Below are 72,089 nucleotides of genomic sequence, written 5' to 3' on the forward strand. Positions count from 1 at the left end.
GAACTTGATTTTACTACTTCCTAGTAGTAAATGGGCTCATCAATCACCATTGTAAACATCTCATTACAAGTTCAGTTCCCTCTGATTTTTGCTGCTAGAAGCAGCATGAGGCACACTTAAAAATTCAGTGTCAATGGGTGAAGCTACAAAAAAAGACTACCTACATGCCAAGTAGTTTAAACAGCAAGTAATAGACAGAGTTAAGCGATTACACAACCATTGAATCAAACCAAACCAATTGTGAATGGTGGTGGACAATTAAAAATCTCAATGGAGGAAGAGTTTCCACAAATATCTCCATTGTCAAGTGTTGGGGTGCCCAGGACATCAGTGCAAAAGTTATGGTTGAAACGCTCGCAGCAATCTTCAGCCAAAAGTTCCAAGTGGATGAGCCATTTTGGACTTGTCCAGAGCTCCCCTGTATTACAGATGCCAGTCTCCAGGAAATTCACTTCATTCTGCATGATATCCAGATACACTAGATGCTGTAAAGCCTGTAGGCCCTGACAACATTCCAGTAATAGTATGGAAGACTGCAGCTCCAGAACCTGCCACAATCCTAGCCAAGATAACGAGGTGTAGAGCTGGATGAACACAGTAGGTCAAGCAGCATCAGAGGAGCAGGAAAGCTGACATTTTGGGCCTAGACCCTTCTTCAGAAATGGGAGGGAGAGAAGGTGATTCTGAAATAAATAGGGAGAAGGGGGAGGCAGATAGACAATGGATAAAGGAGAGAGCCACTGAGGTCTTTGCAGAGGGAGGAGGGTAAAGGTAGGCATCCTTAGAAGAGGCTTCACAGTGGGGTTAAAATTGTTTCAGAGATAGTAGGAACTGCAAATGCTGGGGGATCTGAGATAACAAGGTGTAGAGCTGGATGAACACAGCAGGCCAAGCTTGGCCTGCTGTGTTCACACAATCATAACCCAGCTGTTCCAGTACACCTATAGCACTGGCATCTACCCAACAATGTGGTAAAAGCCCAGGATTTTCCTTTTTGCAAAAAACAGGATAAATCCAAATCAGCCAATTACTGCCCAAACAGTCAACTCTCCATCATTGGTAAAATGATCGAAGGTGTCATCAACAGTGCAATTACATGGCACCTGCTCAGCAATAATTAGCACTGCAGCCTCAGAGCGCCAGGGACCCGGGTTCGATTCCCGCCTCGGGCGACTGTCTGCACGGAGTTTGCACATTCTCGCCGCATCCATGTGGGTTTTCTCTGGGTGCTCCGGCTTCCTCCCACAGTCCAAAGATGTGCAGGTTAGGTGGATTGGCCATGCAAAATTGCCCGTAGTGTTCAGGGGTGTGTGGGTTATAGGGGGATGGGTCTGGGTGGGATGCTTCATGGGGCAGTGTGGACTTGTTGGGCCGAAGGGCCTGTTTCCACACTGTAGGTAATCTAATCTAATTTGATCCAATTTGGGTTCCACCAAGGTCAGTTAGCTCCTGACCTTAATTCAAACATGGACAAAAGAACGGAGTTCCAGAGGCGAGGTGAGAGTGGCAGCTCTTGACATCAAGGCTGTATTTGACAGAATGTGGCATCAAAGTGCCCTAGCAAAACTGGAGTCAGTGGGATTCTGAGGGAAAACTCTTCATTGGTTGGAACAAAGGAAGATGATTACTTTTGTTGGAGGCCATTCACCTCAGCTCCAGGACATCTCTGCAGGAGTTCCCAGGGTAATCAGTCACTGGGTGACAAATTTCCTCCAGGATATCTGACTGGTTTTCATATCAATACGGGTACAGTTAGCAATAACAGCTTTTAACGATTTCTGTTAATTTACTGACACAACAACCCAGCAAAAACATCTGCTACAAAACGTCTGGATATTGCATCTCAGGGACATAAGAAAGCATTTTATCTGAGCAAAATCTCCAATTCCCAATTGACATTTGAAGAAAGCATAACTTTTGCATGCAATTGATTAACCCATGAGAAAAAGTTTTAATTCAATTTGAGAAAGGCCAAAAAGACAGAAAAACAATACATTTAGTCAAACACTGTAATACTACTTTAAAGAGTTGACAAGAGACAGTCTTAGGGCTCTCCACTTCTCCCTGGAAAAAGACCTGAACTATTCCCATCCTTCATGGAATGCCCTGCCTGCAACAGTAGTAGACTCACCAAGTTTAAGAGTATTGAAATGATTATTGGATAAACATATGGATACTATTGGAATAGTGTAGGTTAGATGGTCTTCAGTTTGGTTTCACAGGTTGGCGCAACATCGAGGGCTGAAGGGCCTGTACTGCACTGTAGTGTTCTATGTTCATCACCCTCCTTTGCCTGGCCAATCTTGTCCTCACTTTGAACTTTCTCCTTCAACTTCACTCACTTCCTTCAAATCAAAAGTGTCGCCACTGGTACACAAATGACCCACAGTCATGCGTGTCTCTTTGTGGGGTGTGTAAAACACTCCCTGTTCCAGTCCTGCTCAAGCATCTCCCTACAACTTTGCTGGTACATGGGTGACATTATTGGTACTGTTTCCTCTCTCATCCAAAACTGAAAACATTTATCAATTTTGCTTCCAATTTCTGCCCCACTCTCACCTTCACCTGGTCCATCTCTGACTCCTCCCTTCCTGTTTCCATTTCAGATGTTAGGTTGGCCAACAATATCCATTACAAACCAACTAACTCCCACAGTTATAAGAGATAATGGGAACTGTAGATGCTGGAGAATTCCAAGATAATAAAATGTGAGGCTGGATGAACACAGCAGGCCAAGCAGCATCTCAGGAGCACAAAAGCTGACGTTTCGGGCCTAGACCCTTCATCAGAGAGGGGGATGGGGAGAGGGAACTGGAATAAATAGGGAGAGAGGGGGAGGCGGACCGAAGATGGAGAGTAAAGAAGATAGGTGGAGAGGAGAGTATAGGTGGGGAGGTAGGGAGGGGATAGGTCAGTCCAGGGAAGACGGACAGGTCAAGGAGGTGGGATGAGGTTAGTAGGTAGCTGGGGGTGCGGCTTGGGTGGGAGGAAGGGATGGGTGAGAGGAAGAACCGGTTAGGGAGGCAGAGACAGGTTGGACTGGTTTTGGGATGCAGTGGGTGGGGGGGAAGAGCTGGGCTGGTTGTGTGGTGCAGTGGGGGGAGGGGACGAACTGGGCTGGTTTAGGGATGCAGTAGGGGAAGGGGAGATTTTGAAACTGGTGAAGTCCACATTGATACCATATGGCTGCAGGGTTCCCAGGCGGAATATGAGTTGCTGTTCCTGCAACCTTCGGGTGGCATCATTGTGGCAGTGCAGGAGGCCCATGATGGACATGTCATCTAGAGAATGGGAGGGGGAGTGGAAATGGTTTGCGACTGGGAGGTGCAGTTGTTTGTTGCGAACTGAGCGGAGGTGTTCTGCAAAGCGGTCCCCAAGCCTCTGCTTGGTTTCCCCAATGTAGAGGAAGCCGCACCGGGTACAGTGGATGCAGTATACCACATTGGCAGATGTGCAGGTGAACCTCTGCTTAATGTGGAATGTCATGTTGGGGCCTGGGATAGGGGTGAGGGAGGAGGTGTGGGGACAAGTGTAGCATTTCCTGCGGTTGCAGGGGAAGGTGCCGGGTGTGGTGGGGTTGGAGGGCAGTGTGGAGCGAACAAGGGAGTCACGGAGAGAGTGGTCTCTCCGGAAAGCAGACAGGGGAGGGGATGGAAAAATGTCTTGGGTGGTGGGGTCGGATTGTAAATGGCGTAAGTGTCGGAGGATGATGCGTTGTATCCGGAGGTTGGTAGGGTGGTGTGTGAGAACGAGGGGGATCCTCTTAGGGCGGTTGTGGCGGGGGCGGGGTGTGAGGGATGTGTTGCGGGAAATATGGGAGACGCGGTCAAGGGCGTTCTCGATCACTGTGGGGGGAAAGTTGCGGTCCTTAAAGAACTTGGACATCTGGGATGTGCGGGAGTGGAATGTCTTATCGTGGGAGCAGATGCGGCGGAGGGTGGAGGAATTGGGAATAGGGGATGAAATTTTTGCATCTCAACAAAGATAGGGACCACTGGTTCTCACTTTCCGATTCACCGGTATCCGCATCCATAAGATCATAAGCTGCCATTTCTGCCACGTCTAGTTGAATGTCACCACTCAATACATATTCCCTCCCCTCTTTTGTCAGCTTTCTGCAGGGACCGTCCCAGCTGGGACATCCTGGCCCACTCCTCCTCCACTCCCACCATGTCCTCACATGCCCACGGCACCTTCCGCTAAAACTGCCAAAGGTGTAACACCTGCCCATTTACCTCCTCACTATCCAAGAGTCCACACACAGATGAAGCAGTATTTTACCTGTATTTCGACAATCTAGTCTACTGCATTCTCTGCTCACAATGTGATCACCCACACACTGGGGAGACAAAACACAGACTGAGCAACTGTTTTGCTCAACACCTACTTTCTTTCAATAAAAATGGCCTCAAGCTTCCAGTTGGCCGCCACTTTGACATACCACTGTGTTCCCTGGCCAATATCTTTGTCTCAGGCTTGCTGCATTGCTTCAGCAAGGCTCACCGCAAGCTGGAAAAACAGCATTTCATTGGCTGCTCAAGCAGCGCCCCCCCCCCCGGAGCCTTGAGGACTCGATATCGAATAAAGCCTGAACATCTTCTTCAATATCCTTTATCCACCCCTACAACCCAGGTCTGTCATGATAAGGGCTGCTTTCAGCACTGCCAACTCAATTTTACTCACTTATGGACCCCTTCATCAGCTTTTGATCGAGTTGTACAGTACAGAAACAGGCCCTTCAGTCCGACTTGGCCAACCGACCAGACATCCCTGTCTGACCTTGTCCCATTTGCCAGCATTTGGCCCATATCACTCGAAGCCCTTTCTATGCATGTACCCACCCGGTAAATATTTTAAATGTTGTATTTGTACACACCTCCACTACTTTCTTTGGCAGCTCATTCCATACATGCACCACCCTTTGTGTGAAAAAGTTACCCTCCAGGTTGTTTTTTAAATCCGCCCCTCTCACCTTAAACCTTTTCCCTCTAGTTTTGACTCCCCTACCCAGGGAGAAAAACCTTGATTATTCATCCTATTCATGCCCCTCATGATTTTACAAGTCTGTATAAGGTCACCTCTCAGCCTCTGATGCTCCAGAGAAAACAGCCCCAGCCTATTCAACCCGTCCCTATAGCTCAAACCCTCCAACTCAGCAACATCTTTGTAAATCTTTTCTCAAGTTTAGCAACATCCTTCCTAAAGAAGGGCAACCAGAATATACATTTTCTCCTTGCCTGGCTTACTATCATCAATCGCTTTTTCTCCTTAACTATCTGTCTCTCTCTCTCTCTCTCTCTCTCGAGTCTACCTCCATCAATGATTTTGAAGAAAACATGAACTGCAGATGCTATCTTCTTACTCCTTTAGCTTCCTCTCCCCGCCCATCTCTTCAGGTTATAAACAACTTTTCCCAACATCCATTGTTTCTATTCTGTTTTTGTCTCCACTGATGCTGTCAGACCTGCTGGGTTTCTCCATCAATTTCTGTTTTTACTTTAGACAACGTAAACATTAAGCTTGTTGGCAAAGGGGGAAGGCCTTGCAAGCAAGGGGCACGGCTTGCAACGGGGGACTGTCAAGGGGCGGAGTCTGTGCCTTGATTGGCGTAGTCTGTTACTAAGGAGGCATGGTCTTTATTCAAATAGGCCGAGCCTGAAGTGTATGGACAGGGAATGTCCTTCAAGGACCGCACCTTCCCCCCCCACAGTGGTCAAGAGTGCCCTTGACTGTGCTTCCCGCATTTCCCGGACCTCATCCCTCGCAATAACCTCCATAAGAGAATCCCCCAGTCCTCACGTACCAGCCCACCAACCTCCAGACACAATGCATCATCCTCCGACACTTCCGCCATCTACAATCCGACCCCACCACCTAAGACATTTTTCCTACCCCACCCTTGTCTGCCTTCCGCGACTCCCTTGTCCGCTCCACGCTCCCCTCCAATCCCACCACACCCGGCACTTTCCCCTGCAACCGCAGGAAGTGCTACACCTGCCCCCACATCTTCTCCCTCACCTCCATCCCAGGCCCCAACATGACTTTCCACATTAAGCAGATGTTCACCTGCACATCCGCCAATGTGGTATACTGTAACCACTGTAGCCGGTGTGGCTTCCTCTACATTGGGGAAAACAAGCGGAGGCTTGGGGACCGCTTTGCAGAACACCTCCGCTCGGTTCGCCATAAACAACTTCACCTCCCAGTCGAGAACCATTTCCACTCCCCCTCCCATTCTTTAGATGACATGTCCATCATGGGCCTCCTGCAGTGCCACAATGATGCCACCCGAAGGTTGCAGGAACAGCGACTCATATTCCGCTTGGGAACCCTGCAGCCCAATGGTATCAATGTGGACTTCACCAGTTTCAAAATCTCCCCTTCCCCTACTGCATCACAAAACCAGCCTAGTTCTTCCCCTCCACCCACTGCATCCCAAAACCAGCCCAGTTCTTCCCCTCCACCCACTGCATCCCAAAACCAGCCCAGCCTGTCTCTGCCTCCCTAACCTGTTCTTCTTCTCACCCATCCCTTCCTCCCACCTCAAGACGCACCTCCATTTCCTACCAACGAACCTCATCCCGCCTCCCTGACCTCTCCCCTCCCCACCTAAACTCTCCTCTCCACCTATCTTCTCCTGTGTCCATCTTCGGTCCGCCTCCCCCTCTCTCCCTATTTATTTCAGAATCCTCTCCCCATCCCCCTCTCTGATGAAGGATCTAGGCCCGAAACGTCAGCTTTTGTGCTCCTAAGACGCTGCTTGGCCTGCTGTGTTCATCCAGCCTCACACTTTGTTATCTCGGATTCTCCAACATCTGCAGTTCCCAACATCTGTGGGATAGGGAATGTAGTGCAGTCAGTGGGCGGGACGTGGCCGGGAACGGTGGGGATCGTAGTCAGGGGCGGGCTCCGTCGTCAAGGGGCGGATCCCTACTCGGGGCGGGGTGACCGTTGTTAGAGGCGGGGTCCGTTGTCAAGGGGCTGGGTCTGTTGTTACGGGGGCTGGGTCAGTTGTCGCGGGGGCGGGGTCTGTTGTCAAGGGGGCCGGGCCAGTTGTCAAAGGGCCGGCTGAGTGACATCACCCCTATTTCCGGTGGTGTTTGCGCGGGAAGCTGTCTCAGGCTTCAGGCGGGTGATTTAAACCCGGGAGCGAGCGGTTAAATGCGGCAATGGACCCTTCAGAAGTGGAGTTTCTCGCAGAGAAGCAGATTGTGACTATTATTCCCAACTTCAGCTTGGATAAAATCTATTTAATAACTGTGAGTGTGTTTTGTCAAGTTGCCCCCTCTTGTGGCTCATGGGCTATGATTTATATTTTAAAGCATTTTACACATGGAGCAAGTTTAAACTAAAAGGCCAGAGATTTATAATCAATGATAATAAATTATGTGTAACAAGTGCTGTAGAGTTGGAGGAAATATTTTCCTACAGCCTGTTGTTATTGGGATCAACAAAAATGTAAAATGTTTAGAGCAAGAGATCTCTGATTGTCTTCAGATTAATTTGGATCATTCCAAATCACACTGACTGACTGACTGACTGACTTTTTTCAAAAAAGGTTTGTGACTTGAAATGTAAACAAGGAAGCTCCACGTCTTGAAACATTTTAATCCTTATACTTGCTCCTAATAATAGACAATAATTAGGCAAGTGCAAATTGACAAGTTTGAAATCCAAAATTAAACAAAGGGCTGCTGATGCTGAAGATCTGAAACAAAAAACAGAAATTGCTGGAGAAGCAGAGCAGGCTCCAAACATAGCCTGGTATGCCATAGTGCTTCGCTTGGAGAAGAATTTGTTAAGTGTGCAGAAGAAAATTTACCTCTTCAGAATATGGATGTACTTACTAGAGAAATAGCAAAAATTAGTCCTTCTCTTGGGAAATAAGGCAGGTGACAGTGGGAGCTACTTTGGGGCCAGTGATCATAATTCTATTAGTCTATAAGGTTTTGGAGTAGATTTGTAGTTCGGGTTGTGGATGTTGTGGCTGGCTCGCTGAGCTGGTTCTTTGTTTTTCTGCAGATGTTTCATTACCCCGCTGGGTAACTTCATCAGTGTCTCTGATGAAGTACCGTTGTGTTTTCCCACCTGGTTTTTAAACTGGAGTCCGTTGAGCTGGATTACCTCATTTCTGGTTTTCCTTTGCAATGGCGTGTATATGGGGTCAAGTTCTCTGTGTTTGTTGATGGCTTTCTTCTTGGAGTATCAGGCTTCTAGGAATTGGAAAAGGATAGAACTGATCTAAAAGTTGAAGGTCTAAATTGGAGTAAGGCCACTTTTGATGGTATAAGGCAAGAACTTTCAAAAGTTAATTTGGATGTGGATATTTGCAGATAAAGGGATGGCTGGAAAGTGGAAAGCCTTCAAAAATGAGATAACGATAGTCTAGCAAAAGTATGTTCCACTCAGGGTGAAGGTTGGTGGGTGTAGGGAATGCTGGATGACTAGAGAAATTTAAGTTCTGGTCAAGGAAAAGAACGAAGCATATGTCAAGCGTAGACCGCAGGGATCAAATGAATCCCTGGATAAATACAAGAGCAGTAGGAGTAAACTTAAGAGGGAAATCAGGGCAAAAAGGAGAAATAAGATAGCTTTGGCAAGTAGGGCTTAGGATTACCTAAAGGGGTTCTACAAATACATGAAGGACAAAAGAGTAACTAGGGAGAGAATGGGGCCCCTTAAAGTTCAGCAAGGCCACCTATGTTTGGAACTGCAGGAGATGGGTGAGATACTAAATGAGTACTTTGCATCAGTGTTTGGTGTGGAGGAGGATATGGAAGCTAGACAACTTGGGGAGATAAATAGCAATATCTTGAAGTGTCCATATTACAGAGGAGGAGGTGCTAGATGTCTTAAAATGCATAAAGGTGGATAAATCCCTAGAACCTGATCAGGTGTGCCCAAAACTTTGTGGGAAGCTTGGGAAGCCATTTGCTGAGATATTTGTATCTCGGATAGCCACGGGTGAGGTCCCTGAAGACTGGAGGTTGCTACCATGCTGCCGTTATTTAAGAAAGGTGGTGAGGAAAAGCCAGGGAATTATAGACCACTGAGCCTGACATCAGTGGTGGGCAAGTTTTTGGAGGGAATTCTGAGGGAGAGGGATTTACATGTATTTGGAAAGGCAAATACTAATTAGGGATAGTCAACATAGCTTTGTGCATGGGAAATCATGCCTCACTAACTTGATTGAGTTTTTTGAAGACGTGATGAAGAGGTTTGACAAAGGCAGTGTGATGCGTAGTGTCTGAATGGACTTTTTAAGCCATTCGACAAGGCTCTGACTGGTAGACTGGTTAACAAGGTTGGAACACATAAATACAGGAAGAAGTAAACATTTGAATACAAAATTGGCTTGAAGGTAGGAGACAAAAGGGTGTTGGTGGAAAATGCTTTTCAGACTGCGGGCCTGTGACCAGCAGTGTACTGCAAGGATTGGTGCTGTGTCCACTGCTTTCTGTCATTTATAAAAATTACTTGGATGTGAACATAGGAGGTATGGTTAGTGATTTTGCAGATGACATCAAAATTGGTTGTGTAATGAACAGCAAAGTGGGTTATCTGAGAGTAACGGAACCTTGATCCGATAGGCCAATGAGCCAAGGAGTGGTAGATAGAGTTTAATTTAGATAAATATGAGATGCTACATTTTGGTAGAGCAAATCAAGGCAGGACTTGTACAGTAAATGGCAAGGCCCTGGGGACTGTTGCCAACAAAGAGACCTTGGGATGCAGCTTCATAATTCCTTGAAAGTGGAGTCACAGGTAGACAGGGTAGTGAAGAAAGTGTTTGGTACACTTACCTTCATTGGTCAGAGCATTGAGTATTGGAGTTGGGAGGTCATATTCTGCCTCCACAGTACATTGGTTAGGCCACTTTTGAAATACTGTGTTCCATCCTGGTCTCCCTGCTATAGTCAAGATACTGTGAAACTTGAAAGGGTTCCAAAAAGATTTAAAAGAATGTTGCCAGGATTGGGGAGTTTGAACTGCTGGGAGGGGCTGTTTTCCCTGGAGCATCAGACGCTGAGGGGTGACTTCATAGAGGTTTATAAAATCATGAGGAGTTTGGTAAGGTGACTAGTCAAGGTCTTTTCCCCAGAGTAGGGGAATCCAAAACTAGAGGGCATAGGGTCAAGGTGAGAAGTGAAATATTTGAAAGGGCCCGAAGGGGAAACTTTTTAATGCAGATGGTGGTGCATGCATGGAATGAACTGTCAAAGGATGTGGTGGAGGCTGGTACAATTGCAGCATTTAAAAGGCACCTGGATGGCTACAAGACTAGGAAGAGTTTATAGAACGTAGAACATTACAGCACAGTACAGGCCCTTCGGCCCTCGATGTTGTGCTGACCTGTCATACCAATCTGAAGCCCATCTAACCTACACTATTCCATATTCCATGTACGTCCATATGCTTGTCCAATGACGACTTAATGGTGCCAAATGCTAGCAAATGGGACTAGATTAATTTAGAATATCTGATTGGCATGAATCAGTTGGACCAAAGGGTCTGTTTCTGTCATGTACATCTTTACAACTGAGGTCTGTTGAAAGTGTGTGGAGGGGGGGTAGAGAGAGAGAGAGAGAGAGAAAATCAGACTTAATGTTTCAAGTCTGGTGAACCTTCAAAACTGCTAGCAGCTAGCAAAAGATGGCATATAAGCTGAAAATAGTTTGTGGTGAGAGGCTAGAGGAGGTGAGGACTAGTGGAGACAGTGCCCAGAGAGAGGGAAAGGTGGTCAGGAATGGTAAGCCAGGGTTGAAAGAAAAGCTGATATTGGGGCCCACAAGTAGATGAAAATGGGTAGACTGGGCTGAAAGCAACCCATGTCATAACAGAGCCTGGAGTGAGGAGGTGGGTGAAGCAGGTGTTCAGGTTCTGAAATTGTTGATCTCCATGTTGAGTCCTCAAGGCTTGCAGGTTCCCCAAGCAGAAAATGGGATGCTGTTACTCCAGCCACTTAATACACCATACTGTTTTCTGGGCAACATTTCTGTCTGGGCCTGCTGCAGAGCTCCAGGGAGACTTGTGCAAGTTGGAAGACCAGCATCTTATTTTCCACTTGGCAACCCTGCAGCCTTTAGCACTCAGTATCAAGTTCAATAATTTTGGAACCTGAATACCACCTTCCATATCTTTTACCCACCCCCACGTTCCAGGCTGTGAGATGTTATAGATTCATAGAACATGGGAAAAAGACTCTTCAGTCCAACTCATTTGCGCTGACCAGACATCAGCCTGATGCAGCTCCATTTGCCAGCATTTGGTCCATATCCTCCTAAACCCTTCCGAGTCAGATATCCATCCAGAGGCCTTTCTAAATGTTGTAATTATACCTGCCTCCACCGCTTCATTTGGGTGTTTCTCTTTGTTGACATTACTTGTTCATGCTTTTACTTTATAAAGGCAGTATATTAATTTGTGTCTTGAAATGCTCCGAAGTGTTTTATGGATATCTCATTATTTTGACAAGTCTTTTTTTTTTGTACGAACAAATCTGCCAATTATATTGCAAGGCTCCAAAAGTAGTGTAAAGATAAATAATGTTTAATCCACTTCAGGTTGTGCTAAAGTTTTGACATTAATTTGATTTCCATAAACTCTCTAGCCAATCCAACTTGAGCTGGATGGGCTGAATGGCTGCCTTCTGTGCCCTAATGATTCTGTTTTGCTTTTGGTGGCCTTTGTATATAGGGAGATTTGGGACCATTCAATCCAGGGCTTCCAGTTGAAGTACCTGTGTGGCTCGCTATTAATCTGAAACAGCGACAGAAGTGCAGGATTGTAGTTCCAGATTGGATGGATGTAGGTGAGTTATTTTGTCTGTTTGAGATTTAAACAAGAAAGTATTTGTGTAATTTACAATGCTGCTTGTTGTTATCTGTGCATTTGGTTTTGGTGGGGTGTTGCTGATGGAGACTCTTCCCCAGGTGTCTCAGTTTGTGAGTGAGAGGGTGGTGACTTGTTTCCAAATTTGTGTCAATCCCCAGCTGGTTCTGGCACCTGTTACCAGAATAATTCCCAGAGGGAGTTCTGCTGAAAGTGTACCCTCCGTTTGTGCATCACTTTCCATTTATCTATCTTCAAGGCCTCTTGGAGGATTACGATTTTTGTGGTGAAAAGATGGGTGTGGGAGGCTTTGCCCATTGGTAATGGTTGGCCCTGCTATTGACAATAACAATGTAAAGTGCCTTGAGGTTGCTTCTTGTAAGTGCTGGTTGTGTTTGTCATGTTGCTGAGTCAATATGCCATTCAGTCCAGGATCACACTTTTTCAGATGCTGCAGCCTTGAGAAGGAAAGCAGTTGTTTGTATAGCAGCAGCTTTCATGTCTTCAGAACATCCACATTGCTCTGCTGCCAATGCTTTACCTTCTTGAAAAGTGGTTACTATTTTACGTAAGGCACAAAGGAAGATGTGGCTTGCTGCCTCCAAGGATGCTGCCTGGCCCACTGTGATTTCCAACATTTTTTGATTTCAGTACAATAATAAATTGGGGAACCCAACAAACTTATTTTTACAGTCCTGGAAAGAAGACTCTGGATCAACAATCTCACAGGTGAGAAGAGATGAATTGGCTCCCCTTCAGTATTCACTCAGCACATGAGTTGGTCATAGGAAGACTAATTTCAAAAAGAGCTGTTCCTGTTCTCCTAGACCAAATGAGCTTGTTTTTAAAAGACTAGGCTCCTTAGTTCAATCAAAGAGAATTTATTAGATACTAAAGGTGAGAAGCAATGACAGCACAAATTTTGATACAAGGTGAATCCAAAAAATAGTTTCTTAACAAGGATATCCAAATCATTCGAAATAATTCATGAAGAGTGGGTAATAGAACGTAGTGGCTGTTGTGATTGGATGTTACTGGTAGCTTTGACATTGGTAATGGAATAGTTCATTTTGAGATTCTAAGCTTTGCAGGTTGTTTGCAAATCTTCTGCTTGATTCCGATCAATAGTGGCTGGCAGCTCTCCTAAATGAGAGACAGTGTGTTCTCTTTCTTTACCTGCAAAAGTAGGAGTCTCGAATGGCTGTTCTCAACATTGTGACCCTTGTGGCACACTTAGTCAGGCAACAAACAAACAGACCAGTGTTGAAGCTTGCTCTTAACCCTTTTTTTTTAATAAAACATATCTGAGGGAGGTGACCTCTTGCTGCATGGGGTTTGGTCATCAACCTCTCATTGTCTCTTCCCTTTTTAGTTTTAGAAGCTACTTTTTCTTTCTGTTTTTGATGTTTCCCTCACTCTGTATAATTGTGATATTCCTTGGCTCCGCAAAGGCCTCTACCAGATAGTCATTGAATTTATTGGTACAGTGGGGGCAAAAAAAGGCTGCAACAGCCCTTTTTATTTTTAGAAAAGCCTTGCTTGTATTGGAATGAAAGTTCAATATTTCCACAGAAAAGCTGTGACTACAACACATTTTTATAGTCTTCCTTGAGGGGTGGATTTTTCCCCACAAATGCTGGAGAATTCTTGTGTGTGCTTTTGAAATTCTATGATGTGATCCATTATGGTCACCTGAAAGTATTCTGTTTAGTGCCTCCTACAGCAAAACCACTCACGATATTGCACAGAAGTGTCAGTCAGGACTTTGTGCTAAAAGCCTCTGAATTGAAAACCAAATCTACAACATTCTCTGTCTCAAATGAGAGTGCTACTGCTGACTATTATCGTCCTTGTACAGTCCTCAAACATAGCTGATGTGACTGCAAGACAGGGCTAATGGTATTTGCCATTATATCCAGTTATGACCTCAGCAAAGTCATCAGAGATACCAAAAAGCATTTCTGGACCAAGTTAGAGGCCAAAACCAATCTTGAGGATTCCTGCCGCCTGTGGCAAGGCCTAAACAACAAAATGGGATACAAAACGAAGCAAAGCAAGATAGCAGGTAAAGACACATCCCTCCCTGATGCACTCATGCTTTCTATGCTCAGTTTGAGAAGAATGCCAGTAATATGATGCCACCTGCCCTGACTTCCCCAGATGCACCTATTCCCTCCATCACAGCGTATCAACATAATGGGTCCACAGCAGACACCATTTCCCTAACCCTGTACTCACCCCTGGAACATCTGAACAACAGGGACAACTACGTCACATTCCTGCTTATCAACTACAGCTCCGCCTTCAACACTATTATCCCCTCCAGACTGATCTCAAAACTGACATCTAGGTCTCGGCCTCACCATCTAACTGGATCCTCACCTTCCTAACCCATAGACCGCAATCAGTGAAGACAGACACAGCACCTCCTCCATGATAACCCTCAACACTGGAGCCTTCAGTGATGCATTCTCAGCTCCTGACTGTACTCCCTCTACACCCATGACTGTAACCAAATTCTGAACAAACACATCTACAAGTTTGCTGACGACACCACTGTGGAAGGACCGATTATCAAACAACGTTGTGTCAGAAAGGAACTAGAGGGCTTGATGATGTTGTGCAATGATAACAACCTCTCTCTCAATGTCGTTAAAACTAAAGAACTGAGCATTGATTTCAGAAAGAAAGGGGGAAAACACGAGCATCCCCCAATCTGCATCAACGGAGCGGAGGTTGAGCAGGTTGAAAGCACCAGGTTCCTAGGGGTGACAATAACAGACAACCTGCCCTGGACATCCCACGTAGATGCAACTGTCAAGAAGGCACAACAATGCCTCAGGCAACTCAGGAAATTTGGCACGTCCATAAGGTCCCCCACCAATTTTTACAGATGCACCATAGAAGCTTTACTATCCAGATGCCTAATAGCCTAGTTTGGCAACTATTTTGCCCAGGACTGTCAAAACTACAGAAGGTGGTGTGCACAGCCCAGACCATCTCAGAAGCCAACCTCCCAGCCACGGACTCCATTTACATGTCTCGCTGCCGTGGAAAGTCCGCCAACATCACCAAAGACCTATCCCACCCCAGTAATGCTCTCCTGCAACCTCTTCCGTCAGGCAGAAGATACAGAAGCTTGAACACATACATCATTTCTTTTCAACCGTTATTAGACTGATGAGTGAACTCTCTAACTCCAAATAATGCTGACCTTGTTAATTTTGATTTTGTCTAGCGCAAGTTCTGTGAGTTGTAACCTGCATGCCTTACTCTGTCCAAGGTTCTTTTTCACTCCTATGATCTGTACGTCCTTGCTGACTATGATGTGCCTGTACTGCTCGCAAACAAAGCTTTTCACTGTACTTAGGCACATATGCCTATCAACCAAATCAGATCAAATGTATAACTATTTTGCTATTTTTCAGATAAACTTGAACAAATCAAGGAACAGGAGCGTAAAGAAGAAACCTTCACTCCAATGCCCAACCCACATTACATGGAACTGACTAAGTTGCTGTTGAATCAGTAAGTTTTTCCTATACCTAGATAACACATAATGGTACTTATGTTGAATCCTTCTTCTGAACATCTTAGCTCAATGTTCGAATTTTGTTTAGTGGTTGGTGCTTCTTCCGATTTACCCTTATGACCTTTACCCAGAGTGTCAGCCTTTGCAGTGAGAATTGCAAGCACGCTGATAGAATTGTAACTGAAACCATTTATAATTCTCTCCGAGCCCATTGTGGTACCACACTGCTCAATGAGGACAGTACTGAATGAGGATGAACCTTGAATGTTGCCATTGTTAGTGATGTGAGCTGGTTCCTGTTTTGATTCATAGATTAAAATTATGAACAGCAGCTGGAACAGTAAAAGTCTTTGTTTTTGATATCCATCAAAATTTGAGGGCCCTTTTCTTGTTTGTTGACCAACTCGGCTTTTACTTTGCATCAAATCTATAGGACACGAGTTGACACTTGGATTTGCCCATGTCCCTTGGTGGTGTCAGCAGGGACTCCGGTTTTAGATCAGATAGCCATTACCACCTCATTTGCCTAGAACCCTATCCAAACTAAGAGGCAAAACAAGGAGACATTGCGCATGTCTTGCAATGGTCAACTTGAAGCTGCATTGACAAAGGAACAGGACCATTTCAACTGCAGTTCGGCAGATTGGAGAGGATGGAAACTGAACCTTTTGCTTTATTACTGTGCAGCTTTGAAGTCTGTCTTCATTTTTATTCAAGCATATTCTTGCTTAGGAGATCAAAGTTTTTTTTCATTCTTGTGTGAACGTGGGTGCTGCTGGCGAGGCCAGTTTTGTTGCCTGTCGCTAATTGCCATTGAATTGTATGGATTGGCGAGTCATACATAGACCAGACCAGACCAGGTAAGGAAGGCAGATTTCCTGTCCTGAAGGACATTAGTGAACCAGGTGGGTTTTCATGGCAATCAACAATGGTTACATGGTCATCATTAGACTAGTTTATAGTCCCTGATTTTTATTGAATTCTAATTTTACCACTTACATTGAAATGATTTAAACCCATTTGCCCCCAGGTCATTAGCCTGGAGCTCTGGTTACTAATCCAGTGATGTTACCATTATGCCACACTCTTTTCCCCATGATTAATGTTCCAAGCATACTTTATTTTACAAATCACTTTTAGGAAGGTAGCCATTCTTTGTACATCTGTGACAACTCAATGATTTCAATTGCAAATGACTTAGAATCTCCCATGTATGCTTTTCAGGCACTGATGTCTATTTAGAATACAGCTCCCATGTGCCATGTAGCAGCTTTAAAATGAACTGAGCATTTTATGAAGTAGTTATAACAAAACAAATGGCCATCGTTATGCGATAGTCTTTAATCAATCCACTGTGGACTTCAGGAGGAATTTCTTTATCAAAGGCTGGTTAGAATGTAGAACTCACTCGCATTTTTGGAAGTGGATTTGAGACAAATGCCCTAGATGCACTTAAAGAAAAGTGTGATTTATACACAAGAGGGAGATGGAAATAGAAGGCTATGCTGACATGATGAAGGGATGTAGAGTTGGAGAAGGAAGCTCCTCTGGAGCACAAAAAGTGAACCAGTTGGTTGGAGCCTTGTTACTGTCTGTAAATTTTAAGTTTAAAGTGGAAGGAAGGAAGGCAAGTTTGTCATTAAGTCCTGTATGAACTGTTTGTGCAGTGTGGTTTATTGCGGTGTAGGTAGAAAGGACAGTGATCTAAAAGATGTACTGGTGACCGTATGCTAAATTGTGTATTAAACATTAAGAGTCAAAGGGCAGCACAAGAACACGATTGAAAAGCACAACATTAACCCAAAATATCTTTTATTTTCAGAGAAGCTAAAATGCCACTTGATGTATTTCCTAATCTAGTAGTGCAGTAGTTCTAAGTGCTTTTGCTATTTCCCCAGTGCCTCTGACAATATTCCCAAAGCTGACGAAATCCGGACCTTGGTGAAAGATACTTGGGATACTCGCATTGCAAAGCTGCGGTTATCTGCAGATAATTTTGTGAATCAACAAGAGGTCCATGCAAAGGTAAGGTTATTTTGATTTTTTTGTCCCCAAATTTGATGCCCATGTAATTCCAACTTGAAAATCTGATCCTTCACCTACAATTTGATACATAATTATAATATAATAAATATCCATCAAAATTTGAGGGCCCTTTTCTTGTTTGTTGACCAACTCAGCTTTTACTTTGCATCAAATCTATAGGACACGAGTTGACACTTGGATTTGCCCATGTCCCTTGGTGATGTCAGCAGGGACTCCGGTTTTAGATCAGATAGCCATTACCACCTCATTTGCCTTGTATGTATATACATTCCTTTTTAGCTTAGAAGATCATCTGCTGAGATGTCACAAAGGCTCAGCCAGGAAAAATAAAGGCTGCTAAGATCAAGAGATTCAGAAGTGTGATCAATTAAGCTTCAACAAAAGGGTGTAGAAAAGAAGTGGACGGTCTAAGGAAGGATTTGCAAAGATGATGGGATGTACAAGAGGCTAGAATTTGGAGAATTTGTGGAACAAGTGAGGAGGAAGACTGTGAAAGGATTTAGGTATAAGAAATTCAAATTGGTGCCCTTGGTTCCCATTTTGCATATTCTTGGTCAGGATGAGGCATGGCTTGAAGATCGCAGCGACAGATGAGCTACGCCAGAAAAGGTGTTGTAGACTGACCTTTGTGGGCTTGGAAGCTTGACTTGTATATGATTAAAAATTACAGACAGACTGGTTCAGCAGGAGACAGTAGCTGGGAAGAGTTCCAGGATCAACAGCAAAGCTCTGGAGGTTTGTGGCACTCTGAGTGTGGGTGGTGAAGTTGGCAGGGCTGCTGAAGTAGTGGCCTCGATCTTTGTGCCAAAGTTATGCATGAACTCCTTGCTCGTCAAGGCGAGTGTGGAACACTTGGGAACAGGGTGTGAAATGTGAACAGGTGGTGAAAGCAACAAGAAGCCATCTCCATTCTTGGTTGGTGGACAAGTTGTAGCAGACAAGAGGAAGACTCGGCTACATTTGCTGTAATCCAGAAGAGCTGCTGATTTAACAGATAAAATGAAGCCCTTCCTAAAACATTTTTTTGTGTAATGTGGCAATGACAGCATTTGTTGCCCATCCCTAATGAGCTACTCTGTTTAAGAGCAAATCACCTACTTCAGAGGTGGTTAAGAGTTAACCATAATACTGTGGGTCTGGAGTTGCATGTAGGGCAGACTGGATAAGGATGGCAGGTGTCATTTAAAGGGAATTAGTGAAGCAAGTAGTTTATTGTATTCCAAATTTATGTATTGAATTTAAATTCCACCAGTTGTCATGCTGGACCTTGAACCCAATTCTCTGGAACATTAGTAACCTTCTATATTGTACTCTTAAACCCCAGACCAATTTAAAAGAACCTGGGCAGCAGATAAATAAGAATACAACCCACAAGTTCCCAACAAAGTGACTCCCCATTCTGACTTGGAAATATACCACTGTTTCTTTAGTGTTGCTGGGTTTAAAGTCCTTTTAACCTCCTCCTTAATGGCTTTGTGACCTAACTACACGCATGTAGTGCAGCGGTTCAAGAAGGCAGCATACCAGTAATTTCTCAAGGGCAACTAGGAACAGGCAACAAATGGTAGCCTAGCCAGTGATGCCCACATGAAGAATAAAAAAAATGAGCTTGTGCCTCTGGATTAGCAATTGAGTGATATTAGAACTATGCCACCATCTCCCCAACTAGCTGCATGGCTGGACTTGAGGAAGTGGAAATGGATTCAAATCTGGGGGTGGGAGCTCACAGAACCGCCACAGTAATTGGAAGGCCAAACGCTAGGGAGTTGTAAATGAGGGAGGACAGTTTTGTCCTAGTATGGATCTGGAAGGGATATGAAGAAGCAGTCAGAGCTCTTAAGTTTGGGGTTGCCTTACCTCTGAGGGAAAGGAGGACAGTGCTGAGGCTTGACCTTGTGACTTGTTTCGAGACTCTTCCCTCTCCATGACATGTATTCCTCCTCCCACTTGCCAATCTATTCGGATTTACTCTTTGCCATTCCACCCACCCTTCCTGGTTTTAAAACCTGTTTTTATTTTCAAGCATTGAATGGCTTTTATGTATTTCCTGCAAACCAGTGTCTTCAATTATGACCTGTTTCTTTTATTGGGCAAAGTTTGAGGAACCTTTGTGATGTGATCTTTACCCTCAACCACAATAATAAGTTGCACTTGAAGCAAGGTAAAATATTGCATGGGTGTTTACAGAGCCGTAAGTACTTGGTGGGTTCCAGCAACAACTTCCTCCTGCCTTGAGGTCCTTTTTAAAAGTTTTTATGTAACTGAAAATATCACTTCTGAGTATCCCTCAATTAACTTGTCAAGTAGTTGGATGTTTGTGTATTTTCTCTGCCACTAGAGGTTGCTGTTCTTCTGTGTTACCGCTTGTGAAAGCCAGACTTCAAGGAATGCTCAGAAACTGATTTGATTTGAGTTCATTGATTACTCATGAAACTTTCAGTGATTTGGCAACAAGCTCCTGATGCTGTAATTTGAAACAAAAGTGCCTAATATCTGAGACTTCAGTTGTAAAGTCCTGCTGCAACTGTACAAAATGCTAGTGCAGCCTCATTTGGAATATTGCATGCAGTTCTGGTCGCCCCATTACAGGAAGGATGTGGAAGCATTGGAGAAGGTGCAGACGAGATTTACCAGGATGTTGCCTGGTCTGGAGTGCAGGCACTATAAAGAAAGGCTGAGGGACTTGGGTCTGTTCTCATTGGAGAGAAGGAGGCTAAGAGGGGATTTAGTAGAGACATACAAGATGATGAGGATTAGATAGGGTGGACAGTGAGAGTCTTTTTCTGAGGATGATGACTACCTCAGCTTGTACAAGGACGCATAGCTACAAATTGAGGGGTGGTAGATTTAAGACAGATGTCAGAGGCGGGTTCTTTACTCAGAGAGTGGTAAGGGCGTGGAACGCTCTGCCTGCCAGTGTAGTTAACTCAGCCACATTAGGGGTATTTAAACAGTCCTTGGATAAGCATATGGATAATGATGGGATAGTGTGGGGGGAGCGGCTTAGATTAGTTCACAGGTTGGCACAACATCGAGGGCCGAAGGGCCTGTTCTGCACAATATTTTTCTATGTTCTATATCTCATGGAAACTGTCTGCTCAGTTTAAATAGTCCATGCTGACCAGTTGTATGATAGATTGGCAGAGCTGTGGTTATTCTCCCTGGAGAATGGGAGGTTGAGGTGAGAGTTTAAGTTCAAAATCATGAGGGATGTGGACAGAGTGGAGCAGGAGAAACTGTTCTCATTTCTTTGAAATAGAGGTTGAGTAGGGAACCTGACTGAAGTGTATAAATTTTGAGGGTCATGGACAGGGTGAATAGAAAACGGCTGTTTCCCTTCTTGAAGTGTCATAACATTCAAGGCTGTGGGCTAACGTGAGAAAGTGGGACTGGTGTAGGTAGGAAAGTACTTTTGGCAGTACAAACTTGATGGGCTAAATGGCCTCTTCTATCCTGCATGATTGAGATTTTGAAGGGCAGAATTTGTGTAAAGAGCAAGAGATTAATTGGGGAAAGAGTAGAGTCCATTTGGGACCATGGAGGTAATCCGTGTGTAGCTCTGGATGACATTGGCACAGTCCTCAGTGGGGGGAAAAAGAATTGGCAGAGGCATCGAGGACCAAAGGGCATATACTTTGAGGAGATCTGCAAAACCACCAGAATGGCGATCTATGAATGCATAGCCTGTGCATGTGAGTGTGGCTTCCAAAAGAAATTTGGATAATTGTGTGAAGAGGCAGAATTTGCAAGACTTGAGTAGGACTAGAGTTGCTCTTGTGGAGAGCCAGCATAGATACGATGGACCAAATGGCTGCCTCCTGAACTGTATCCATTGTGTGGCTGTATGTTGACCCCTGTCTCTACTCTTGTGCTCTCTGATCCTAACCCATCCCTTGCTGAGTTTCAGTAGCACCGAAGTGTACAGTGTGTGCGTGTGTATATGTACAGGTCTCGACATTCTGAGCACCATTGCAATGCTGGCATTGAAGCTGTTTGAATAAAATGGGTTAAGAATAAATGATGGGAGAGGGCGGATTTAAGGTTTGTATTGTGTGAGGTCTTGCACTGATTCTGCGTGTTAATGTCCTGCATACCTGTACATTATAGCCAGGATTACTGGCTGTCTGATTTTTTTTTTACACACTGTTTAAAAATAGAGATTCCCTTTTAAGGTGGCAAGGAGAATTTTTTTTTTGTTCAGGATCTTGAGACTGTAGAATGCTTGTTTAGTTTCTCCAGACTGCAGTGATGGTGGGTCATGTGAATATCTTTAAGGCAGAGGTAGATGGATCCTTGAGACACATTGATAGTACAAGGGGAGGCAGGTCCACTAGCTACTTAAACTGGGGAAAAGACCCATCAGCCTCATCATGTGGAAATGATCAAAAACCTGGCTACTTTTCCTCTAAATGTAAACATTGTTGAGTAAATTATTATACATCATTATCATGAAAGAGGTAGCGTTGGGCAAGCTAATGGAGCTAAAGGTAGACAAATCTCCTGGCCCGAATGGAATGCATCCCAGGGCACTAAAAGAGCTGGCAGGAGTATTAGCAAATGTGCTTGTGGTAATTTCCCAAATTTCACTGGACTCTGGAGCAGTTCCAGCAGATGGGAAAACAGCCACTGATCAAAAAAAGTAGACAAAAGATGGCGAATTATAGACCAGTTAGCTTAACTTTTGTAGTGGGGCACATGCTTGAATCTATCATCGAGGAAGAAATAGCAAGACATCTGGATAGAAATTGCCCCATTGCACGGATGCAGCATGGGTTCATGAAAGACAGGTCATGCTTGACTAATCTGCTGGAATTCTATGAAGACATTACGAGCATGGTAGACAATGGGGACCCAGTAGATGTGATGTATCTGGATTTCCAAAAGGTATTCGACAAGGCGCCGCACAAAAAGCTGCTGTGTAAGATACTAGTGCATGGCATTATGGGCAATGTATTAGCATGGATAGAGGATTGCTTCATGTTAATTAACCAGAGTGGGGATAAACAAGTGGTTTTTTTTTCTGGTTGGCAAACAGTGACTAGTGCTGTGCATTAGGGATCAATACTGGAACTGCAATTGTTTATAACTTAGAGGATTTGGAATTGGGGACAACGTGTAGTGTGTCAGTTTGCAATGGCATTAAGATGAGTTGCAGAGCAAAGTGTGCAGAGGACTCTGAAAGTTTGCAGATCGATGTAGATAGATTAAGTGAGTGAGCGAAGGTCTGGCAGATGGAGCGCCATGTTAATAAATGTGAAGTCCTCCATTTTGGTAGGAATAACCATAAAAGGGACTGCTATTTGAACGGTAAAATATTGCAGCATGCTGCTGTGCAGAGGGACTTGTGTGTTCACGTGCATGATTGTAGAAGGTCGATTTGCAGGTACAACAGGTAATTAAGGAGACAAATGAAATTTTGTCCTTCATTGCCAGAGGGATTGAATTTAAAAGCAGGAAGGTTATGTTGTATTTGTATAGAGTGCTGGTGAGGCCACACCTGGAGTACTGTGTGTAGTTTTGGTCACCTGACTTGAGAAAGGGGGTACTGGCATTGGAGGGGGTGCAAGGGAGATTCACTAGGTTGATTTCAGAGTTAAGAGGGTCAGTTTGAGGAGACAGTAACTTATTGGAATTATATTCATTCGAATTTAGTAGAATGGAGGGATCTTCTAGAAACATGCAAAGCTCTGAAAGGAATAGGTAAGATAGAAGCAGGCAAGTTGTTTCCACTGGGGGATGAAACTAGAGCAAGAGGGCACAACTTCAAAATTAGGGGGAGCTAATTTAGGACTAATCTGAGGAGGAATTTCTTCACCCAAAGGGTTGTGAATCTGTGGAATTTCCTGCCCAGTGAAGTAGTTGAGGCTTCCTCATCCAATGTTTAAGGCTAAGATTGATTTTTTTTTTCTAAATAAAGGTAAAGGAATTAAGGGTTACAGTGAGAGGGTGTGTATGTGGCATTGAGCCCACAAAAGTATCTTATTGAATAGCAAAGCAGGCTCGAAGGACCAGATGGCCTTCTCTTGCTCTTGGTTCTTGTGGAAGTAAATTATTAATTCATGCCAGAAACAAAATACAAAAAGTTTTCCATTCTAATCTTTAATGGAACAAAAGAAATGTTGCATGTGATATATTACATTAATCTTTAAATTTTATATGTTTATCAAACAACATCAGTGACATCACCTTTTTAAAAGTACATTGTTGATGCTCATGCTTGAGTATGTGAGCTGCAAAGAGAAACTGATCTTGTTGTGTATTGCCATGTTGACTAATAGAGAGACTCTTCTGCTTGTTCTGTCATGGCCTCTGCTATGGCATTGCATTTTGGATCAGTTCAAAGGCCACCTGGAGGCCCCTAGTGCCTAAGAGGCCACACTTAGAATCGGGATGGATGACATACTTTGAATCACTGACCTAAGCCCCAAGTTCAGGCTCCCATCTGTTGTTGTTCTACATCTGTTCAGTTTGCAGCCTGGAGGGGGAGATCGTGAGTTGGCTTTCACTCCGTCCTGTGCACAAAGGCAATGTGTATTCTGATCATTTTAAAACTTGCATCCCTGGCCACTACCTCTGTGCTGTGTTGTTGTGCTACATGGTCGAGTACTGAAGCCACACAGGCCTCCGTTTGTGAGGGGATGTCATTGCTTAAACTCAGTGTCTATTTCCAGCTCTGTGACATTGCCGAACTTTCTCCCTGCCTCAGCTTATCTGCTATAAAAACTATCATCCATCATCCAACTTTCATTGCGTCTTGAGTGAATGAATGACTTTCCACGTCCCATCCTTCACCTTGAGAAATTTCAAAAGTCCGCCACCTGCATCTTGTAGTAAATTCAGACACCCCACCACCCCTGTGCTCAGTGGTCTATAATGACTCACTTCTTTGGGTTAAGCAAGGCCTCATCTTTAATATTTTTATCCTTGCTGTCAAATACTGCCCCTGGCCTGCTTAATCTCCACATCTATAACCCTCACCCCTCCAAGATGCCTCTTGAGCACTCTGTTTTAATCATACCACCAGTGTTCATGCCCTGGGATTCCCTCTCAAAAGCACACCACTTGCTCTCTCTCCTTTTTGTTTAAAAACACTCCATTAAAACCTATGGGTTCGCCCAGGATTTCAGCCGCCTGCCCACAAATCTGCTAACAAGGCTTGGGTCTATTGTGTTTTCTATTTGGCATAGGTAGGGAAAGGTGATGCAAACGGAAACATGCCCAAGGATTACAATAATTGGTACAAATGGCTAGTTTCCTGTAGGAAAGCAGGAGACTGCTTCAGTTGGAAACTATAAAATTTGCTGTGCATGCGCGTGTGTGTGTGTGTGTGTGTGTGTGTGTGTGTGTGTGTGTGTGTGTGTGTGGATTTTTAAAGGCTTAGTGGGAACATTGTTAGTAATTGTTCAATTTTGCTCTCTCTCCTGTCTCCCTCCTCTCCTGCAGCTGGACAACCTCACATTAATGGAAATTAATACAATCGGGACTTTCCTCACCGAATCACTGAATCAGTTGCACAGTCTCCGTGCAAACCTTCAGCCTGCGGAGAAAGCTCAGTCACAGGACTATTAAACTGCTTTCTTCAAGGAGGTGATCCTCTTCTTTAAAATGAGGGAAGTTTGGAGAAGAGCAGAACCAAGTTCAGCAGGGAAGATACAGAAGGAGGGTGGGATTAGTATGCTGGCAACCTAAGATCCTGGAAACATCTCTGCAAGGTGAAAAACTAGTGTTTTGACAATGTTTTCACTCCTGTGTCAAAGGTTTCTCTTCTTGGGTGCTGACTAAGCAGTGAGGGACTTCCGAAGCTTTTTGTTTCCAATCTTTTGCTGTAGGTTTAATTTTTCCTAAATAATGAATGAAATTAGATATGGTTTAAAATATAAATATGGGTAGCAGTTGGGGATGCTGTTTTTAAACAAAAACTCAAGGATAGTGGATTTGGTATATAAATCAGTGCTTTTATTGTATTTGCTCGCTTTCTGATTGCATGGTTGACTTGCTGCCATCTTTATTTAAATAATGGTTTTGTTTGTTCACTTCTACCTGTTTAGTCACATTTTTTGACAAATTGGAAGTTTTTTTTGGGGGTGGTTGGGAAGGTGGCAAGAAATCCAGACAGTTGTCTGCTCACTAAATCTGAAGTGAACGTAGTTTCTCTGAGCATTGCACATTACACAGCTTCACTATTTAGATTTCCACTCTATTCTGAGCCAGTGATCGGAACGAGAAGCGAAAAGGTGTTAGGTTTAACCAGCGTCGACGATGTACAGGAAAAACTAGCAAGAACTGCGTTCCCTGGACTACTGTGCACCTTCATTATTTGACCATAATCACTAAGTGGAAAGTGGATCAGACTTGCTTGCATTTGACTTCCTTTTAAGTTCGCAGTGATTAGTAATTTGAGTGTGGGGCAATTTGTTTTTAAGTTAATTTGTGCGACATGGGCATTGATGTCTGGGCCAGCATTTATTGCCCATCCCTAGTTGTCTTTGAGAAAGTGAGCTGTCTTGATCTGCTGCAGTGCACCTGCTGTGAGAATCAGAGTCCCTACAGTGTAGAAACAGGATATTTTGGCCCAACAAGTCCACACCACCCCCTGCCATAGATCATCCTACCCAGAACCCCACACCCCCACCCTTTCCCTGTAACCCTGCATTTCCCATGGCTAGCCCACCTAACATATGCATCCATGGACATTATGGGCAAATTAGCTTGGCCAGTCGACACAACCTGCACATCATTGGACTGTGGGAGGAAACCAGAGCACCTGGAGGAAACCCATACAGACACCAAGAGATGGTGCAAACTCCACAATCGCCTGAGGGTAAAATGGAGCCTGGGTCCCTGGAGCTGAGGTAGCAGTGCTAACCACTGAGCCTGTGCTGTGGTTTGATCCACAATGGCATCAGAGAGAAGTCCATGATTTTGACCCGTGACAGAGTGTAATTTTAGCCAAGTCAGGCTGTTGAGTGGCTTAGAGGGTAACTTTAGCTGGTGGTGTTCCTATGAATCTGCTGCCCTTGTTTTTTTCAATGGAAGTGGTTGTGGGTTTGGAAAGTGCTGCCTAAATGTTTGGGGAATTTCTGTAGTGCATCTTGAATTTGCCACACGTTGCTGCTACTTAGCATTGGTGGTGAAGGGAGTGGATGCAGTACCAGTGAAGTGGGTTGCTTTGTCCTGAATGGTGTCAAGCTTGTTGTGTTGTTGGAGTATCATTCATCCAGGCAAGTAGGGAATGTTCCATCTCAGTCCTGTCTTGTAGAAGGTGGACAGGCTTTGAGGAGTCAGGATTTATGAGTAGAATGCCTCACATCATCCATCTACCAACTTGACTCAAAAATCAAAAACCACTCAAACTTTGCAGAAGAGCAGAAAATCTAACTCTTTTCAGTTGCAAAGAAAGTAAGTTAGAGGAGCCTAATACTTGATGTGCCTTGAAAGTTTTAAACTGCAGGCCTGCAGTTTCCATTTTAACTTGTATGTGTATTTGGAGCAACTTTTGTAATTCAAAGATTACAATTTCCTGCCTGTGGCAATTTCATGATTTGAGTGTAACATTTTTACAATAAATCTGCTTCCTGAAGGACTGATGTTGCTTCTAGTATCATTGTAGGTAATTCATAAAAGGCCTGGGCCAAAAGTAAGCTTCAATTTTGTAGGCAGTCTAAGAAGGAAAATTTATTCTGCTTTTTTTTTTGCTGCTGACTCACATTTTATTATACAGCTGTGTGGATAATGAGCTGCTACATTAGTGATGAATTCAACCTGAAACTTCTGCTTCTCAACTACAGTACAATTGTGTATTTGGCAAACTGCTTCTAACCAAGGCTTTAAATTTATGTCCCTTTGCTTAGTAATAAGATTCAACAGGTTATAAATAGAGTTCTGACTTGGGAAGGGTCAATATATAAAGAAGGTTCTGCTCCTTATGGACTGAGGGTTGGAGGGAAAATGCAATTGAAAAATCTGTTCTTGCAGCAAAATGTGTTGGATGAATTTGGCTTGTGGTTGTCCACATTCTCAAAAACTGGACAACAGTCCCTGTACTTAATTGGCTGTGAAGTTTTTCATACATTGAGATTGTGAAGGTTACTATCTAAATTGAAATGTTTCTTACACCTTGCTGCAATATAAAAAGCCAGTTAAAATGTTTCAAACATCTTCAAATGTTTCTCATCTATTTTCTGCTCAAATGCCTTTTGTTGATGGTCCTACTGGAGGATGAAGCTCAAGCTTTGATTCGATCCTCTGACCTCCATCAACTGGAACCTAGATTTAGCACTGAGCTCTATTGTGTCGAAGCAAATGTTTTGGAGGAGGACTCCAGTCCGATGTAAAGAAATTTTGCTGTGTTACATGAAAATGAAAAAATCCTGATGACTAGAACATTTTAGTTTTGAATGTCAGCAAATAGCTTACAAACTACACTAAAAGCTAGATACCACTTAAAAATAGGACTTTTAAAAAAGTTCACTGCAAGTACTCAGTGAAGAGGAAACCTAAGCATTTTTATGAAGAAGCATCCAGACCCAAAACATTAGCTTTCCTGCTCCTCTGATGCTGCCTGGCCTGCAGGGTTCATCCAGCTCTACACCTTGTATATTCATTGTGATAATAAATTTTTGAAAGAGACTTCCTAATTGTGATTTTTTTTTGGTTCTTTTGCCAAATCATCATCTATTTCTGTCCTAGCCATTGGAAGCAGTTTCTGTTGGAAGTTTTAGTTATTAGTGACTCCAATCTCACAGCAATGTTACTCTTAACTGCCCTCTGAAACAGCTAGCAGTAATTCATTCAAGGACAGTTGGGGGATGTGTAGTAAATGCTGGCCTTGCTAGCAATGCCCATGGAAACTTTTTTCTTAAAAAAAGTTAGGATCCTTAAAATTGCCCCCACCATTGAGCAGGTAGGGATGAAATTTGGCTTCTAGACACAAGCATACATAGGGATATATGCAATAGGAGTAGAAGTAGATCATTTGCCCTTCTGCTATTCAGCAAGATCATGACGGACCTGTACATGTTTTGAATTCCACATTCCCATTCACATCTGGTATTCCTTGATTCCCCTTCCTTTAAAGGGGACCTCTTTATCATAACACGATTCAATGCCTTCTGCTCCATTGACTTCCGAAGTAGAGAGTTCCAAATTGCATTATCTTCTAGGAGAGAAAAAAGGAAAGGATGAATTTTTTTAATATAAAAATAAGTGCTCCCTGGTTCTGGACTGACCCACAAGAGGGAGTGTTATTTCAATTTCCTCCTTAAGACCCTTAAGCATCTTATGCATTTCAATCAAGTCACCCCTCGCTCTCAATTCCAGTGGTAACAAGCTCAACATGTCCAGCCAAGTCTTGTAAAACACCCTACAGCATAGGAAGAATTGATAGAGAAGAAAGCAGTGGAACACAAATGATGGTGTAGGGTAAGGGATTTGCGGGGGAGGTTGGGTGGTGGTGGGTGAGTGGCAGTGATGTCACTAGTTAACACTGCTGCCTCACAGCACCAGGAACCATTTTGATTCCAGCCTCTGCTGACTGGCTGTGTGGATTTTGCACTTTCTCCCTGCATGGGTTTCCTCTGAGTCCCCCGTTCTGGAGATTTGTTAAGTTAGGTGGATTGATAATACTAAATTGATCATAGTGTTCAGGGATGTATAGGTTATGTGGTTTAGCCATGGGAAATGCAGGGTGACAGGGATAGGGGGTTGGTCTGGGTTGGATGCTCTTCAGGGGGTTGGTGTGGATTTGACGGACCAAATAGCCTGCTTCCACATTGTGGGAATTCTGTGCTTCTGATTGCACTATAAATGCTTTTGCAAGTCTGTTTGCAGTAATTCATGAAATATTAATATTACAAAATAAAGTAGAAAAAGAGCAGCTGTAAAGCAAAATTTAAACGTAATTTTGATTTGAAATTTGAGAGCAGATAAATAGGAGCAGCTGTAAGCCCTTTGACCCCTGCAGGCTGTTTCATTGACAAATGTCAATGCTGGGGAATTGATTTTTCTTCAATTTAAAGCAACCAGTGTTATCAAACACTTACACTTAACTACAAAAACAAAGTTGCTGGAAGAGCTCAGCGGGTCTGGAAGCATCAATGAAGGAACAATTAACGTTTTGCGTCCGGTGACCGTTCCTCAGAACTTGCATTTAGGATGTTGGTTAATGCAAAACTCCTTCTGCTGTCCCAAAACTGTGCCTGATAACTCAGGGCAGCAATCGCCACTGTAACAGCGTGACATGCTTCAGTTTCCCATCAGTCAACAGCCTCCCATGGAAGGCACTGCTGAGGTTTTGGGGACTAGGCTTAGAACTGTACCTCCAGGTAAATATGTAAGTATTATACACCCATCTTGATCAAATGTGGAAAACAAGTTATCTCATACATCCCATTGAGTGGATCTATAGCACAAATCAAATTAACTTAAATTTTAATTTAACACATGTTCTTTGGTTGGGAGGAGAGGGAGAGATGATGTGCACCAGCCCCAGTGATGCCCATCAGTCACAGAATGCCTCAAGTGTGCCAGTGGACATGTGCTCACCTTTGAGGGACACCCAGGCATGGATGTAACTGTGGAAACTGGGGAGGCTTTGGGGTCTTAACTCCTATGCTGTATACTAGCATTAGGTGATTAATTAGAGTAAGTGCATTCGACAATTTTTTTCCCCCAAATGCGCAGACTAAGAAAACAAATTTGTGAGCTTTCAGAAGCCAAGGGGTTAAAGAAAAGATTTTGGCTACATTAAAATCATGAAGCTCCCGTGGGATGCTGCATCTAGATCAGATTTTGTCTCAACTATGCAGTTGCTTCCTTTATATTGTGAAGCTGTGTACTGTAGCGTGAGTACTACAAATAGATTACACTGGAGTCAATCTGATGAAAATCAAAAGGGTGAGTAAACTGCAACATGGGAATTTGCAAGTTCTTGTGGTCTTGTTACAGAATCTGATTTGTTGTATGAATTTAAACAACAGAAACGTTCAAAGTGAAAGAAAGTCACTGGGATTGCAGTTGCCAACAGCAGGAACAAGATTTGTTGGATTAAACCCATGGCTTTTAAAACTTATGCCTTTAAAGGATTTCCTGCTTTAGAAAGGCACACACTCTAAGGGACCTCCAGTTTTACCTTCTGAAAGAGTGCCGAATAGCTGAAGGAAGACAGTTCTGTCATCACGGAAATATTTTCTGTAGCAATAGACATGACCTTGCAGGTAGGTCAAGAAATCAGAAATTTGATTACCTCAAGAATTCTCCTGAGTTGTGCCCTGGCAACTCAGAGGAATTTGAAAGCATATACACTGAGCAGTAGATCAAGGAAAGGGCTGGATGACCTGCAGGGCAATGGTCAGGTCAAGTTGGTTGTTTCAAGTCTGGCTCAGTTTGTACAGCCTAATTTTTTTTATTATTATTCTTCTTTGGATGTGGAGTGTCTGTAGTTAGGTCAGCATTTATTACTCATCTGTAATTGCCCAGAGGGCAGTTAAGAGTGAACCACATTGCCGTGGATCTGGAGTCACAATGGCAGATTTCCTTCCCTAAAGGATTTGAGTAAATCACATGGCTTTTCCTAAAAATTGGCAGTAGTTTCAAGGTCATCATTAGACACTTGAATTCAATAAAAGTCTGGAATTTAAATTCCACCATCTGGCATGGCTAGATTCAAATAAGGGTCCCTGGATTAATAGTCAAGCAATATTACCATTAGGCCATCACCTCCCTAAAATATTAACAGTTGATTTATTTTTAACCATCAGAGCTTAATTTCTCCCTCTTTTGGAGTGATTTTAGTCTCCTCTCAAAGCAGTTCAATGGGCTCCACCATGGTACTTGCTGCGTCTACATCTGTTGCTTCCATTTCCTGCTTTAATTTATTCCTTTTCTGCCTTACTTGAGACAGAGAATGTAGAACCTATATTTAGTGCTATAAGCATGACTCATAGCATTGCTGGAAAGAGACATGCTGAAATTTCCAGCTTGCACCCATCAGGACAAACTCAAGAATGCCAATTTCAAATTATCACAACTTGTAGTGTAGGAAAAATAATGCTGATTGGTTGGCAAGTTAAACCTGATTGGCCATGATGGTGCCAGTGTTGAACTGGGGTGGACATGGTCAGAAGTCATACTTCACCAGGTTATAGTCCAACAGGTTTATTTGAAGTCACTTTAGGTGACTTCACCTGATAAGGAGCAGTGCTTTGAAAACTTGTGATTTCAAATAAACCTGTTGGACTACAGCCTGGAGTTGAGACTTCTGACTTGATTGGCCAATGCATTGGTATGAGGAAAGCAACAGTGTAATTCAAAAAAAACATACAAGGCTTGATCATATTCCTTTCGTTTGTAGAGGATGTATGACACTAGTGATTACAAGCTCAACTGACTATCTTAAATAGGTTGTTAATGATATCTATTACATTATTGGCAATGTGACAAATGCTACTTGTACACTTAAACCCCTTAAACTATTGGAGCATTCCACCCAACTGCATCCTACTACAATAGGAATGACTTGGAGGAAGGAAGCAAATGCATTGCAACCATATTTGCAAACAACAAAAATTAGTGTAAAGGTAGGTTGTGGGATTGATACAAACAGTGAACTGAGAGATATTGGTGATAATGGGAACTGCAGATGCTGGAGAATCCAAGATAATGAAATGTGAGGCTGGATGAACACAGCAGGCCCAGCAACATCTCAGAAGCACAAAAGCTGACGTTTTGGGCCTTGGGCCTAGACCCTAGACTGGGTCTAGGCCCGAAAGGTCAGCTTTTGTACTCCTGAGATGCTGCTGGGCCTGCTGTGTTCATCCAGCCTCACATTTCATTAACTGAGAGATATTGATAGGTTAAGTAAGTGGACAAAAAATTGGCAAATGGAGTAATGTGGTAAAATATGAACTTGTTCATTTTGAAGGAGAGCATGTAAGAACATATTATTTCAAGAAAAAACTGCAGACAGCTACAACACATTGAGACTTGGAGGGACCTGTGCATGAAATACAGAAAGCTACCACCATATTGTAGCAAGTAATCAAGAAGACAAATGGAATGTTAGCCTTTATTTCAAGAGGGCTGGAGTTTAAAAAAAAAAGTAGGGAAGTTTTAATGCAATTGAAGAACTGCTGGCGAGACCACATCTGGCACACTGAGCAGGTTTGGTCCTCAAATTCAAGGAAACATATTATTGCACTGGAGGCTGTTCAGAATGTTCACTCGGAATGATCCTGGTATAGAGATTGTCTTATGAGCAAAGATTAAGCAAGTTGGGACACTACTCACTGGAATTTAGAAGAATGAGGTAATGTCATTGAAATATAGGAGTCATAACGGACTTGACAGGTTAAATGCTGAAAGGTTGTTTCCTCATGGGGGAGCCTAGGACCAGAGGTCATAGTCTCCGAATAAAGAGTTGCCAACGTAGGCCCAAGATCAGAAGGAATTGCTCCTCTAATGGTTGAGTGTCTTTGGAACTCCTTGTCACAGAGAGCTACGGGTTCAGAGTCCTTATGTATGTTAGGCTGAGGTAGTAGGGAAATCAAAGGTTATGTGGAAAGAGCAGGTAATAAATGTGAAGTGTGTCAGATCAGCTATGATTCTATTGAATGGTGGAGTAGGCTTGAGGGGCCAAATGGCCTACTCCTGTTTCTCTCTTGTTGTAACCTAAACTACACGACCTGCATCTCCCAACAGCCTATACCCATTCAAGCTTCATACAAATATTGCATCATCTCTAGCCCATACTGCACCATGAATCTCCTACAACTTCGGTAAAATTAGGAGAATAAGAACAAAGATACATTGTACCTTCTGAGGAAAGGGCTGTGCAGACAGCAAATTGCTGCTGCATTCCCACTGCAATACCCTGACAAGAGTCAACATCACCTAATTTTCTGCTTCAGCACTTTCAATCCTAGAGGCCTCAATATTGAATTCAGTAACTTCAGAAATTGACCACAATGTGTCTGTACTGTTTTCTTCACACTCTCTTCCCCTCCTCCCACAGCCTCGTCTAGTTTGTGCCTGGGTTACATTGTACTGAGCCAAGAGGACAAATTCTGTCCCTTTCACATCTTAGGTTACCAGTCAGTATCCTTCTCTCCTGCAGTGTAAATTGTTGCGGTAATTTGAAATTTGGCATTCTTGCCTTTGTTCTGATAAGTGCAAGATGAAACGCTTCTGTTAAGTCCTTCTTTCCAGCAGTATTTTTCATTGTGCTTACAGCACCAAGTACAGGGCCGACATTTTACATCTTTTTTGGTCCCCACCATTTAACAACTGCTAGCAATCATTTGTGCTGGGTCTCTGGCTCTATCAAAAGTACATGATAAAAGAAAATTCCAACAGCTTTCAGTTCTGAAGAAGAGTCATACCAGACATGAAACATTAACTGTTTCTCCAGCATTCTGTTTATTTCAAATTTCCAGTATCCACAATACTTCGCCTTTAATCAACTTGCCTGGTTTGAATTTAATCAGTTAACTCCAACAATTAGCAGCCCCACTATCTCCATGTCAACCATATAATGACCAATCATCCCACTTTTCTCACTGCTGTGTAAATTGTTATTTCTTTCCTAAGTTGCTGTTCTCACATTTGTTGTAGTGAATAAAATGAAAATGTTCAACTTCAAGCATCTTACTAGTAAGATTTAAGGTCTGTCCTACCATCAATTCGACATCTCTTCTACTATCATGTTATAGCCCACCTGTCCCATCTAGATGGATTGCTCTCAACTGTGCAGTTTTTCCTTTATATTGTGAAGCTGTGCACTGCAGTGTTAATGGTACCAACAAATTATACCAGTGTTAATTTGATGAAAATCAAAGGGTGCATTGTTTGCAAACTTCCAGAAGAACAATTGCAACATTGTAAGAACATCCTTGCTGGCTCCAGGGACCAACCCAATGGCAAATGTTCATTTGGGAAGGTAGTGAACACGGGGAGAGACTTGGTCATAAGATTGCAGAGAAAAATCCTAGTGTCAGAATGAGTGCACAGACCTACAATATAACCCAATACTTACAACAGTGCCTACCGAACATGTGACAGAGTCTGCAGTTCATGAATTGGAATCCGTAACCATTTCAGAATCAATTGAACTAGAAGAGGAAAAAAAACACACAAAGTATTGTGCCAGAAAAGCTCAGCAGGTCTGGCAGCATTTGTGAAGAGAAATCGGAGTTAACATCAAATCTGGTGACCCTTCCTTAGAAGAGAATAAAAGCAAGTTGTCCTCTATTCTGAGGAAGCAGCAGAAGCAGGAAGTAGTGCTGTAGTAGTGATGTCGCTGGACTATTATTTGGTTCAAGACAATGTTCTAGGGATGTGAGTTCAAATGCCACACCAGGTGGTGCAACTTGAATTTTTAATAAAAATTTGGAATAAAAAGCGAGACAAATAGTGACCAACCTTTGTTGATTGTTGTTAGAATCCATCTGGATCACTAATGTCCTTGAGGGAAGGAAATCTGCTGTCCTTACCTAGTTTTGCCTACGGCAATGTGGTTGACTCAACTGCCCTCTCTGGGCAGTTACGGATGAACAGTATATATGTTTCATAGTAGATCAATGTACCCTACATGGGACCACCTTTCCTGTAGTTTATGCTGCTGTCTCTCTGTCACAACACTATGCCCTGCACAGTACCATTCCTGCCACCTGTCCTACCTCTGCTCCATGCCACATTATAAAGTGTTGTACTCTGTCCTTTATTTACCAGCTTCATGTTACACCAATTTTCCTAGACCTAATTACACCTTTGACTAACTAGCAATTCCCTTAGGATATACCCTCTTAGCATTCCATAATGTAAAACTTCTATTTCGAGCAGTTTTATTTTTGCAAAGTGTTATTAGCATTTGTAAATTGGTAATCAGTCAAAAGCAGAGGCTGAAAGTATGAATTTCCATACTTAAATCTTTGTACTCAGTGAATCCAGCAGACTAGTAACTGTAAACTAGTCTCTAGTGAGTGCATGTATCTTAGTGTGGAACTGATGCATACAGGTTGTGGAAGTCTTCACACCGATCAATAGTCTGAGAGAGAGAGAGCAGATCCCAGCTGAAATGGCAGCAGCAGCATTATAATTATCCTCAGCATCTCAACTGAAGAGGAAAAGACAGTCTGGTTTGCCACTCTTTCATACTGAGTAATGATCCCTGCTCCAGGGACACATGCAGGCAGAAAAATAAATCATTCTTTTTCCTTCTTTCATGGGATAAAGACACTTACTGCCCTGGAGAAGTTGGTGCTAAACTGCCTTCTTAAACACCCCAGTCAATCTGTTGTGGTTTTCACCCCACAGTGCTGTGAGGGAGGAAGTTCCAGGATATTGCCTTAGTGATGAAGGAATGGCTGAACATTTCCGAAACAGCTTGCTGGTCAGCTAAACTAGGCCCTGCTGCCTGTGTGCAACAGAATAAATGTTGCCAGTTTGGAATGTAGAACATAGAACATAGAACATAGAACAGTACAGCACAGAACAGGCCCTTCAGCCCACAATGTTGTGCCGACCATTGATCCTCATGGATGCACCCTCAAATTTCTGTGACCATATGCATGTCCAGCAGTCTCTTAAATGACCCCAATGACCTTGCTTCCACAACTGCTGCTGGCAACGCATTCCATGCTCTCACAACTCTCTGCGTAAAGAACCTGCCTCTGACATCCCCTCTATACTTTCCACCAACCAGCTTAAAACTATGACCCCTCGTGCTAGCCATTTCTGCCCTGGGAAATAGTCTCTGGCTATCGACTCTATCTATGCCTCTCATTATCTTGTATACCTCAATTAGGTCCCCTCTCCTCCTCCTTTTCTCCAATGAAAAGAGACCGAGCTCAGTCAACCTCTCTTCATAAGATAAGCCCTCCAGTCCAGGCAGCATCCTGGTAAACCTCCTCTGAACCCTCTCCAAAGCATCCACATCTTTCCTATAATAGGGCGCCCAGAACTGGACGCAGTATTCCAAGTGCGGTCTAACCAAAGTTTTATAGAGCTGCAACAAGATCTCACGACTCTTAAACTCAATCCCCCTGTTAATGAAAGCCAAAACACCATATGCTTTCTTAACAACCCTGTCCACTTGGGTGGCCATTTTAAGGGATCTATGTATCTGCACACCAAGATCCCTCTGTTCCTCCACGCTGCCAAGAATCCTATCCTTAATCCTGTACTCAGCTTTCAAATTCGACCTTCCAAAATGCATCACCTCGCATTTATCCAGGTTGAACTCCATCTGCCACCTCTCAGCCCATCTCTGCATCCTGTCAATGTCCCGCTGCAGCCTACAACAGCCCTCTACACTGTCAACGACACCTCCGACCTTTGTGTCGTCTGCAAACTTGCTGACCCATCCTTCAATTCCCTCGTCCAAGTCATTAATAAAAATTACAAACAGTAGAGGCCCAAGGACAGAGCCCTGTGGAACCCCACTCACCACTGACTTCCAGGCAGAATATTTTCCTTCTACTACCACACGCTGTCTTCTGTTGGCCAGCCAATTCTGTATCCAAGCAGCTAAGTTCCCCTGTATCCCATTCCTCCTGACCTTCTGAATGAGCCTTCCATGGGGAACCTTATCAAATGCCTTACTGAAGTCCATATACACCACATCCACAGCTCGACCCTCATCAACCTTACTAGTCACATCCTCAAAAAACTCGATAAGGTTTGTAAGGCATGACCTACCCCTCACAAAGCCGTGTTGACTGTATTTGATCAAGCCATGCTCTTCCAGATGGTCATAAATCTTATCCCTCAGAATCCTTTCTAACACCTTGCAGACGACAGACGTGAGACTTACCGGTCTATAATTGCCGGGGATTTCCCTATTTCCTTTCTTGAAGAGAGGAATTACATTTGCCTCTCTCCAGTCCTCAGGTACGACTCCAGTGGAGAGCGAGGATGCAAAGATCTTCGCAAGTGGCGAAGCAATTGCATTTCTCGCTTCCCAAAGCAGCCGAGGACAAATCTGATCCGGGCCTGGCGACTTGTCAATCTTAATGTTTGACAAAATTTTCAGTACATCAGCTTCCTCTATCTCTATCCATTCCAGCATGCACACCTGCTCTTCAAAGGTTTCATTCACTACACAGTTCGATTCTTTCGTAAAGACAGAAGCAAAAAAACTCATTTAGGGCTTCCCCTACCTCCTCAGGCTCCACACACAAGTTCCCTATGCTATCCCTGATCGGCCCTACTCTTTCTTTGACCATTCTCTTATTCCTCACGTAAGTGTAAAATGCCTTTGTGTTTTCCCGGATTCCTTCTGCCAAGCCTTTCTCGTGCCCCCTCCTGGCTCTCCTCAGACCATTTTTGAGCTCCTTCCTTGCCTGCATGTAATCCTCTCTAGCTGAACTTGACCCTAGCTTCCTCCACCTTATGTAAGCTACCTTCTTCCTTTTCACTAGAAGCTCCACCGCTCTCGTCATCCAAGGTTCCTTTATCTTACCCCTTCTTGCCTGTCTCAGAGGGACATATTTACTCATCACTCCCAACAACTGTTCCTTAAACCATCTCCACATGTCTATAGTTCCCTTACCATGGAACAACTGCTCCCAGTCCATGCTTCCTAACTCGTGTCTAATCGCATCATAGTTTCCTCTTCCCCAATTAAATATCCTCCCATTCTGCCTAATCCTCTCCTTCTCCATAGCTATGTAGAATGAGAGAGTGTTATGGTCACTATCACCAAAATGCTCTCCCACCACAAGATCTGATACCTGCCCCGGCTCGTTTCCGAGCACCAAGTCTAGAATGGCCTCTCCCCTCGTCGGCCTGTCAACGTACTGCGTTAGGAAACCCTCCTGAACACACCTTACAAAAACAGCTCCATTCAAATCTTCTGCTCGAAGGAGGTTCCAATCAATATTAGGAAAGTTAAAGTCACCCATTACAACAACCCTACTGCGTCCACACTTTTCCAAAATCTGTCGACCTATGCTTTCTACAATCTCCCTGCTGCTATTGGGGGGCCTGTAGTAAACCCCTAACGAGGTGACTACTCCCTTGCTGTTCCTAATTTCCACCCATACTGACTCAGTAGGCAGATCTTCCTCGACAATGGAAGCTTCTGTAGCTGTGATACTCTCTCTGATTAGTAGTGCTACACCCCCTCCTCTTTTTCCCCCCTCCCTATTCTTTTTAAATGTTCTAAACCCTGGAACATCCAGCAACCATTCCTGCCCATGAGAAACCCATGTCTCTGTTATGGCCACAACATCATAGCACCAGGTACTGATCCATGCTCTAAGTTCATCACTATAATTCCTGATACTCCTTGCATTAAAGCAAACACACTTTAACCGATCCCTTGGTTCCTTCCCAGGAAAATCCTTCCCACTAGCTGGTCTACCTCTTGCTACTGCCTCACCTGCATCAACGCTCACCTCTGGTATACAGCTCAGGTTCCCACCCCCCTGCCATACTAGTTTAAACCCTCTCGAACTACTCGAGCAAACCTTCCACCCAGGACATTGGTCCCCTTCCAGTTCAGATGCAACCTTTGGAATGTACCTTTCTGATGTTTTCCCGCAGTGCATTTTTTGATAGTATGTATTAGTGTCAGGATGCACAGGATAGCGGAGGCAACAAATGCACTTCACATAGTGTAAGGGCTCCTCAAAGCATTCTACAGCCAAAAGATACTTCTGAAATGGACAGACCATCACAATGTAGAAAAACTAATATAAATTACAGCAAGATACCACAAATGAAGGACAGATTATATCTTTCAGTGATGCTGACTGTGGGACAATTACTGATCAGGATGTGGGTAAAGTCTTGATCATCTTCAAATTATTGGCATGGGATCTTCTTTAGCTGCCTGAGATTATAGGCAGGGCCTTGGTTTGACAGTTCAAGCAAAACTGTCTGATGGTGCAGCACTGGTAGAATCAGAAACAATTAGTCACTCGCATCTCTGGAATGGTATAAATACTATGGCTGTGTGACCAAGCCACAACTGAGACCACCAGCGATGCCAGGGTGGAAGAGGGAAAAGAAAATTGCAAGGGAAACATAAGATAAAAGTACTGCATTGTGTTGATGGAAATAAGTTGAGGCATTGCTGCTCACAGAAATGCTATTTGTGTCCCAAAGTGAGACAGAGCTATGTACTTTTAAGTCTAATCTAAAGCCTTTTCTGAAGGAGCTGCAAAGTGGTTTCAATCTGCATGATGATGCACCAGTAGCATTCATCCCTCAGTCATGTCACTTATTTCTTAGTGTGGGCGAGTAAGTCTCTGCTACACTCTGTAGCTTCACTAAATACATTTTGATGGATTTGTGGATTTCTCTTCCCATCTTATTCAACTGGGATGAACACAACTAAACACAGTGTCCGTCCGTACGCGATGCAACACATTCACGCTAACTGATATATTCTGATAATTGACACGTGCATGTTATCTTTTTGGTATGTTAGAATACACTTACTAGTCGGGAGTAAAATGCCAGAAAATCCTCTTTAAAAAGACAATACATAGGTAGGTGGATAAAAAAAATTCTCCTGCCATGTATTATACAAACGAACATACAAATTATGAGCAGAAGTAGGGCATTCAGCCTTTCAAATCTTCTCCACCATACAATAAATTTATGACTGATGTGTACATGTTCCAAATGCCACATTCCATCCACTCCTGTGATGTTCAATTCCAAGTCTTAAGATTTTATCTACCTCACTGTCTAAATACAATGATGTATATGTCCTTGTATATTATGATTTTTCCTGTACTGCTCACAAACCAAGAAGTTTTCATTGTACTTATGTACATAGGACAACAATAAATCAAATCAAATATTTCTGCCTAAAAAATACTCAATGACCTCACTTCCATTGCCTGCTGAGACAAAGATGTTGCACAATCCTGAGAAAAACAAAAAACTTCTTATCGCTATCCTAAAAAGCAACACCCCAATTTTAAAGCAGCATCCCCTAGTTCACAATAAACATCTTTTCCACATTTACATTTTCAAGACCATTCAGTATCTTATATCATCCTTCACAGTCCAACTCTTCCTCAAAGCAATCTGCAAATTCCAGGCATCAATCTAATAAGCCTCTGAACTGCTTCCAAAGCATTTACAGCCTTCCTTAAGGAGAGCAAAACTACACATGTATTTGAGTTGTGGTCTCACCAAAGTCCTATATAACTGACACATCACATCCATATGTGGATGTTCAATTCCTCCCATAACAACAGATGCTTAATTAGCTTGCCTAGTTACATGCTGTAGCTACATACTAACTTTCTGTGACTCATACATTAAAACAATAAGATCCCTCTGCACTTCGTAATTTTGCAGTCATTCACCATTTACAATGTGGTGTTTTAATGCTTACCAAAGTGAACAACTTCATATTTTTCCACATCATACTCCATCTGCTAGATTTTTGCCTACTCAACCTATTGGCTTGCATCCTTGTTATGTCATTTTCACAATATATTTTCCTACCTTTCTTTGTGTCGTTAGCAAATTTAATCACCATTGCCTTCAATGCCCTATCTTAGCCATTGTTGGGATTGTATAAAATATAATAGAAATTGAGCCATTTATACATACTTACTGTTTGCTGCCAAACAGTCAGCCTTCTGTCCATGCTGGTATATTGCCCTGTATACCATGAGGTCCAACTTTGTGGAATGATGTATTATGTGGCTCTTGTCACACGCTTTCTAGACATCCAAGTAGAGTGCACCAACAAGCTTCCCTTTACTCACAGAGCATGTCATTCTTTTAAAGGATTGCAATGAATTGGTTGAACAAGGATTCTAACACCTTCCCCATGACTGGTGTTGTTAACTGGCCTATAATTTATACTTTCCTTTCTTCTGCACGCCATGTGGTTGGATGTTAATATTTATTGTGTATTTAAGCACACAATGAATAATTAGTGTAAATCACTTCCACTCTCAGCAGGTGCAAAAGAAAGACTTGCATTTATGTAGCACCTAATGTGAGCTCAGGCTCCCTGAAGTGTTTCAAAGCCAAATAAATCATCCTGAAATCTCAAGACTGCTATAATGTAGGCAGTCTGGTGGCAAGGTCCCATAAACAAGATTGTGGCCATGACCAGCTTGACATGTTCATTATTGCCACTGGTGTCTACTATTTTGTTGAAATGGGATCCATTACAAAAATTTGAGAAAGTCAAAAGGATTTCAGTTAAACACCTGAAAGATGGCAACTCCAAAAATGCATCACTCCCTCACTACTGCACATGGAGTGTTGTGTCAAGCCTTTTTTTTTAATGCCCAAGTCCTAGAGTGCAATGTAACTCTGCAAACTTCCAATGTGGCTGTGAGGATGCTACCAACTAAGCCACAGCTGCTACCATCATCTAAAATGTCATTTGAACAACAGCAACATTGATGGTGTAAATGCCTTCACTGTAATTTTCCAAAGGTCAGCCAATTCCAGAACCATTCCTTTCATTTGGAAAATTATGTTTATCACTCCATCATTTAAGAGAAGTGAAAAAAGAAAATCATAGATTTTTAAAATGTTTATTCATTCACAGGATGAGAGTATTGCTGGCCAGGCAGCATTTAGTGCCCATCCCTAGCTGCCCACTGGGCAATCAAGAGTCAACCACATTGCTGTGGGTCTGGAGTCACATATAAAAATGGCAGTTTCCTTCCCTAAAGGACATTAGTGAACCAGATGGGTATTTCCCAACAATCAACAACGGATTCACAGTCATCATTAGACTCTTAATTCCAGATATTTTACTGAATTCAAATTTCACCATCTGCTGTGGCAGGATTTGAGCCTGAGTCCCCAAGCATTATCTGGAGTAACAGTCCAGCAATAATACCACTAGGCCATTGCCTCCCCAATCCTAGACCAGTGAACTATAATGTCTGTTATCTGGAAACTACCAGAGCCTATAATCAGGAAAAGGTGGGTAAACTCCTTGAAGGTTTTCAGCCCAGAGAGAAACCGCATGGGTTTGTAAAGGATATGTCACGCTTGGTGAACCTTATTGAATTTTTGCCAAGGTAAATAAGGTTGTGAACACAAGAGAATGTCTTTGGATATTCATTGATATGGGTGTCCAGATGACCTCTAATAATGAGACTGGGCGCTAAAGTTGAAGCTCATAGAATGAAAGGTAATGTATTGGTCTGACTTAGAAATGGGCTGAATGGAAAGAGTGGGTAAGGAGGAATAATGACCAGGTACTTTCATTGGCAAGACCTATTTCCCACACAGATCTGTGTTGTAACCATAACTTTCCACTATATTTATTCATGACATGGATGATGTGATATTGAGGCACATTTACAAATTTCACAAGGACTGGTGGTATTGTGAGCTGTTTAGATTACAGTATTATATTAAAAAGTGATATTGATAGATTAAGTGAAAGGGCAAAACCATAGCTAAGTGATATCAAGGTAGGCAAATGTGAGGTCTCCTGCTTTGAACCTAAAAATGATGGAAAGTATTCCTTTCTCAATTGGAAAATTAGAAATCTTTGAAGTCCAAAGCGACTTGGGAGTTCAGGTTCATGGATCATTGAAATGATATGAACAGGGACAGGCAATAAGCCAAAAGGCTCATGGAATGCTTGTATTTGTAACTAGAAAACTGGAATTCAAGAGGATGCAAGTCATTACTTCAGATGTACAAAGACCTGTTTAGACCATGTCACTGAGTTCTGTGAGCAGTTTGAGGCATCATTCCATTGAAAGGATATATTGGCCTTGGAGGGAGTATAGTGTAGATCTAGTTACCTGAATGATATCGGGACTCCAAGACTTACCATTACTAGGAGAGATTTGACAAATGAGTATTGTATTCCATGAAATTTAGAGGATTGGCGGGTACTGTGATCAAAGTTTTCAGGAATAGATAGAGAAAAATGATTTCCTCTCATTTGAGAGTCTGTGACCAGGAAACATTGTCTAAATAGGGACACTTTGGGGAGGGGCCAGGGGCTGGGGTGTGTATACTTTGGAAACAATTCTTCACACAAAGCGTAGTGTGTGTTTTGTAACTCTCTTCTGCAAACAGCATTAATGTGAGATAAATTGTTAATTTTAAAATCACAGTTGATAGATTATTTTCTTCGTCAAAGGGAGGTCACACATCAGTTCCAATCTTGTGGAATGGGTAGGGGATGAGATGGGCTTTCCCCATGTTTTCTTCTTCCTGCAGTCTTGGTTGAGTTGGGATCATGTGCTGAGGTTTTCAGAATGGGACATAGACCCACTAGCTTCTGACTCAAGAGTGCGACCCACTTTGTAATCTTTAGCATCAGGGGAGGTTGTGGGACACATTCTGTTGCAGTTCACCAACAGTTAAGCAAATATTTCAGATCACGTTGAAGCAGATTCATTTATTTCAACAGCAAGAACTACCAGGCCAGCTGTGTGACAACCACTTCCCCAGCCTGTCATTTGACTTTCATTAATAAATTGCATTAAATATCTGGAGGTGGTATTTCATCAACAGCAATCCCGAGATTAAGTTCCATTTAGCCCTGATTCTGTCAGTGAAATATGGCTGTTAATGTCAGCCTCTAATTTATTAGAGATTAATGTCATATGCAGCTTTCTAAAAAGATTAATTATTGAAAGGTATTTCAGGAAACATTTTCACAGCATTAACCTGCATATTTAAACATGAATAGGCTGTTTAAAGGGTTATAAAGGAATCCATTTCATTGCTTTCATCTTTTTTATTTATTTCTAAATGGAGTTTAATAGGCAGGGTGATTTTTTAAAAATAGTCTACAGTGGAGCTTTCTCTTCATGATCGGTTACTCAACCATATGGATGAGATGGTCAAAGACTTGTTGCTCAGTTAAAAGCAGAAAATGTTGGAAATGCTTGCTAGGTCTGGCAGCCTTTGCAGAGACAGAAACAGTTAAAGTTTCAGATGGTGGCTTTTACCTTAGTCTGTGCTTCAGTTAGAACACATGGAGACCAATAAAAATATCCCATCCTCCATAGTCAGGCAAAACCACAGGAACCTTTTGGACTACATTTTAAATTGGGACACAGTCAGCTCTCTCAGAAGGAAATAATAGATTCCAAGGAGAGCAGTGAGTTGTTTCTTGTGTCAATGTCAATATTTATCCATCAATCCACATTACAGAAAAAAAAATGTATGGATATGATCACATTACTGTTTGTGGGAGTTTGCTGAGCACAAATTGATTTTCATTTTTTCCTATAATCATCCTGTGACTACACGGCTACTTGGGATGCTCTGAAGCTACAAAAGGCGCTATATGAATGCAAGCCTTCCCTTCCCAGCCAGCGATGTGAGAGGAGCGCTCAATTGGCCTTAGCACCTCTGTAGTAGAGAGAGAATGCAGGGCTACTGCTCTGGCTCACAATCCAGAAACCACCGCAACAAAGTGCAGACTTCAGTAGAGCATGGGCTCAGCCTTAGGCCATGATCACTTCCACGGCTGAATGGTTGGTCAACAGTTGCTTTCTCATTGGGAAGAATGACTGCTCTGTTGATGTACTGGAGTAGAGCAGTCAGTAACTGCACAAACATTCAACAGGAGTCAATTCCTCAAGGTGGAATAGAAGGAATGGAAAGGACTTAGAGAACAAATAGAAGAACGAAGCTCACAAAGACTGTAATACTGCCGATAATTTATCTTCATCACAGTAAAGATTCCAGATATGTAACACATGACATAGACGAACAGTCCATGCAAATTGTTTCCACATGCATAACGAATTCCCATCCTAGATACAAACCCAGATGTCTAACTTGTTTCATTGTTAATTTTTAAAAAACGGAAGTTTTCTGCAACATTCCAGTAAAGTCGGAGACTACCTGTGCTTCTTCAGAACCACCAGAAGAGGGAGCCACGCCCAAGAATGTTTCATTTCTAATGAAGAACCTCTGGAATGAGCAATAGCACACTGAAATCTTTTGTAAATGTTTTTATATCTAGTGTCAAACCCCAGAAAGAAATCTTGTGTCTGTGTGTGTGCGCCTGGATGCCTGTTTGTTTATATCTGTGAATGCACCTGTCCGTGTGTGTCTATGTCTGTGTGTGTGTATGTATGAGTCTGTGTGTGCATGTATCTGTCTGTTTTTGTCCATGTCTATCTCTGTGTGTGTATATATCCGCATTCGATAAAGTTCCACATGGTAGACTCATTCAGAAAGTAAGGAGGCGTGGGATTCAGGAAATTTGGCTGTCTGGATACAAAGCAGGCTGTCCAATCGAAGACAGAGGGTGGTAGTAGATGGAAAGTATTCAGCCTGGAGCTCAGTGACCAGTGGTGTGCCGCAGGGATCTTTTCTGGGACCTCTGCTCTTTGTGATCTTTATAAGTGACTTGGATGAGGAAGTGGAAGGATGGGTTAGTAAGTTTGCCGGTGACACAAAGGCTGGTGGAGTTGTGTCAGTGTGGAGGACTGTTGTAGGTTGCAACGGGACATTGACAGGAGCAGAGCTGGGCAAAGAAGTGACAGATGGAATTCCACCCAGAAAAGTGTGAAGCGATTCATTTTGGAAGGCCGAATTTGAATGCAGAATACAGGGTAAATGGCAGGATTTTCGGCAGTGTGGAGGAACAGAGGGATCTTGGAGTCCACGTCCATAGATCCCTCAAAGTCGTGATTGAAGTTGGTAGGGCTGTAAAGAAGGCATATGGTGTGTTGGCTTTCATTGGCAGGGGAATTGAGTTCAAGAACCGCGAGGTTATGCTGCAGCTGTATAAAACTCTGATTAGACTACACTTGGAATATTGTGTTCAGTTCTGGTCACCTCATTACAGGAAAGATGTGGAAGCTTCAGAAAGACTGCAGAGGAGATTTAACAGAATGCTGCCTGGACTGGAGGGCAGGTCTTATGAGGAAAGGTTGAGGGAGCTAGGGCATTTTTCATTGGAGCGAAAAAGGATGAGGGGTGACTTGATACAGGTTTACACAATGATGAGAGGCATAGTCAGACACTTTCTCCCAGGGCAGAAATGACTATAACGAGGGGGCATAATTTTAAGGTGATTGGAGGAAGGTATAGAGGAGATGTCAGAGGAAGATGCTTCACACAGAGGGTGGTGGGTGAGTGGAATGTGCTGCCGGCAGTGGTAGTGGAGTCAGATACTTTAGAGACTTTTAAGCGACTCTTGGATAGGCACATGGAGGATAGTGAAATGTAGGGTAGATTGATCTTAGTAGGATAATAGGTCGGCACAACATCATGGGCCGAAGGGTCTGTACCATGCTGTACTGTTCTGTGTTATGTTCTATGTTTGTTTGGTGTTGAGAATGGAGAGAGTGCAGGGATTAGGAAGCGGGCAGAGGGTGGAGAAGACCCGAAAAAATAGGAATTGGTGAAAAATTAGATTTTGCGTTGAACATCACTAACTCTTAAAGAAACAACAGACTATTATTCAAATAGTTCTGAATGACAACCCTCTTATTCGTACAATGTATGAGCCTTGCATTAATCAGCCTCAGCAATAACCTCATCTTGCTTTGCCCTGAATAACATTGACCTGCAAAGAATCTCCCTCATCATCCACCAAACCCTACAACACAGGAGGCTATTCATCCCATTATGTCAGGATTGGCTCTTTCAAAGCCACGTCAGTTTCAGGTAGGAGGTCTCATTGCGTAGTGGCTAACATCCCTGAGTCTGAGCCAGAAGCTGTGGGCTCAAATCCCATCCTGAACTTACCAGCCGAGGAAGGTGGGTTTCTATGTGGGCAAATGATTTGGGGATCAACTTCTAAGTCATTTTCAACGACTAGAGGGGGCGGTTCCTAGTCAGCTACAAGACAGCTATAGTGACCTCTACCGTCACTATCCATAGCTCTAAGCTACAACATGTGTCCATAACAGTACTCTAGCACAGAAATTCAGATTCCTGCTGGGGTGGGGGAGATGGTAAGTGCTGGTGGTGGTAGGGCGTGGGTGTTATGTTGAGTGCAGGTCAGCTCAGTTGGCTGGACAACCGGGTCTGGAACAGAAACAAAGTGTGCTGGAAAAGCTCAGCAGGTTTGGCAGCACCTGTGAAGAGAAATCAGAGTTAACATTTCAGGTCTGGTGACCCTTCCTCAGAAGAGACCTGAAACAGATTGGTATTAACAACGTAGGGTTTAATCCCTCCACAGGCTGAGGTGAATCTGGAAGCTGCCACGCTGCCCTTACCCGTTGTGGACATTGTAGCACTATTGGTCAGACTTGCCTGTGGCTGGCGAACTCAAAAAGAATAAGGTTAAAGTAGTTTAAAGGATCTCTGGGTTCTGCAGAGAAGCAAATTCTTTAGCATACACGCACACATACACACAAAATCTGATCCATGCCACTCACCTCAGCCCCAGGTCATGGCTGCAGGAAGACCTCAGAAAAGTGTCCTCTGAGAAACCAGCTTCAGGCTGCTTCGTCACACACTCTGTGTAAAATAACACATTCCTTGATAACTCCTTAATAACATAAATGTTATGACAGCTGGCATTTTTGTACAATACCTACAATGTCTTTATAAAGCAGCAGAATGTTATATTGCAAAGAATTAAGAACATTTGGTGTTTGATATGTCACTGGGTTGAGTCATGAGATTGGCCTGGTGTGAGTGTGGGATATCTGAAGTGGAAACACAAAGTATTTCTAATATTCTTGCTGTTCACGTTGCAGGATTCTTATTCAGGTATTCAAATCTCTCAATGGCTTCATATATGCCAATCATGAAAATCTTTCGACATCACTGTGCTCCTCTAATCCTACCATCTTACACATCCATGATTCCCTTCACCCTACTATTCCATGCTTAAACCTCTCAATAAAAAAAAACAAAAGAACTGCGGATGCTGTAGATCAGGAACAAAAACAAAGTTGCTGGAAAAGCTCAGCAGGTCTGGCAGCATCTGTGGAGGAAGAAAACAGAGTTAACGTTTCGGGTCCGGTGACCCTTCAAAGGGTTAAGGCTGTTTTTTTCCCTTCACAGATGCTGCCGCACCTGCTGAGCTTCTCCAGCAATTTTGTTTTCGTTCCTTAAACCTGTCAACTCTCTCTAGCTTCAGTGCATCCTCAAAACCCACCTCTTTGACCAAGATTTTGTCCAAGGCTCCCCACATTTCTCAGTGTCAAATTTGGCTTTCATTCCTGTGAAGTTCTTGGGATCTTTTACAATGTTCAAGACACTTATTAATACATTCAAATAAAAGCAAAACACTGTGGATGATGAGAATTTGAAATAAAAGCAGAACATGCTGGTGCACCTCCAAGAGTTAAAAAATAGGTGCAGGAGTAGGTCATTTGGCCGAATGAACCTATTCTGCCGTTTGATATGGTCATGGCTGATCACCATACCCAGTACGGTGTTCCTGGCTTGTCCCCATACCCTTTGACACCTTTAGCCCATAGAACTATATCTAACTCGCTCTTGAAAATATTTAATGTTTTGGCATCAACTGCTTCCTGCAACAGAACATTTCATAGGTTTACCAGTCACCAGGTGAAGAAATTTCTTCTCGTCTCAGCCCAAAATGACCTCGAATTTAAGCTTAGCCTGTGACTTTGGTTCTGGACTCCCTCATCATCTAAACATTCAGTCCTTCTCATAAACATTAATGGGGTGTGAATGTCACTAGTTAGAGCAATATTTGCAGCCCATCCCTACCTACCTGTGAGAACGTAGTGGTGAGCTACATTCTTGAACCATAGCAGTATATGTCATGTAGGTACATTCATAGTTAGAATTACAGTATTTTGTCCCAGTGTCAGTGAAGCAACAGTGATCTAATTACAAGTCAGGTCTCTGTGTGACTTGGAGGGGAAATGGCAGGTGGAGCTGTACTTATTCATCTGCTGCTGTGGTCCCTCTACATGGTAGAGGCTGTAGATATGTGAGTTGCTGTGGTGCGTCTTGCAGATGGTGGACATTGCTCCCGTTCTGCGCCAGTGGTGGAGTGAGTGAATGTTGAAGGTGGATGGGATGCCAGTCACCTGGATTGAGTTATTGGAGCTGCATCCATCCAGGCAAGTGGGGAGTATTCCATGACCCTCCTGACTTGTGACACATGGATAGTGGACAGGCTTTGGAGAGTTAGAAACAATTTTACCTTTAAAACGTATGTCGTATTTTTGTTTGATCAATGCTTTTAAAGGCTGCAGATTTAGCGTGGCTCGTCCTCCCCCAATGCCATCAAACATGATCATTATGTATCCTTATGCCCTTCTCTCTCATTTGCTTAACTGGTTTCTAAGTACTTACATGTAGTTCACCTCAATCTCTGTGAGGGCTTTAAATACCCCTGTGTAATGAGGTTTCACCTGAATTCCCTACTGGATTCATTGGTAGCTATTTTTATATTACTATGGCTGCTAGATAGAGTTTCCTCCTCAAACAGAATCATTTTGAGCCTAGCTAATTTGGTACCGTATGGATCGTGACTCGCTGAGATTGCAAATCAATACATACGTTGTTCATCATTTTCTTCGGCCAGTTTCCTCACCTCCTTTTCTTCTGAAGGTGTTGAACAATCTCTGGGTGTAGAAGTAATTGAAGCTTCTTTTCTCCATCTTATTTGAGGTCAAACAAGCTTTTTCACTGCCCTGAAACTTCTGCTGTTCATCTATTTTTATAAACAGTATCACAGGCATTGGAGGTGATGTACAATGTTCACAGCAGACTGGCATGTAATCTACTTATACTGGAGATAGCTCAAGGGAGCTGGGATCCACAATATCTCACATTTATATAACGATCAGGCATACAGATCAATCTTGAATACTGATGTGAATTAGTTTAAAGGTTAAGAGAATAGTTAGATCTCATTTACTAACAATTATTTCTCTCCCATTTAGCAGAGCCTTGCATTTGCATTTAGTTGTGTGTGCCCATTTGTGTGTGTATGTGTGACCTGATTATTCTGACGCTGCTAATTTGAGGGAAGTGAGTCTAATTTGTTCACTTAGTCAGGTAGAGGGACCAATCCCGCCCTTGCATTCCAGATTTAGGAGCAGGACTAGGCCATTCAACCCCTCCAGTCTGTTCCATTATTCAGTGGCTGATCGGTGTATTAGCACCATTCACTTTCTTCGATCCATATCTCTTAGTCAATCAAAATCTACCCTTAGGAAAATCAAATTACTGCTGATGCTAATGTTCTGATGTAAAAGCAGGAAATGCTGGAGGCCAGGTAGCAGGTGTGAGAGAGGTGAGAGCAGATATTTCAGGTTAAAGCACAGAAGGAAGTCATTCAGGCCGCCCCATCTGTAGGAGCAATTCACTGGGTGCTGCTCCTAGGCCCTGTTTTTTCCCTGTCACTCTCAGTACATTTTTTCCAGTTGGGTGTTATGTTTAGATCAAGCAGGCCCTGTGGATCCCAACCTAAAGAGGATGCTAGCGGCATACCTGCCTTCTGATCATCACAAGTCCAAATAGCTCACAGAACATGATGAGCAGTTGTGAGCATTCATCAAAGATCACTTCCTTTTTGGATAATAATCCAATTACTTCTTGAAAGTCTCAATTGAACCTGCTTACATCACACTCTCAGGGAGTGCATTCCAATTTCTAACCACCCACAGGCATGAAAAGAACTCTCTTTGTGGCTCCATTTCTTCCTTTGTCCATTACCTTCACTTTGTGCATTCTTGTCGTTGATCCTTCCAACCAGCCAAACAGTTGTCACTATCTATGCTGTCCAGCCTCTTCATGATTTTGAATATCAAATCAGGTTGTTGAGCTTACATCCGAAAATAAAAAATTCATTGAAGTCCCACTAACACAAGGGAGAGTTACGGTTTCCAGGACTCAATCATGTAAACTGTGATAATGCAGCCCTGAGAGAGGTGATATCTTCTCTGTAAGCCCAGGCTTGTTTGGTGAAATTGCTGATGCGGATGGAAGGTAAGTGTCTCATAGTAGTATTCAAACAAGAATGGACTGTTTCTCTGGGTTCCTGCCCAGCACTGCTCCCTGAACCTACTTGTTCGTCTCAAAGGCCCCTACACACTCAAAGGATGCTGTGGCTTCAGGTTACTAACGCACCAGGTGCTGTGGGATACTGTCCGGGAAATGTGATTACAAATGTAAATGAATCTAAAGGTGTCACAGGAGTACAGTCTGCAGTACCAGAGACCGTAAATCCAATGCAAAACTTAAGTCAGCAATGTAAAGGATTGACTCAAAATCAAATAACAAAGCTGCAATTAGCTGTCGCAGTGTAAAACCCGCAGTACTTACATCCCCAAGAACAGAATAGGAACAGGTGTAGGCCATTTGGCCCTTGAATCTGCTCCATTGTTCAATTGAGTCATGGCTGATCCGACATTCCTGACATCCACTTTTCTGTGTTTTCCAATAATGCTAATGATCATGAATCTTCCTCAGCCTTAACTATACACAAGGACTCTGTCCCCATAGCTCTCTGTGACAAGGAGTTCCAGAGACTCTCAATCCTCTGAGAGAAGAAATTCCTCCTCATCTCAGTGTTAAATTGGTGGTTCTTAATTCTGAGACTATGCCCTCTGACCATAGACTCTCCCACGAGTGGAAACATCCTTTCAGCATTTACCCTGTCAAGCCCCTTAAGAATCCAAAATGTCCTAATGAGATCACCTCTCATTCTTCTAAACACTAGTGAGTAAAGTCCTACACTGTTTAATCTTTGCTCATTAGGAAATCCCTCCATACCAGGGATCATCCTAGGGAACTTTCTGTGAACTGATCCAACGAAACAAAGAACAAAGAAAATTACAGCACAGGAACAGGCCCTTCGGCCCTCCAAGCCTATTCTGATCCAGATCCTCTATCTAAACCTGTTGCCTATTTTCCAAGGATGTGTATCCCTCTGCTCCCTGCCCATTCATGTCTCTGTCTAGATACATCTTAAATGATGCTTTCGTGCCCGCCTCTATCATCTCCGCTGGCAACGCGTTCCAGGCACCCACCACCATCTGCGTAAAGAACTTTCCAGGCATATCTCCCTTAAACTTTTCCCCTCTCACCTTGAAACAATATCTTTCCTTAAATAAGGGGACCAAAACTTCTCATAGTACCCCAGATGTGGTGTAATCAGCATCTTGTACAGCTACAGTAAGACTTCCCTATTTATATATTCCAACCTCTTGAAATAACTGGCAACATTCCATTAGCCTTCCTGATTACCTGCTGCGCCTGTGTCCTAGCTTGCTGTTTCATGCATAAGTATCTCTAAATGCCTTTGTGTTACAGCTTTCTGCAGTTTCTCTCCATTTAAACAAAACACATTCTCAAAATGCTGGCGTTGGAAAATTTAATTGTATCAGTCCAACGCTGAACTTTGTTTGTTAAGGTCAGGTGGTCACTAGAAATTATTCAACATTAGAGGCCCACAGTTTATATTTGAAACTAGCCATTGACTTTTATTTACACATCACTGAGTAAGGAGCAGAAGGTACGTGTAGGTCTCGGTTTGAGCCATATTCAGGGTATTTTTGGTCTAAGTGCAGTCCAAATTTATTGAAGCCCATCATACTTACATACCTTCTCTTCTAGGGCAACTAAACTTCAGTTGCCCCTGAATGTAATGTCGCTACAGGCTCAAAACTGAATTTATGATTTTGTCATTCAAATGATGTATTTGACGTTAAACATTCACAATGCATTCATCTCAGTGATCTCCAAGACACAATAACACAGAGGAGAAGTAATCTGCTTAAAGTAGAGTTAGTTCAGCCCTTAGAAAATAAAAGTCAATTTATTATTTTCTCATTCACTTTTTTTTGGCTTCTCTACTTAAAGCAGTTTAGTCATAATGGGCTATTTCTACAGGGGTCAGCAGCCCTGGAGCACCTTGTGCAGCAACCTTGCAGGAACTCATCCAGTAGATGTCCCATGCTTTGTCCAGCTTTCTCCAGGATCTCATCCAGCAGCACATGCTGGTGAGCCCAGTCAAAATACAAATAATTGCTTACTTCTTTGGAAGAGGAACCTGTAAGAATTGCTCTAGGTGGTACAAAGAGCAGAAAGAAAAGTATGTTATTCTGAAGTAGCAGGGAGGTAGCTGCCTGGACATAATGTCAAGCAGCTTGCTGGATAGAATAAAAATAGTTTATTTTGTATTGTCTGCTCTGTGGCTCACTCCACCTCTGGCCTCCCATTCTTCCCCAGCCTTCCTGCCACTCTGAGGCAAACAGAGTCCTAGCTCCCAGTCAACAGCTCTCACCACCCTCCCTCAAAGTACATCTGTGGCAGACTTCCCCTTTCTCCCTCTCTTCCTGGTATATGGTCTACTCACGGTGAAGCTTTTATCCGGCTCTTTCCAAATCCCCAGCCTCTGCCAATGCTCCTCACCAACACCCCTCTCATCAGCTGATGATGGTGGAGATGCTTCCTGTGTCCTTAACCAAATGAACACATTGAGCATCGATAGTAAAGTAACTCACATGATTAAACATAGACCAACCAGACCTTTGAACACTATGGAAAATGTCAAAATGGCAATAATGTGGATACTTAGAAAAGGAAACATTTGCAGAGATAGGGGGCAGAACAGAGGAGTTGAACTAATTGGATAGCTGTTTCAGAACAGACATGAAGGGCTAGATGATCTTCTTCTGTGCTGTTTGATTGTAAAAGAGTTAACACAATGGTGTGAATTGACAGAAAACAGATTTTATTATCTTGGAATGAAATCATCTTTATCAGACATTATGTTATATTGATAGAAATTCTGCACCATTAGTTTTGCCGATGCAGCATGTAAAATTGCATGATACATCCTATTAAAATCTCTCTTCATCTTGGGATGCTATTGCCACTTTTTATAGCTGCTGTTACAAAGCAATGATGCTATGCCCCAGGTCCTCTCAATACATTATAGATTTACAAAACGCTGAGTGCCACAAACAATAGAATGTCACTTGAGAACAGATGATCGCACGAACTGTGGGAAATGAAATAATTCGAAAAAACTCCATGTTAAATAAACTGCAACACTTCTATCTGGAGGTTTCCCTGGATACCCACAGCACGATCCATTCTGCCTCCCCTTTCTTGTTAAATGCTATTTTGCACAAAGGCAGTTTTTTACATTTTCTGATAAACAAGCAAATGAGAAAGCAGAATGGAAAAGTCAGGATGCTAATTAAAGGCAGGTGTCATTTATATTAAAAAGACACGACTGATGTGTAAAAAAAAGACCGCGACAAAACTAATGCTTAAATCCAGACTCCACTGAGTACCACATGCAATATTGTCTGTCCTTCTACCAAGCACAGAAAATCCAAACTCATTGCATTCTGAATAAGGGAAACACCTACAACCAAGGTATTAGTCATTGTCCCTCCGGGCATGGCTCATGGGATGTCTGAAGCCTCATGACTAAGCTGCCTTGTCCCTTTAAGACCCCAGTTATAAATGGAAAAATACAGTTTTCTGTAGCCAGATATGAACAGCTGAGGTCATGTCAAGGAAACGGAGGAGTAGGAAGTGATAGCCGAAGTGGGGTTATGATGACACCCACACAATGTTCTGGGGACTTGGTTTCAAATACCACCACGCTAGATGGTGGAATTTGAATTCAATAAAAATCAGAGACTAACAGAGACCATGAAACCACTGTCAATTATTGGGAAGATCCATCTGTTTCCTTAATATCCTTCAGGGAAGGAATTTGCCACCTTCACCTGGTCTGGTCCACGTGGGACTCCAGATCCACAGCAATGTAACTGACTCAACTGCCCTCTAGAAAATGTGGCCAGTGATGGCCACATCCTGTAAGTGAGGAAAAGAAAATGCTTGTAAAAGCCAGGCTTCAGATCAATGTTAGTCTTTTCCAAATGTCATTTTATGCCTGGTGTGTAATTTATCTGTGCCTTCCCACTTTCTCCTTTCCTCCTCTTCTTGGCTGAATGTCTAGATTCTTGGATCGAGACTGTGTTCTATGGGAGCCCTCTGATACTTTAGACCATGCATTAGGCAGTACACATTGGCTGGATACCGGACTCTAGGTGACATCAGAGCACAGGTAACTCCAATCACCATCAGACACCCAGAGAGTTTCACTGTTCTGAGTAAATTGGGCATCCTGGTTTTCTCCTCCTTTGCCCTTGTTCCATTTGAAGCTACTGTCCCTTCGCTACTCCAATCTGTTCTTCTAGTAGATGCCAATTTTACTGCTTCTGTCTGGCATAGTTGCAACAAGAGCAATCTAAGAATGGTGTCACATCATTTGCTGGCAATGCCCTTGCTCTGACTGCCTCCACTTCAGAGAAGACCCTGATATGAGGCTTTGCACCACTAACGTTATTAAAGCACAGGAGGAGACTCTGTGCTGATGCTCAGCGTGAGTAACCATTAGTGTCGTTTCCCTATCTTCTCCCCTTAACCTACACGTTCTTCCTTTTCAGGTAATAACCTCATTCCCTCTTGAATGCCTCGGCTTAACATCCCTCCACCACACTGTCAGGCAGCACCTACAAGAGCCTAACACCTTGCTGTGTAAGGAAGCACCTCCAATGCTTCTTCTACAATAAGGGAAGAAGGACAGGGACTAATAGTAGGTGAACTGCTTCTTCATAGAGCTGGCAAAGGCACATTGGACTGTACAGCCTCTTTTCTTACTGTGCCCATTCTGTAATTCAATGATGTTGTGGCAATCACTGAGATTTGATAGTCTGTCAATGCTCACACATGCAGAGTACCCATCAGAGACGATGGGAACTGCAGATGCTGGAGAATCCGAGATAACAAAGTCTGGAGCTGGATGAACACAGCAGGCCAAGCAGCATCTGAGGAGCACAAAAGCTGATGTTTCGGGCCTAGAGCCTTCATCAGAAAAGGGGGCTGGGGAGAGGGTTCTGAAATAAATAGGGAGAGAGGGGGAGGCAGATCGAAGATTGATAGAGGAGAAGATAGGTGGAGAGGAGAGTATAGGTGGGGAGGTAGGGAGGGGATAGGCCAGTCCAGGGAGGATGGACATGTCAAGGAGGTGGGATAAGTTTAGTGTGTAGGAAATGGAGGTGCGGCTTGAGGTGGGAGAAGGGGACAGGTGAGAGAAAGAACAGGTTAGGGAGGCAGGGTCAAGCTGGGCTGGTTTTGGGATGCAGTGGGGGGAGGGGGAGATTTTGAAGCTTGTGAAGTCCACATTGATACCATTTCAGCTGCAGGGTTCCCAAGCGGAATAAGAGTTGCTGTTCCTGCAACCTTCAGGTGGCATCATTGTGGCACTGCAGGAGGCCCATGAAGGACATGTCGCCTAAGGTATGCGAGGGGAGGGGGAGTTGAAATGGTTTGTGACTGGGAGGTGCAGTTGTTTTTTGCGAACCGAGCGGAGGTGTTCTGCAAAGCGGTCCCCAAGCCTCCGCTTGGTTTCCCCGATATAGAGGAAGGCACAACGGGTACAGCAGATGCAGTATACAATCCGACCCCTACACCCAAGACATTTTCCCATGCCCACCCTTGTCTGCCTTCCGGAGAGACCACTCTCTGTGACTCCCTTGTCCGCTCCACACTCCCCTCCAACCCCACCACACCCGGCACCTTCCCCTGCAACTGCAGGAAGTGCTACACTTGCCCCCACACCTCCTCCCTCACCCCTATCCCAGGCCCCAAGATGACATTCCACATTAAGCAGAGGTTCACCTGCACATCTGCCAATGTGGTATACTGCATCCACCGTATCCAGTGTGGCTTCCTCTACATTGGGGAAACCAAGCGGAGGCTTGGGGACCGCTTTGCAGAACCTCCGCTGGGTTCGCAACAAACAACTGCACCTCCCACTCGTGAACCATTTCCACTCCCCCTCCCATTCTCTTGATGACATGTCCATCATGGGCCTCCTGCAGTGCCACAATGATGCCACCCGAAGGTTGCAGGAACAGCAACTCATATTCCGCCTGGGACCCCTGCAGCCCAATGGTATCAATGTGGACTTCACAAGCTTCAAAATCTCCCCTCCCCTCACTGCATCCCAAAACCAGCCCAGCTCGTCCCCACCTCCCTAACTTGTTCTTCCTCTCACCTATCCCCTCCTCCCACCTCAAGCCGCACTTCCATTTCCTACCTACTAACCTCATCCCATCCCCTTAACCTGTCTGCCCTCCACGGACTGACCTATCCCCTCCCGACCTCCCTGCCTACACTCACCTCTACTGGCTCCATCCCCACCTCTTTAACTTGTCTGTCTCCTCTCCACTCATCTTCTCCTCTATCCATCTCCAATCTGCCTCCCCCTCTTTCCCTATTTATTTCAGAACCCTCTCACCATCCCCCTTTAACTGATGAAGGATCTAGGCCTGAAATGTCGGCTTTTGTGCTCCAAAGATGCTTCTTGGCCTGCTGTGTTCATCCAGCTCCACACTTCGTTATCTTAGAGTGCCCATCAGCTTGGCTCAGTCAACTCCACTTTTGAGTCAGAGTTTCTGAGGACAGCAATTCAAAGCTCCCACTGACACCACAGGTGGAACCTGAGAGCTCATTCTGCGCTGACACGTCCAACATTGAACAAATACTCAATTATCAGACATGTTATCCTGAAATAGTTAACTCACATCCCTAAAACACTTGAAATGTCATGTCACTATTGGTAAAACAGGAAATGTTTGTGGCCTCTTAGCCAATGTTTCTTCCACAACCAACAACGCGTTTGACAGATTGACTGGTCAATCATCTCATGACCATTTGTCAATTTTTTCACCTTAACGCTTTTGTGCAAAGTGGCAGCCATTTGGATCAAAGTGACAACAATGGCTACCCATATAAGTTATTAATCTGTAAATTTAAGAAGTCCTTTAAGAGGGATGCGTTAAGATGCAATATAAAAATTGAATTTTAATTTTTTCTAACAGTGCCACATGTTGGGGAGTAAAAGGATTTTTACTGTAAAATTTGAATGTAAAATTCTGTTTCTTTTTGTCCTTTGCTTCAAGATTGTCATCAATCACTTCTGCAGTATTTTGAAAGTTATTTTTTTTCCTCATCTCTCTCAATTCTTCATATCAAAGACCTCTACCTAACTATGTGTATGTGTAGACAGACTTAGATTTCTGCTGAGTAGCCTGGTTCCAATGTAACTTGGCCCCGAAATAAGCTTATTAAAATAATCCACATAGACAAAGCCACTAGATTATCTTTTGGAAATGTATGATCATTTGTATTGCTTTTGTTCAGGATACATTAGTTTGAACTTTTGGCTGTGTGTTAGCCCTGGAGGAAATTGCAAAGCAGATCATTTATTACCTGCAACATTTAGTTGGCTAACTTATTGCCTATTTTCCAATGATTCAGTATTTGATCATTGATGCATGTATTCTGTGGTATGTAAAAAAAATGCCCTTAAAAGTTTTTGATTTTTGTGCATAATTGGAGACAGGCTGCTTCTTATTTGGACATGCATCTATAAGATGTCAGCCTCACTGGGAAGGCCTGTGGTGGACTGCTGCACTCCATATGGTGCTGATAGACCCACAATGCTGTTAGGAAGGGAATTCCAGGATCTTGGCCCAGTGATAGTGATACAATGGCAATATATTTCCAAGTCAACATGGTGAGTGGCTTGAAGGGGAGCTTGTAGGTAGAGCTGTTCATGTGAACCTGTAGCCCAGGCTGTTGTCATTAAATAAGGAGTAAAACAAGTTTAGCAGAATCCAACTGAAAGTCAAAGCGCTTTTCCCAAACATTTTAATTCAGACATTTCCACAAATAGATTAGACAAACTTAGTTTGTTTTCAGAAACAAAACAAAGCCCTGAAATGGCTGGAAAAACTCAGCAGGTCTGGCCGTATCTGTGGAGAGAAAGCAGGTTAACATTTTGGGTCCAGTGACCCATAGAGTCATACAACACATAAACAGATCCTTCAGTACAACTCGTCTGCACTAACCAGATATCCTAAACTCATCTAGTCCCATCTGCCAGCACTTGGCCCATAGAACTTTAAATGCTTCCTATTCATATACCCACCTCCACCACTTCCTCTGGAAGCTCATTCTGTACACTCACCACCCTCTGCATGAAAAAGTTTCCCCTCAGGTCCTTTTAAAATCTTACCCCTCTCACCTTAAACCTATGTCCTGGTTTTGGATGCCCCTACCAAGGAAAAAGACCTTGGCTGTCCACCCTAACCATGCCCCTCGTGATTTTATAAACCTCCATATAAACGCTACTCCTCATCCTCCAACACTCCAAGGAAACCAGCCCCAGCCTATTCAGCCTCTTCCCTCCAGCTCACACCTCCAATCCCAGCAACATCCTTGTAAATTGTTTCTGAACCCTCTCAAGTTTAACAACATCCTTCCCATAGCAGGGAGACCAAAACTGAATGCAATATTCTGATAGTGACCTCACCAATGTTCCTTACAGCCACAACATGACATCCCAACTCCTACACTCGATGCACTGACCAATAATAGCAAACATACCAAAACACCTTCTTTACCTTCCTGTCTACTTGTGACTCCACCTTCAAGGAGTTATGCACCTGCACCCCTAGATCTCTTTGTTTGCAACACGCTCCAGTGCCCTACCATTAACTGTATAGAGAGATCTGGGTGTTCAGGTCCATTGTTCCCTGAAGGCGGCAATGCAGGTCGATAGAATGGACAAGAAGGCGTACGGCATGCTTTCATTCATCGGACGGGGTATTGAGTACAAGAGTTGGCAGGTCGTGTTACAGTTAAAAAGGACTTTCGTTCGACCACATTTGGAATACTGCGTACAGTTCTGGTCGCCACATTACCAAAAGGATGTGGATGTTTTGGAGAAGGTGCCGAGGAGGTTCATCAGGATGTTGCCTGGTATAGAGGGTGCTAGCTTTGAAGAGAGGTTGAGTATATTAGGATTATTTACTTTAGAAAGACGGAGGTTGAGGGGGACCTGATTGAGGTTTACAAAATTATGAGGGGTATAGACAGGGTGGATAGCAAGAAGCTTTTTCCCAGAGTAGGGGACTCAATTACTAGGGGTCATGATTTCAAAGTGAGAGGGGTAAAGTTTAAGGGAGATATGCGTGGAAAGTTCTTTACGTAGAGGGTAGTGAGTGTCTGGGACGCATTGCCAGCGGAGGTGGTAGAGGCAGGCACAATAGCATCGAATGGGCAGAGAGCAGAAGGATACAGATCCTTGGAAAATAGATGACAGGTTTAGATAGAGGATTTGGATCGGTGCAGGCTTGGAGGGCCAAAGGGCCTGTTCCCATGCTGTAATTTTCTTTGATCTTTGTTCTTGGTTCTTTGTATAAGTCCTGCCCTGGTCTGCCTTACCAAATATAACACCTCACATTTATCTAAATTAAACTCCATCTGTCGTTCCTCAGCCCATTTGCCTATCTGATCAAAGTCCTGTTCTACCCTAAGATGTCCTTCCTCACTGTCCACTATACCACCAATTTTGGTGTTATCTACAAACTTACAAACCATACCTCCTAGATTCACATTCAAATCATTTATATAAATAATAAAAAGCAACGGACCCAGAATAGAATCAGAGATAATGGGAACTGCAGATGCTGGAGAATTCCAAGATAATAAAATGTGAGGCTGGATGAACACAGCAGGCCAAGCAGCATCTCAGGAGCACAAAAGCTGACGTTTCGGGACCCAGAGTAGATCCTTGCAGCACACCACTGGTCACAGGCCTCCAGTCTGAAAAACAACCCTCCATCACCACCCTCTGTCTCCTACCTTCAAGCCAATCTTGTATCCAATTGGCTACCTCCCCCAGATCCCATCTGATCTAATCTTACTAACCAGTCTACCATATGGAACCTTGTCAAATGCCTTGCTGAAGTCCATACAGACAATATCTACCGCTCTGACTTAATCAATATTCTTTGTCACCTCTTCAAAAAACTCAATCAAGTTAGTGAGACATGATTTCTCACACACAAAGCCATGCTGACCATCCCTTATCGGTCCTTACCCTTCCGAATGCATGTACATCCTGTCCTTCAGAATCCCCTCCAACAAATTAGCTACTACTGGTGTCAGACTCACTAGTCCATAGTTCCCTGACTTTTCCTTACAGCCTTTCTTAAATAATGGTGCATACTAAACATCCTCCAGCCCTCAGCATCTCACCCGTGACTGTCAATGATACAAATATCTCAGTAAGGGTCCCAGCAATCTCTTCCCTAGTTTCCTACAAAGTTGTGGGATACACCTGATCAGGTGCCAGCTATTTACCTACCTTTGTACATTTTAAGGCCTCCGGCACCTCCTCCTGTAAAATGGATACTTTTCAAGACACCATTTATTTATTTCTCCAAGTTCCCTTACTTTCATGCTCTTTTCGACAGTAAATACTGATGCAAAATATACATTTAGTATCTCATCCATCTCCTGAGGTTCGACACATTGTTAATCTTTAAGGGGGCCTATTCTCCATAGTTACTCTTTTGTCCTTAATGTATTTGTAGAATCCCTTTGAATTCTCCTTAACCCTATTTGCCAAAGCTGTCTCATGTCCCCTTTTTTGCGTTCCTGACTTCCCTCTTCAGTATACTCCCACTGCCCTTATACTCCTTGAGGAATTCACTCAATCCTTTTACCTGCCATATGCCTCCTTCTTTTTCTTGACCAGAGCCTCAAAATTTCCAGTTGTCCAGCATTCCCTACCAGCCTTGTCCTTCACTCTAACAGAAACATACAGCCTCTGGACTCTGATTAACCCATTTTTGAAGGCCTCCCACTTTCCAACCATCCTTTTATCCGCAAACAGCCTCCCTCAATCCACTTTTGAAAGTATTTTGCCTAATACTGTCAAAATGGCCTTACTCCAATTTAGAACTTTTAACTTTTAGATCTAGTCTGTCCTTTTGCATAACTACTTTCAGGTTATAAGAATTATGATCACTTGTCCTAAAGTGCTTCCCCACTGAAACCTCAGTCACTTGCGCTGCCTCATTTTCCAAAGTAGGTCAAGTTTTGCTCCTTCTTTAGTTGGGACAGGTAGTTCCGTGATAATGCGTGTTTCGTTAACGCAAATTGGCTGTTACATGACAGATGCATAGTGGATGCTATTTGTTATTAGATTCCTTACAGTGTGGAAACAGGCCCTTCAGCCCAACAAGTCCACACTGCCTCTTGAAGCATCCCACCCAGACCCATGCCCCTACAACCCATGCACCCCTGAACACTACAGGCAATTTAGCATGGCCAATCCACCTAACCTGCACATCTTTGAAATGTGGGAGGAAACTGGAGCTCCCGGAGAAAACCCAAGCAGACACGGGGAGAATGTGCAAACTCCACACAGAATCGCCCGAGCTGGGAATCGAACCTGGGTCCTTGGCGCTGTGAGGCTGCAGTGCTAACCACTGAGCCACCATGCCACCCGGGAACTTTCTGTGGTACAGGTGTAGTGACTTGCTGTAGCGATTTCCCTATAACACAATTTTCTATAGCATGAGGTCACACAAGAACACAAGTATTGTGTTATAGGAGAGCTACCTGTACATTTACATAATAAGAACATTTTCTTGAACGCATTTAGCAAATTCCTGTCCATCAAAGCCCTTAACACTATGGCAGTCCCAGTCTATGTTTGAAAGGTTAAAATTGTGTACCATTATAACCCTATCATTTGTACAGATATGAGGTCTCCTTCCATATTTCTTTCTCAATTTCCTGCTGACTACTGGGGGGGCCTATAGCACAATCCCAGTAAAGTGATCATCCCTTTCTTATTTCCCAGTTCCACCCTTTTTTGGACCCAGCAATTTCTTTTTATTTTTCTGATTTCCAGCATTCTTAGTTCTTTGGTTTTTTTGGTTTGTTTACACATGATCGTCAGAGTCCAAGGGGTGATGATAGAAACTTACAAAATTATGACAGGCATGGATAGAATGGATAGTCAGAGCCTTTTATCCAAGTGTAGAAATGTCAATTTCTAGGGGACATAGGCTTAAGGTAAAAGAAAGGGAAGTTGAAAGGAGGCATGAGAAGCAGTTTTTTACACAAAGGGCGATAAGTGCACCGAATGCGCTGCCAGAGGAGATGGATAGAATAGCAACGTTTAAGAGACATCTTGACAGATACATGAGTAGGGAGGGAATAGAGGGATGCAGACTGCATAGAGGCAAAAAGTCTTTAATTTAGGAAGGCATCATATGCCCACCCAGACTTGGTGGTCCGAAGGGCCTGTTCCTGCGCTGTATTGACTTTTGTTCACAGTGTGTAAATAACGTGAAGACGGCAGCTTTAAAATTCTTGCTGATGCTGCAGTGGATTCCTGCCAGACGGGACCTGGAAAATGGGACAGGAAATTTTTGGTGCAGCCATTTTCTGGGGCCAAAGGGTCTGAAGGCCTGTCCATTTCTACCTGTCTGTGGCCGGGACAAAGAGGGTGAAATTTCTGAGCTGCCTCTGGGATTTCACCCTCAACACCTTTGAAAAAACCTTAGAAAAGTTCCTGCCTGTTGAGACTCCTGCCATAGACTCTGCATTCTCATTTTGAACAGAACCCCTGTAACTCTGCAGAGGAAGGAAGTTGATTTTCCTTCTTCTGTAAAGTGATCCCTTTTCTGAGCTGAATTTTCTTTTTACTGTTCAAGATAGATTGCCAGAATAACTAGTGAAGCAACATGTGAGCTGCTGTTTCCAAGATAGGCCCTCACAGATGACGGTGGGTTGTGCTGGAGTTGACCTCAACTTTTGGTGAAGTTGACCATCTTCCTCCACTAGTGGATATGGGGCCTGCTCTGTTAGGCCAGAAGCAGCAGCGCAGAGCCTTTACATTTCTTCGTCATTAAACCGACTTAATGTTACAGTCTTCAGACCCTGCTTTCCTGCCTCAGTGTGAAATAATGTTCTGGGTTCATGTGGATGATGCAAAGTATTACTCTCATACCTCAATATGCTCATTCCTTCACAGCTGTTCAAGTCATCAAGCAGAAAAGAGTGAGGGAAGTTTCAAACCAAAAACTGTTGCCAGAAGGGAAGAAGACAGCCCAAACAATGAATAACACATTCTGTTCCGACCTGTTCTGTAAACCTCAAAATGGAGATTCGGTGCTTTTCCAAGTGACTATTAGCGATTTTTTAAAACTAGTCTTTTGGTCTTTCCCTCTGAGTTGGCTGCTGTCTGGGATTGGAAGGGGAGTGGTAAGGTAGTGGATGGGGATTGATATCTTAATAAGGTAACTCCCAACCCAAACCCATGTCTAACCCATCCATACATCTGCCTTTGAGCCAGGAGGGAGGATTGGTAATAGAATCAATATTGCGCAGCTTTTTAACATTATCACTGGCCAATTTAGTTTCTTCCAGTGAATCAGGAAGCCTGGGAACAATGTCAAGTGTCTGCCTGAGAGTCCGCTGTTTTCCAAGTAGATCTCCAACCTTCCCCAAATGAGTCTGACCCTCCTCCCAGACCTCCAAGATCTCGGATTGGGTGCTCCAACCTCTTCAAGTCTGAGGCCTCTGATTTGGCCATTCCTTGGACTTTTGATCTGCCATCCCAGCCCCACCACACCTCGGTCCTACCTCCCAAGGCCTTTAAATAGAACCCCCCCCCCCCCACCCACCACTACCTGCAACCCCAGGCCTGTAAATAATTCTCCAAACATGAGGAATATTCTTTCCCAGGGCAACCTTGCTTTGGGATCAACCCTCACTGATGTTGCCTACACTCTCTGCAATGCTCTATATTTTAGCTTGTGCCATGAAAATGAGACGTGAACACAGCCTAACGTGTGTGGTCTAACAAGCCCACTCTCCTTTGCCAGATATATATATCTATGTCATTATTCTATTTGCTTTATTAATTGCTTTGCCAAATTGATCAGGCATTGAAAGTTTATGAAGTTATTTATAACAATAACTGCACAGTCCTAATGAGGAACATTTGCAGTGAATGCCAGCACTTGTAGCAGTCTATGGAAACAGGCAAATTTCTCAGGGTAAAATTAGAAACAGATGGAGATCACTTGCTTTGCCAAACGGCAGCCCATAACCCAAACATTGCACATCATTCGTGAAGCAAACCAGATGTCTTGCTTCTTGACGGGTACATTGCAGTAAAAAAATCCTTATTTCTTTAAACTTGACGTTGCCAATCCTCCTTCAGCCAACTGAAATACTATAATATAGAATTCTGCGCATTGGCTGGTGTTGTATGTCACCAGGGCCTTCCTGAAGAACACCACAGTTGTACTTTGGCATCATTGAAATATTCCTGATTATAATAGTCCATTGATTTTATAACTGAAGGTTGCCTGTTGTTGAGAGAAATACAATTTTCAGCATTAGATTTTCTGCAAGTCACTTTGGTCCATTGATTATAGTATCTCCCCATCTGGCTGCTTAACTTTAAAGCATCTTTGACCACTTTCTATTTTCAGTGTAATATATTGGCACCGTATAAAAACATCAAAGTTGGAGTGCCCATCTTTCCCTCATTTCCATGTTTTAATCTCCTTTTCCACCATTTCCATGGTGCTAAAACGTTCCTAAACAAAATTACAACTCAAATCCTTCATTGCCTTTGCTCCAATGTCTAGATGAGAGGATGGTCTTGCACAGTTCAGTTCAGTCACAGCTAGTTGTTCTCCTGCATTATCCATGCTTCTTGCTATTTTAGTTACTTTTGCAGTCTCTGAGAATTTTTACTTCCCTCAACTCCTATTTCTGACCTAACTAGTTGATAGCATTCGCAGACACAACATCAATTCCACCTCATCATCACCCCTCTCTAACTCACCTCCGTCAGACAATGCAGCCATGGTTCAAACAAAAGAGCTAACACCAGGGGTGGTGTGAAAAAGCTTCATTTGACATTCAAGCAGCATTCAATCGAGCTGATTGGAATCAGGGGCAGACCTCTCCACCAGTTAGAGTCATACCCAGCACCAATGAAGACATTTGTAATTGTTGAAAACTAATCATGTAGGAGCAAGAGTAGGCCATTCAGCCCATCAAGGTGCTGCACTATTCAATTTGATCATGGCTGCTCATTTTCCACAATGCAACTTTCCTGCACTATATCTTGTGGGCACTAGAATCCAGCCAAACATGCTCAATAACCGAGCTCTCAAAGCATTCCAAATATCCACTATCCTCTGGGTGAAAAAAATCATAGAATTATTACGCTGCAAAAGGAGGCTATTCAGTCCACTGTGTTTGCACCAGCTCTCTGAATGACTAAGTGCCAATCTCACCGTTTTGCCTATAACTCTGCATTATCACTTCTCTTTGAATAATCATCCAATACTTTCTTGAACATCTTAATGAACTTGACACCACCACACTTAGCAGCAGTGCTTTCCAGACCCTAACTGTTTGCTGTGTGGAAAAGATTTTTCTCATGCTGTATGTGCTTCTTTTGCAAATTACTTTAAATCTGTGCCCTCTTGTTCTTAAATCTGAGTGGGAACATTCTCTCCCTGCCTACTATGTCCAGGCCCCTCATGATTGTGAGCATTTCTATCCAATCTCCCCATAGCTGTCTCCTTTTCAAAGAACACAAACTCCTCCAATCTATTCTCATGAATGAATGTATTCATCCCTGGAACCAATCTTGTCAACTTTTCTGACGTCTCTCCAAAGTGTTCATATCCTCCCTGTAATGTGCACCTAGAACTGTACACAGTACTCCAGCTGAGGTCTAACTAGCATCTTACACATGTTCAATGTAGCCTTCTTGCTCCTGTACTGCCAACCACAGCAGTTCAAGAAGGCAGATCTGCCATGTCACCCTACCTTTCCCTTTATTGTAGCAAAATATTAGCAGGATAGTCCAGACTTGCATCTGCTGGAATTCAGAAAAGATGATTTCATTAAAGCATGTACGGTCCCGGAAAAGGTGGACACAGTAAATCTGTTTCTTTTTGTGGGAGAATCTATAAGTAGGGGTCACCCAATTAAAACAGAGATGAGGATTTCCTCTTCTCGTAGAGGGTCATGACTCTTTGGAACTCTCTTCCTCAAACATGTTGGAAGCAAAGCCTTTGAATATTTTTAAGGCAGAGGTACTTAGATCCTCGCTACGTAAAAGAGTGAATGGTTATTGGAGTAGGCGGGATTATGGAGTAATGAAATCAGCTATGATCATATTGAATGGCAGAGCAGGCTTGAGGACCCAAGTGGACTACTCCTGCTCCTAGTTCATTCAATTGCTTATTCCAAATTACAACAATATAAACTTGATGCCACCTGGAGAAGTGCGTTTCAAAACTTACACCCCTATGCTGGAAAAGGGAAACTGCCTTAAATGTGTGGATATTGTGTATGGGCTTTTGATTGTGTTTGATGAAGTGGATGCCCCTCAATTTCCCCTGGAAAATAACTCCTCCTTTGCAATTATGCAAGGAACTTCATTGCTCAGAACTTTGAGTATAGGAGTCGGGAAGTCATGTTGAGAGGTTGTACAGAATGTTGGTGAGGCCTTTTTTAGAATAATGCGTCCAGTTCTGGTCATCCTGTTATAGCAAGGATATTATTTAACTGGATATTATTAAACTGAAAGATTCACCAGGTTGTTGCTGGGAATTTTGGATTTGGGTTTTCAGGAGAGGCTAGATACGCTGAGACTTTTTTTCACTGAAGTGCAGGAGGTTGTGACGTTTATAAAATCATAAGGCAGGTACCTTTTCCCTAGGGTGGAGATTTCAAGAGTAGGGGACATATTTTTAAGGTGAGGAGAAAGATTTTAAAAAGATGAGAGACAATTTCTTTTTCAGAGTGGCTCATGTGTAGAATGTACTTCCAGTGGAAATGATGTATGCAGGCATAGTTGCAACATTTAAAGGACATTTGGAATGAATAAGAAATATTTGGAGGGATATGGGCCAAGTGCAGGCGGGTGGACTAGTTTAGTTTGGATTATGATAGACATGGACTTGTTGGACTGAAGGATTTGTTTCCGTGTTGTGTGACTCTGTAACTATAGAGAGCTGCTGATTACCTAGTTACATGTCACCCATATTTGGAAGAAGCATGTATAACCACCAAGTTTAATCCTGCACAGAATGAGCATCAAGCATGGTATGTGTGGAAGTGAGAACTCGAAGAACATTGCTGATGGTTAACGGTATCAAGTGAGTAAAGAACACTATTCCGATCTGTCTCATTGTGGTGTAACATTTAAAATTAATGTGTAAGAGATCTTGCTTTTCTTTGTTGCTTGCCAATTACTTGGGTGTCAATGTAGAACTTGGATTAAGCTTTGGGCAAGTGTCCATAAGGTTATTAATATGATATTTGCCCTTATTATTTTCATATATGGAAGCTAGGAAATAGAATGGAAAATCCTCCCATTCAGCTGCCATAGTTTCAGCAGAATTTCTGTTAATATAAAATGTGAGGTGCCCCCTGTGGCTCAGTAATTGACATCTGTACCCATGAATCAAATGTCTCTGTGCTCACGCACCACAAGCTGATAGTTCCAATGCAGTGCTGAGAGAGGGCTGCACTTTTTGCAGTGTTGCCTTTCGGCCGAGATGTGAAACCAAGGCCCCTTTTGCCTTCTCATATGGATGTGAAAAGTTCTAGCACTGCCCCCACCTGATTGAGAGACCTTGGAAAGCACTGAAAAGCATGATGGGACAGTGATAATGGGAACTGCAGATGCTGGAGAATCCAAGATAACAAAGTGTGGAGCTGGATGAACACAGCAGGCCAAGCAGCATCTCAGGAGCACAAAAGCTTTTGTGCTCCTGAGATGCTGTTTGGCCTGCTGTGTTCATCCAGCTCCACACTTTGTTAGCATGATGGGTCAGATAGGATAGTGTAAATTAGCAGTCGGTCTGATTCCCTGGCAGAGATGATGGACACAGAAGAACAATTGTCTTTTTAAAATCTTGAAATAGGAGCTTTTGGGTGAGCAAATATAGTCTTGGTTTAAAATCTGATCTAAAAGTTAGCATCGCTGACAATACAACACTCCTTCAATACTGCATTGGACTGTCACTTCACCTTATATCTTTAAATCTCTGGAGTTGGTCTTAAATGCACAACGATCCCTTTCAGAGTTTGAAAACACTATCCATTGAGCCGAAGCTAGCATTCATAGAGATCTACAGCATAGAAAAAGGTCATTTGGACCATGGAGTCTGCACCAGTCAAAAACAAGCTCCTAACTATGTGTATTGTGTTTAATCAGAAATTACTATCATGAAGCATGTTGGCTCCTTTTGTAGAAGCTTCTTTACGATGTGGCTGAAAAATATCACGCATTTATCTCTCTGTACATGATTTTATTTTTGTGATTTTTGTCAGAAATTACAGCAATATATTCATAAATACCTAATTACTACATTCGACAAATATATTACATTACAATAAATCCAAACAATACAGTTAAAACATAATTTCACAGCATCAACCCACCCCACCCAAACCCCCCATTATAATGGAGGTCTCACCTTCCACCCTCAAAAGAAAATGATACACTGAATGTGCACAGGCTGTAATAGAAGTGCAGAGCTATAGTCCAACCTATCCGGTGGCAGATTTATAGTTGCAATGACCTACAAAGGCAGCTCTGCTTGTGAAAAGCAGGTGTATGACATAGAGAAGTGGGTTATTAGCAACAGACCTGTTGACTGCAAAGTGGGAATCATGGCTAAAAGGTATGCACTATTGTTTGTCAATTCTGTTGCACTTAAGCACCCAGTTCGTAAGGTTTGTAGCTGAAGATAGGACGGTAAATGATTTGCTGCAGCAGGTGATTTCTCATTGCCCGGAAACAGGCATTTCCGCTATCCTTTGGTGTTCATCATGGCCACTCGTGACCTACATAAAGAGGTTGTGGTGGGGCGGGGGGAATATAGTGCTGTCCGACAAAGCATTGCTTCATCAGTCCAAGTGTGAAGGGGTATCCACCTGCTGCCATTGGCATTAGTTTTTATAGGGCACTTCAGTAAGTTCTGTACTAGTTCTCAGAATAAAAATCACAAGTTGTCTCAACAAGGCTCTATGGTGGCACTCAAGACAAATAGAATTAAAGTATCATCTAGAACTGCCTGCTTTTTGATTTAAGCTCCTAAGAAACACTGCTATTCTTCTTTGGATTAACAGTCACATTGACCTCATCTTGATCTCACAGGTAATTGCCTCTCTGTCCTTGAGCTTCTCACAATGAGATGGGAATGGAGTTGTTATTTGACTAGATTCCCTCATCAAATGCACACTCCTGCAAGTAGGTGTACAACCAAGGCCAGTTCCAATAGAGATGGCATCTGTGTAATCTCATCAAAAGTAGATGGCATCACATTCTCAATAATACTGGACAAAAATTTGAGAGTCTTGCAAAACACCAACACAAAGATGCTTTTCCATCAGAAGTCAAATTTGCAAAGAATTAACAGATCCTTGAGTTTCTTCACTTTAAACAGGCAAGTTGTATCAGTTCTCAGCCTGTATTTTTATAACTGTTGTAGTATAAGGATTCAGTTGCCAGGTCACAGTGTTGCGTTTCAATTCAAAAGTCCAAATAAACTGAAGAGCTTGAACAGTAGCTATACAAAAAAAGACACCAGCACGCTTATGTGCCAACTGGTTGAATGTAAAAATCCATTGTGTTCCCTAGCCAAGTATGCTTTATCATCAAGGATGCTGCTAGTGGGAAATATGTTAACCTTCCCAAATGAGTGCCTGTACAGAGTTTGGTTATCAATAGCAGCTACATATTTCAAATACTGACTTCCGCATTTCCTAATTGGAGAGATGTGCACAATTTTCTTGAAAATAAAATCAGTCTTTGGGAGACAAAGTAAATTCCGAATTTGATTTAGTTGTATTTGGTATGAGTTTGAAAGCCTTTTGGACACTGTGTTCATTCATTGGGTTCAAATGCAGTACTGAGCAGTTTCTTATTGTTCAATGGTTTGGAAAACAATGGCAAAGATGATAAGGGTTACAGTTTTCCAAGTTAAACATGGATTGGTCAAGATAGTGTCATTTGGAAGAAAATCATTGGAAATTCCAGTCAGGTCAGAAGACACTTGGTAGAAAGCCAAGCTTTGCAGCACTCAGCTATCAAACTGAATACCCAATGGGTAGTACCTAGTCCAACATACCAGTTAAGTAAATGCAGGCTGAAAGACACAGCAAGCAATACGTTATTGGTGGCGTCTTCAAGTATTAGAATGAAGCTGTATTGTGCATCATAATCATACACCTTATGCCATGTTAAAAATTTACCAGTGTGACATTGTTTGTCATGCAATGACTTATATTAAGCACGTATCCTATCAGAGTTGAACTAAACTGACAATGATGGCAGTTTCTGTATGTTGGTGTATTAATACTTTGGCAGCCAAGGTAAATGGCTGATGGTAAATCATAAGAGAGAAACCAGGTTATGGATTATCAGTTATACTTCATTTTCTGGACAGCTCAATTGTAATGTCATTAACAAAGCCCTAGTCAGCAAGAAAACTGACTGAAGACACAGAGGATAAGACAGCATCTATCTCAGTCACTGAATAAATAGTGTACCTGGGACTGAGTCTGGAGAAAATGGGATTTGTTGTAGCCAATCTCGTAGATGGAGCATGTGGGTAAGCACATATCTTTGTTATACAGTATAAATACAGTATAAAGCACATAAGGAAACCCTTTCTATTCATCATATAATTCCTGCTTTCAGCCCCTGCTCCCACCCCATCATATCTGTTAGTCATTAGAAGAAGAATGAATTACCTGCAGTAGTGCAGAATATTAGGACCAACTAGACTTCAAGTTGATAAACAGCAAGAATGGATTGCTAGTTTGCTAGGGTATGATCCCATGGGTTACCAGCCACCATCCAGTACTTCAA

At 43.0% G+C, this 72,089-nt stretch overlaps 2 protein-coding genes across 12 annotated transcripts in view; one reads left to right on the forward strand and one right to left on the reverse strand.

Annotated features, from left to right (window-relative positions):
- Window positions 1-7,087: 7,087 nt before the first annotated feature.
- Window positions 7,088-27,992, forward strand: gins2 (GINS complex subunit 2). The gene is made up of 5 exons (XM_048546875.2): window positions 7,088-7,259; window positions 11,698-11,812; window positions 15,261-15,360; window positions 17,263-17,389; window positions 24,854-27,992. Exons 1-5 carry the CDS (start codon window positions 7,170-7,172, stop codon window positions 24,977-24,979), a joined length of 558 nt encoding a protein of 185 aa, XP_048402832.1. The 5' UTR covers window positions 7,088-7,169; the 3' UTR covers window positions 24,980-27,992.
- A 41,648-nt stretch (window positions 27,993-69,640) lies between these two features.
- Window positions 69,641-72,089, reverse strand: part of gse1b (Gse1 coiled-coil protein b) — a 760,234-nt gene continuing 757,785 nt past the window's right edge. For 8 of the 11 annotated variants that reach the window (XM_048546476.2, XM_048546475.2, XM_059651763.1 and 5 more), the window contains one exon: window positions 69,644-72,089. This exon is cut by the window's right edge and continues 3,437 nt beyond it. The gene's annotated coding sequence lies outside the window, so the exon portion shown is untranslated. The other 3 variants (XM_048546473.2, XM_048546474.2, XM_048546472.2) reach the window with 1 other exon arrangement.

Source organism: Stegostoma tigrinum, chromosome 16 (genome assembly GCF_030684315.1).
Source record: "Stegostoma tigrinum isolate sSteTig4 chromosome 16, sSteTig4.hap1, whole genome shotgun sequence".
Taxonomy (NCBI): domain Eukaryota; kingdom Metazoa; phylum Chordata; class Chondrichthyes; order Orectolobiformes; family Stegostomatidae; genus Stegostoma; species Stegostoma tigrinum.

Coding starts and splice junctions, on each gene's coding strand:
- gins2 (XM_048546875.2), top strand. CDS start 7,170: ATGGACCCTTCAGAAGTGGAGTTTCTCGCAGAGAAGCAGATTGTGACT. Junction 7,260..11,697: donor ATAAAATCTATTTAATAACT/GTGAGTGTGTTT, acceptor CTTTGTATATAG/GGAGATTTGGGACCATTCAA. Junction 17,390..24,853: donor AACAAGAGGTCCATGCAAAG/GTAAGGTTATTT, acceptor CCTCTCCTGCAG/CTGGACAACCTCACATTAAT.